General features: G+C 35.4%; 1 protein-coding gene across 1 annotated transcript; it reads right to left on the bottom strand.

Moving 5' to 3' along the window:
* Positions 1 to 31,512: 31,512 nt before the first annotated feature.
* On the bottom strand, positions 31,513 to 45,442 carry LOC131048027 (adenylosuccinate synthetase, chloroplastic). Its single transcript, XM_057981854.2, has 4 exons — positions 44,636 to 45,442; positions 32,672 to 33,364; positions 32,119 to 32,430; positions 31,513 to 32,000 (listed from the first exon to the last, which is right to left on the bottom strand). Exons 1-4 carry the CDS (start codon positions 44,975 to 44,977, stop codon positions 31,827 to 31,829), a joined length of 1,521 nt encoding a protein of 506 aa, XP_057837837.2. The 5' UTR covers positions 44,978 to 45,442; the 3' UTR covers positions 31,513 to 31,826.
* Positions 45,443 to 72,089: the final 26,647 nt, after the last annotated feature.

The following is a 72,089-nucleotide window of genomic DNA, read 5'->3' as shown; positions in this document are numbered from 1 at the left end:
ACATAAAAACAAATGTAAATAGTTGCTGATATTCAACAAACTCTTATTCAAAGTCTTAATTCAGGTCAAAGGAAGTCTACTAGACTTATGGACAAGGAAAATGTTAAGGGGTCCAGGTCTATTCCAACCAAAAAAATCAAAAAAAGAAACTTACATTAGAAAGTTCTGATTAGGACGTAAATATTGTCTCATCGTAGTTTGAAAGGACTACCAAAGGAAAAATATCAAGGTGTGAGGAGTGGAAGACTCCCCTTGGGACAATAGGAGTCTCAACACCCCTAACAAAAGATGCTTAATCAATTGTCAACTAGATAGTACATTTCCTGATTTGGTCCTCCTCTAAGAAATAAAGTTCTCTGATTCAATGGCAAAAAAATGATTTCAATTCCTAAACAAAATGGAAAAAAAAATCAGTTTCAGTTATAGGAGCTCTGGGGGGTCTTTCCATCCTATAGGAACCAGTGGTCTTATTAGTTGATTTGGTTACTTCCACATATCAATGGATGCCCTAAAAATCAACTCTTCATTATTTTTAATACATACCATCCTCCTTGCACCAATTAGAGAAAAGCTCTTTAGGATCAAATCTCTTCCCTTTTCCACCATTCTAATAATGAATTATTCATTCTAGGGGGAAACTTTAACGTGCTATTAGACGACAATAAAAAAAAGGGTGGCATAATCCATCCTAGAAAGGTTATGGTAGATTTTAAGGATTTTCTTAACAAAATCTCCTCTTTGATTGTATTCCCAAAAATGGTTTCTATACTTGAACAAATAGAAGACAAGATTTTCATCGAATATCTAAAGACTGGATAGATTATTGGTTTATGATTCTTGCCTCTCCTCTTCCATTGATTTCGCTTATGCTATTCTATGATCTTTTGAATCTAATCACCTTTCAATCAAGCTTCAAATTCTATCACTAGGCCAAAAACAATGATTTCCTTCAATTTTGAGTTTACATGGTTCAGAGATAACCCCTTTGTACTCATGTTGGAATACTGGTGGAAACATTCTCCATATGTAACAGATTCAAGAATGTATCAATTAAGTGTGAAATTGAAGTCTCTAAAAGGGAAAATAAAGGACTTCAAAAAAAAAAATCATTTTATAAACATTTTCTTAGAAAAGGAGAGGGTTCAACAAGATTTGGCCGCAGTTTTGGGTTCAACAAGGCATTGGATAAAACCTCCTTTTTCAAATTCTTGCAATATGGCCATCCACTTGCAGCAAATGTATCCCAACTCGTATAAGCATAGCTTTTATTGTTAGGTTTGGCACTATTGTAGCGACTTTTCTCCTTACTATGTAATGCTAAAATTTCTTCACCACTTTCACTAGTGTAATAGATTATTTTCCCAAATATGGGTACCTTAGCTCAACATCCTTAAAAGGCGAGCTCATAAAGGCAATGGCCTCCCACCTTCATCTAGTCCCTTCTAGGTTAAAACTCCTACACAAGAATGTTTTGAGGCAAACGATTATATCTTGAAGGGTGCTATGTAGTCCAAACTTGAAAGCATTGGGTCGCTTGCTATAGTGGTTTTGATTCCCTTGAATGTTTTCTTTGCTTCAGTTGTCCACTCTATTTTTTGCATCTTTCTTCAACGTATTGTTAAGTGGTTGGACACTCCCTGCAAATCCACTTATAAATTTCTAGATGAAGTTGATTTTACTAAAGGTCTTAAATTATTTCTTGTTGTTTGACAGAATCAACTTCTGAATAGCCTCGACACATTTGAGGTTGATGGCAATACCTTTCTCCAAAATCACATGACCTAGCAACTTCCATTATGTAACCCTGAAAATGCACTTCTTGGGATTCAACAGGATGCCAAAATCTTGACATCTCTAGAGTACCTTCCTGAGGTCTTTAACGTGGCCAGCCCTATTATTGAATGAATGAATGAGTTTTAATGACGTCCACAAGACCCAACGTATCCCAGTTTGAAGTTCTTTTCCATGTTGAATCTTCAAACATAGTCAAATCATCTATGTAAATGATGATACATTTACTGAGTAAACCACTAAATGCAATATCCATCGCCCTTTGCAATGTCGTGCCAGCATTAATCAACCCAAATGGCATCCATCAGTAGGTGAATGTTCCCCACTTAGTTGTGAAAGAATATTTCAATCTATCATGTTCTTGGACCATTACTTCACTGTATCCAAAATATCCATCCAAGAACAAGATCATTTGGTAGTTGTTTACAATCTGTAGGACTTCATCCAAGGAGGGCAAAGGATAATTATCTTTCTTTGGAGACCTATTAAGATTCCAAAAATCTACACAAAGCCTTATTTCTCTATTTTTCATTCTTATTGAGACAAGGTTAGCCACTCACTTTAAATGACTCGTTACGAAGATGATCTTCTCACTCAACAACTTATGTACTTCTTTCAAGATCAATGATTCTATGAATGTATTGATTGGACATTATCTTTGTCTCAATGGCTTTATGTTTGCCTTCAATGGGATGGTGTGTACAATCACCAAGATATCATATGTTTTGAGTTCATCATAATTTCAAACTATCACTCCTCAATAATCTTTTAGGGCTTAAAGAATTTCTTCTCTTTCTTTAGTTGTACACACTTTTCATATCACAACTTCCCTTTTCTCTTCTTTTCTCTTCTTCACTACCCAAGTGATGTAAATCTGATTTGTCTCCTTCCAATCCAATGGGAGGCTTCTTTCTTCTAGTAGATCCATCCTAATCAAATATCCTTTCTAATGTAACCATCCCCTTGGGGATAGGATTGGTTTTGAGGTAGACAATAGCTTTGTCATCTATCTCTACATGTTTTCGTTCTTCTTCATTAATCACTTGAGTCTCAAAGACACTGTTGCACGAAATTAATTCCAATATATGTTGATCATCTTCAAAGACTTGAAAATTTGTAACATTATCTGGAACTGCAGGTATGTGAACCAATTCTATTGACATTCTTTTGAGCTTAGAGCCTTCAATGGGTTCTAAGGAACTAGCTAAAACTGCCAATAGCTATGTTATTCTTTAGATACGAGATTGATTTGATATTAAATGTATTGAAATCTTTGATCAAATCCCATATGCGATGGCGTTATGCAGTTAGTCTCTTATCAGGACATGAATATGGGCTCCTTACTTGTCGATAACTAGCTGAGAATCACCTTCTACTGATAGCAGCCTTACTCCCTTCTTGTGTGCCAACAGAAAACCATGTATCAATGCTTCGTATTTAGCTATATTTTTGGTACATGCGAATTGGAGCAACTAGCAAGTAAGGGACTTTACTTTGGGGTTGTTCAGCTTTACTCGAACTCTACATCCTTTCTTGCTCTTTCATCTGTCGAACTGCAGCTTCCAAATGTCTTCTTTCTTATTGTGCTGAGAGTGACACTTGCCCTTTTTCTTTTGAGGCAGAGAACAAATGTCCTCTTTTTCTTCCTTCTTAGGTTGTTGGGGCTGACTATTATTGGTAGAGCCTTCATGTTGATCATTTGCTTCATTCATTGGATCATCTATCGGGACAACATATAATTCTAGCTCGCAATCGTCCGAGCTATTCTCATCTGAGTTGACTTCTGACTCACTTGTTTCGTTGTCTAGTTGGGTGAGTTCTTGACCTCCATCTTGCAGCAATTAGAGCTTGACTCACACCATTGCATCTTGGCAAGCAGGGCAAACGCAAAATGATCTTTGATTATGGATGTAACACCGCCCTAATAGCAGCAAGATGGAAGAATCCATCAGCCTTCCCAATTGTCTCAAGTTATTAGCCATCCTGTTCATGAATTATTTGAATGGATTGTTAGTGGGAGTGAACTCTTGCAACCCATAACATGGATCCCTTTTGAATCACTTTATTTTCTATGGTTGAATGCTAAATCTTGGTCGAGCTTAAAGACCACTAAGTCTACGTCAACGAGATTGACTATTTTGTTTGGACCGTTGTACTCAGTTATCATGTTCTTCAGTTTCGGTTCAGCGCCTCTTTTAATCTGATTGTTTATGCCCCTCCATGGTAACTACAACTAAGTGAAGTCAATGGAAAACCACCCTCTTAAACACTTTGTCCATTCATGACTCAGCAACATTCCATATAGCTCAAGGATATCTACCACATGTATATCAATGCACTCTTGAATCCTTGGGTCTGCGACTAGTTGAATGTGTGCGTTCTTGAATAACCCAATCACATTGACCTTTAATTTTTATATTTATATGACAACCGGATTAGCTGGGTTGGGCATTAAACCAAGCTTCCAACAGATAGAATATGGCATTAAATAGTAGGAAGCTCCAGAATCTACTACGCGATTGTGTAAGTTCCGCCTAGAGATTCACACACTTAGGAGAAATGGAGGTACGTTGGATTTCTATTTGAACATTGTCTACACAACTTCGACTGCATTAATGATCAACACCTACTTATGTGAAGTGTGAGTGGTGCTTTTTCCCTTTTAGGGTTCCAACAACTTGATCAAAGCCTCTTTTTATGTTGGGAAACTTTGCGAGACATCAAACATAGACATGTTGGATTTAGTTCCAAGAGGTATACCATCTATCAATGCTTCCCTCTTGCTCCTTAGGTTATAGTTGCCTTGATTTTGGTTTTGGAAGGCACATATTTCAACAAACTCGGGTTCATTCTCCCTTTGGAAAGGGAATATGAATTCCTCTTCTACAATCCCATGATTTGAACCATCTTCTCCCATAAATATGTAAGAATCGAGCATCATGGTGTTCATGGGCTTAAGGGATACAGTAGAATAGATTATATAATTTGCAAGGCAATATGCATCTCCTTGCAATGGATCTCTACGTGATCAAATGCTTCATGCAACTTGCATCCATGGGCTGCTAAATTAGTACCAGGAAATTTGTAGTCTCACCTTGAGTTGGGAGGCTTCCATTACCTGGAGGGTAGGGTATTTGTTGTCTAAAGTTTTTGCTTCTAAAATTTTGATTATTTTGATTGTAACTTCATGAACCAAAACTTGGATCAGCACTATATGCATCATTATGTGTGCTTTGTTTTGTTTTTTTGATCGGTAAAGGCAGAGCCGAGATTCATATTATTTTTGAATTAATTACAGTATTGTCATAGCTGAGTGGCATAGCATAAAAAACCATTCTCAACATTTCCAACGAAAAATGGTTTCCAAGCAAGCAGAAAACCACAAGCATCATGATTTATCCTTATAAAAACCTAACAAAATTATGCAGTCTTAAAGTAATAAAGCTAAAAAGAGTTTGGATAGCAAATTCTCAACTGCCTAGATAACAGAAATTTTAAACATAAATAAGTAGCCAAAATAAACTATAGACGGTCTTGGATTAAGCTTCAAAAAAAGATTTTCACAGCACCAAATTAGAGAACCTAGCTTGCACTGGAGGGTTTAGATTGGGACGGTTCAATTCTCACTCTCCCACGGCCTCTGCCTGCAGGGTGGCCACAACCATGACCAGAGCCCCGACGGCCCCTGCTTGCTCCACTCCGCCAATCTTGATCGGCTTGAGGCTCTTCATCTGCAACTTTCAGGGGCAGGATTCCATTAAGTCTTGCAAATTGGAAGAGGTCTTCCTCTTTGTCCTGGACCTCCAGATTTTCCCCTAGGAACCGCCATTTGAGGTAGCTTAGTCCAACTCCATCAAAAACCCTGTGTCTGTCCAAGTCTTTCCCTTTCAAGTCTAGCAAGAAAGGATAATACTTGATGAGCTCTCCATGGGCATTAAACAGTATCTGATCACTTGGCCGAGGAGCCCCTGAGTCATGGAGGGCCTTATTCAAAATCTCTTGAAATTCCTGAAGGATTTCCTCAGGAAAGAGCTCATTAGTGAGGCTCCATATGGCTTGCTTACGTAATTTTTGATCCAGCAAAGAATCCACAAATCTGGAGGAGATACTGGTGTTGTCTCACAGATACTCATCCCTATTCAAATGGTCGTTGCCCAATATCATCTTTACTACAAGGAGAACAGGAGGGTCCGAGTGAATGAGGAGACACTTCAGTCTCAAATCTGTGATCTTCCTAAAGGATACCTAGCGCATGGAGGCCGAGAAGGAAATGGGAGTGTCTGCTCCAAAGCATGAGGAAGGCCTTGGATAAACACTCATAATGAATCCATACGGAGCCTCAGTCGACATGGTTGAACAAATAAGGAAACCGACAAGAGAAAAAGACTAGAATGAACTAACAAATGGTTTTAGCAGGATAGGAATGAAAGCGGCTTGCAGAAAACGCTAAGACAAGATCATCGGGCGCGCTCTTCAACACCTAATAATGAGGAATGGGTTTGCATTAATATCTCCAACTAAGGTGGCGGAGAATGATTGTCCTGGGCAAGCCAAATCTCCCAGGCACAATTAAAAAGGATAATCTGCGGACAGCGCATACCTTGGGTACAAAATAACGGCTCTAACCAACTGGAGCTTCGGGAAGCGAGGCTAGGAGAAAGCTTAGTTAGGTTAGGCGTTTGGTTGACAAAAAATGATCTGGACCCACCACTAAACCCAAGGTAAAGTGGAAATTAAATTCAAAAATTATATAGTCATTACCCCAAGACCGCCAAAGGTATGTGTGTAGACAATTGCTTTAAAATTAATAAGCAACTAAAATCTGACCTCCTCATTCAAGATGATCTAGTGCATTTTTCAAAGACCCTAAATGGACAAAACCTGTTGATTGTTCTGATCTGCTTTACCACTAGACCGATCACTCTGCTCCCACCAGTGAATGAAAGTTCCTTGAGCTACTAGTTTTGATAGGGCATCTGCCACTGCATTTGCTTCCTTGTAGATATGTTTAGCTTCATAATGCTCAATTCTGATCAAATTTTCTAATATTTTATCTAAAATTGCTTGAAGTCTCCAGTTTGGAGTTTTTTTCTTCCTAATTGCATTAATTGCTATCTCCGAGTCTCCTTCCACTGAGACATTTCTTAAGCCATGGTTAATGCAGTCCATCAAACCAAGTTGCGGTGCTTTGAATTATGTTATATTGTTGGTGTCTGGTGGAATCAGCTTTGCCATTTCTCCTATGATTTCTCCTGAGTGATCTCTAATTATGTAACCTATTCCAGAGGGACCTCGGTTACCTCTGGAGGCACCATCAAAGTTTAATTTTAACCAGCCAAGCTTTGGAGGGGACCAGGTCGCAACTTTTCTAGAATTGTTTTTTTTACCAAAGGATGGAGGAATTCTAGTTCCTTGTCATTTTTGTCCTAATACTTTCATCCCATGAAGAGAAGACTTTGGACTGGTCCAAAGAAAAGGCTATTTTGCAGTTAGCTGAGTCCACTATTGCCGATTCAATTGAGTTTAGAACTGATTCTTGCCTCCTAGCTTTGCCTTCAAATAACCTACAATTCCTTTCTTTCCAGATTTCCTAGACTAAGCATGATGGGGACACTTCCATAATTTGAATCAGGGAGCTCTCCTTAAGTGGAAGGGGCCAACTTTGGAATAGAGACTTGATGTCATTCGGCAAGGCAATAAACAAACCCAACTTAGCACAGAGCCATCTCCAACATTTAGAAGCAAAGGGGCAATTCAATTGGAGGTGGTCCACTGTCTCTACCTAGGTTTTACACAAAATGCATCTTAATGGTCCTTCGTAACCCATTTTTGTAAACTTTTCTGCAGTTAGATTTTTTTTTTGAAAGGCTAGCCATGTGAAGATGCCTGCTTTTGGGATGATTTTGGGGCTCCAAAAAAGCTTCAAAGAGATGTCTTGCTTGTCCTGATCTACAAAACTGACTAGAACTCTATATTCATCTTTTGAATTATATTGCCCTGTTTTGGATGGTGCCCAGATCAAGGAGTCTACCCCTCTCCTGGGGCTAACATTTCTTGCTTTGTTGTTGATGAGGATTACAACTTAGTCTCAACTTGGTCAATTCGCCAATCACTTGTGATAATTTCTTCTTGACAGCTTCAAGTTCAAAGGCTAGATGCAAATTATGCCCTTTGTTGGGACCCTCTTACTGCTAAAATAGTGCAGTCTTGGGAGGCTCATGGTTTAGATACGTCAGCATTAGAGTTGATGTAGCTAATTGAAGTAAAGACACTAGATTCCGCATAGGTGTATGGTTTGTGCCTGCATCACAAATTGCAAGGATGGGGTTTTTATCCCTGAAATACCCAATGATGGAACAGCCTGACTGTAAACCTTTTGCAAGGTATCAATATGATCATTGGGCAATCTTTTGATGAACAAGGAAGTGAGAGGTTCCAAGGAATTTAGGTACACTTGTATTGCAGTGGCTTCTAGGACAATGTATGGTGTCACCATTTGTTGGTAAAGCCTGTGAAACCTATGGTTAAAAATTATGATTAGTTCATTGGACTCTCTTCGTGTGTAGACAAATTGGCGATATAGGACTGTAAAGATAAAGATTTTGAACAAGCCCGAGAATTTATCTTCTAACTTTTATCATGTTGCAATTGAATTACTGGGCAATTTGAGATACCAACTGTACGCGAACTCCCCTAAGGATAAGGGAACAGCCAGCAAATTACTTCTTGATGTGCAATTTCTTTGCCATTCCAAATTTCCGAAAGCATCTTAAGAGTGTTCCTTCGTTGTCCTAGAGTCTCCATATATGAACTTAGGGCAGAATTTCTTTGGATTTTTGGGTAGTTCATGTAATGGTTGAGTCAAATTGAGAGGCTAACTCTCATTGTTAGTAAAGAATACCACAGGTATATTAGGCTAGGACTCAGTGGTCAGATGGACCCTAGGGCTTGGGACAAGTCCCAATTCTAAGTGAGGGTCTAGGTTTCATGTACATTTCGGTTAGTCATTTTGTACAATTAAGGGTGATTGTTGTAAGGGATTTGGGATTCAAAATAAAGTTACAATTCTATATCATATATCAAAGTCTAACTCATAATCAATTCCTCTCCAAAACCCAAAATATATGTTTTACTCTTTTTGTTTATCATAAATCAATAAAACAAATAAATCAATAAAACAAAGGATGGTTTAATAGATATGTGAAGAACTAATGGTGCCTCATTTTTTGTGCTAACCTTAGTGACTTGTTCTAGGTTTGAGTTAATTCTTCCACTTGTTTCATTGTAATTGTGCTTTGGTACACATGTCGAGTGTGGCACTATGGATTATAGGTGACACCTTGGGCATGTTAGTCTATTATGTGATTATGTTATACGACTTGTTATTTGTAAATTTTATTGGTATGTGTTTTGTACATTAATTCTTTGATAAATAGCTTGGCATAGTATAGTATGAATGAAGTTTGTGTTTCCTTTGAATGGTTATGTGAAGTGTATATCTTATGAGGTTGATGTTTATATATGTTAAAAGGTGAAAATGTGTGTGTCGCTTGGTATCTAAGTTTTAATTATTTCAATAAGTTAGTATATTTTATAATTGATTATATATTATGTCGCTTTATTGGATGATTGATGTTGATAATGAACTTTGTGTTAACAATTTTATGTGTCGGTGAAGATCGGGTGTAATTGTGCGTAGTGACATAGGTTGTGGAAGGGTGGTGAAAAACTACCACTTTTCATTTATTCTTGTTTTCATAAAATCATGGGATTTGTAGTTGTTTTCAATGTAGTGTATTGTTATTGGTTCAATATGCTTGATGTGTGAGCATGTGTCTCTCTTTTTTCCTTTATTCATTAGTCAATGTTTTGTATGGACAGATTGTTGTCAATTTGAAGTGTTTCTTGGTAGAGTTATGGACTTAGCCTGCTTCCTTTATTTACCTTGACTTCAACTATTTAAAATATTTAATGTAAAGATTAATTATTTGCAGGAAGATTTGTTGTTGATTTTTAAAAGAATATAATTTAATTTGAAATTACTATGTTTCCTTTTGGAAGGAATGAGAGGATTTATGGAGAGGCAATTTAAGTTTTCATGGGGATTATCATTGATAAGGCCAAACAAATGTTAGAATATTGCAAACATCTACTTGCTATTAAAAGTTTGCAAAGAGTGGAAAGAATTTGTGGTAGTGTTGTTTTCAAAAAAAAAGATATGCTATCCTCCATGAAGCAGATGAGGGTGTGGCAAGCACTAAAAATGTGGATTTTCATTGCATTTTGAAGGATAAGTGAATATATTTAGGGGAGTTGCTAGGGAAAAGATTTTTGGAAGCGCCTAAGCCTTTTATGATAGAAGGATTTGAATCCTCTCCACATCACCATCAAGTTGCAAGGTTAAAGGTAGGTTATTACCCTATAGCTCTATCGAATACTCTAGTTAGTACTGTTGGCATTTCAATAGAAAGGAGATTGTTGATATTCATTAAGGATATTGAGAAGGTTGTTGAAGATTATTTGATATAACTAAAAAAGGATGATAACTATTTTTATAACATTATTTTGTCATTGATGTCAAGAAATTGATTTTCTGATTTAGTATGACGTTGCCATATCTTGAGAAGATTGATTTGAAGAGAATTAAGATGTCGGGAAGTGACACAGAAAGAATGTGATGAATAAGGGGAGAAATAAGTTATTCAATGGGCAACTATTACCGAGTTAGACAATGATGAAATCATGATGTTTAGATTGTTTTGATATCCTACATATGTTGTTGATTGTAAGGTTAATACTATACTATGTCACTGAGCAAAGAACCTAGTCGGTAAACCCTAAGGAACCTTGTCGGTAAACCCTAAGGTTATCGATATCGGTTAATGAAGGCAGAATGTCTACCGAGTGAAGTTCAGTATTTACCGAGTTGCAACCGAGTTATGACAGATCACATTGGATGGATACAAGCATTATTTAATGAAGGACAATGATGAGCTAGAGTTGATTAAATGATTGGTATGTCGTGCATGAAGTTTGTTAAGATCTACGGCAATGGAAAATCGGGAGGAAGATCTACAGCTCAGATTGAACCGCAATAACCTAGCACAAGTTCCTAGGAAGGTATACAAGTTCCAAGGCGAGGTAAAACATTTTCAGATCGAAGGATGCATTGAACCTAGTCAAGATTGAAGATCTGATGGCTAGGATTGATCATGGGAAATGTGATCAAGGAGATTCAGCGGTTCGCAAATTGTTTATAAATAAGGAATTGTTGATAAACAATGTATGTGGGCAAGTGTAAGCACGGGGATGCTACATAGTGATTACCGAGCACAGAAGCTTGAAGACCTGTTTTGAATAACAGAGTAAGGAGCCTAGCAGAGGGACAAGATAAGTCCTATGACAAGATTGTTTTGAGCAAATAAGAATCTGCTTTAGCATTTTAGATGTGAAGTTGCAAATATATATTATTAGTGTTGTTTATTTTGTAAGTGACAGGAAATCTCTTAACCGAGTGGACCTAACAGTCTTATTTGTAAACCCTCTAGCAAGGTGACATTCTAGTTGAGTGTTTGAAATCCTTTAACAAGGTCACTTCTAACAAAGTGAAGATTCTAACAAATCTGAGGGAAATCCCTTAACCGAGTCACATCTAGCAATGTGTTTGTAATCTTTAACAGGATTTGCTTTTAACCGAGCATACTCTAGAAGAGTATATTTCTTAGTGGGTCCGAAATCCCACAGTGGTTTTTCCCTATTTGGGTTTCCATGTTAAATCTGGTGTTATATGTGTTATGATGATTATGTGTTTATGAGTTTGCATGTTTAGCAGTTTTTGGTTATATTGCTAAAGTTTAAGTTACCGAGGTTGAATCTATTGATTTTATGGAGGATTAAATTTGTATGATTCACCCCCCCCCCCCTCTCATCTTGTTATCTATTGGCATCAGAACTTTACAATTAGTATCAGAGCTTTGGACTCCAGAAGAAAAGTTTAAAGGTACTTGAGGCAAAGATCCGAAGATGTATAAAAGGGATGCACCAAAGCTGAACAAGTCAAGTTTCTCCACATGGCAGAAAAGGATGAAGCTGCATTTATCAAGAATTGGAGAATATGCAACATATTATTTGGAGAATGATTACATATCACCAAGCACCAACCCGATGACCTTGGAAGAGATAAAGGCAAAGCAAGAACATATTCAAGCTATGATTGAAATAACATCAGCACTGAACGACTCAAAGTTTAATGATCTAGAAGGTTGTAATGATGCAAAAGCAATGTGGACCAAGCTTATATCTGTGTATGGCGGTGATGAACATGTCCAAAGAGCAAAAGTAGATAGTCTAAGAGGACAACTTGAATCCATTAGAATGAATGAACGTGAGAACATAACCCAATACAGTACAAGGTTAAAGGAGACTGTCAATCAAATTAAAGGAGCAGGAGGAACTATTGAAGAAAAGGATGTAACAAGTAAGTTGTTGAGAACCCTTCTACCTGCTTATGTCATTCGAGTCTCTGCAATCAATGAACTAAGGTTTGTACCTAACATGCCAGTTTCTTTGGATGCTACTATTGGTAAGCTCCATGCATTTGAGTTAAGTAATTTTGATAACAGTGGGTCTTCGGTAAATAAAGTAGAAACTGCATTCAGTTCTTTTCATCTTGGTGAATCTGATGATTATAATGATAGAATGAGTAAGTACTCTGAAGGGAATCACAGTGGAGCAAGTGAAAGATTTCGTAAGAACATGGAAGATGTACACAAACTGTATGAGGAAATCAAGAAGCAAGAAGAGTTTGAAGCATTATTAGCTAGAAGGTTACCGAGAGGAAAAGGTAAGTACACAGGAAAGCTACCTTTAAAATGTTTCAATTATGATAAAATAGGACATATGGCTTCTAACTGCCCTAACAAAGAATCTAGTGAAAAGAGAGAATATCGAGATAACAGACAGAAAGACAACCAATATAGAGAACACCAAGACTTCAGAAGGAGAGACAGAAAGACATGCCTAGTAGCTGATGAGGAATCCAACGATGATAAATCTGATGAAACTGATACTGAGGAAGTTGTTTATGTGGCTATTAAAGATGTATCACATGAAGAAAGGTATGAAGAAAAAGCCCTAATATCTCACATAAATAATAATGATTCTTGGATCATAGATAGTGGATGCTCACATTACATGACAGGTGATAAACACAAATTTGTTAAATTAGAAGACTAAGATGGAGGCTATGTAAGATCTAGTAATGATGCACCATGTCTGGTGAAAGGTAAAGGATCTATAACACTTCTTGACAATGCTAAATGTGATGATGTATACTGGGTTGAAGGTTTGAAATACAATTTGTTGAGTGTAGCACAGCTAAACAATACAGGATACCAAATAGAATTTCATAAAGGAATTGTCAGAGTTCATGACAAGCATGAAAAGTTAGCTGCTACCGGAACACAAACAAAAGGTAATACATTTCATCTTGACTCAACTTGGAACAAGTGTCTTTATGCAAAGATAAATGATACCTGGTTATGGTATAAAAGGTTTTGTCATGTAAATTTTGATAATCTGATCAAAATAAGTAAGAAGCGCCGAGTAAGAGGTCTACAGAGTTTAGAAAAACCTGAGAATGCTATGTGCCAAGGATGCCAGATGGGTAAGATGACAAGATCAAGATTTACAAGTAAGTCCTACACTTCTAAAGGAATTTTAGATCTAGTACACACTGATCTTTGTGGTCCCATGAAAGTTCAAAGTTATTATGGTGATAAATATTTCATATTATTTGTGGATGATTACTCAAGGATGATGTTAGTTATGTTTTTAAAAGAAAAATCAGAAGCTTTTCAAATGTTTAAATGGTACAAGGCAAGAGTTAAAAATAAAACAGGAAGACAACTGAAATGTCTTAGATCTGATAGAGGAGGAGAGTTCACTTCTGATGAATTTAACTTATTCTGCAATGTTCATGGTATAAAAAGACAAGTGTATGCACCAAGAACACCACAGCAAAATGGGATAGCTAAGAGAAGAAACAGATCAATTGTAGATTGTGTCAGAACCCTAATGATAGAAAAGAGGGTACCTCAAACATTTTGGAGAGAAGTAATCGACACTACAGTTTACACCCTAAATCGAGTTCAACTGAAGAAAGGACCTATGAAGACACCTTATGAGATCTGGTATGACAAGAAACCTAACGTAAGTTATTTTAAAATCTTTGGAAGTAGATGCTATGTTCACAAAGATGACAGAAAAGGAAAGTTTGATCAGAAAAGTGAGGAAGGAACATTTCTTGGTTATTCTTCTAGAAGTAAAGCATTTAAAAGTCTGGTCAAATAATCTAACAAAATAGTAAAAAGTGCAAATGTGAAAATTGATGAATTTGCAGAAAGAAATGATGAAGGAAATTCCAAAGAACCAGAAAATTATGAAGAATTTGTTTATGTTCAACCGAGAAGTCCTACCGAGAAAGTTGCTGAAGAAAATGAAGATAATGCCCAGTTACCAAGTGATGAAGAAGATCATATAGAACCTACCGAGTCTATATTAGCCAAATATGTCAGAAGACATCATGCATCAAGTCAGATTATAGGAGATAAGGATGATCCAATGATGACAAGGAACAAACTGAGACAAAACACATGTCTGATATCTAAATTTGAACCAAGAATAGTAAAAGAGGCATTTAACAGTGAAGATTGGGTAAATTCTATGACAGAAGAGATTGATCAAATCAAGAAGAATGACACATGGACACTGATCCCAAGACCGAAGGACAAAAATGTAATCGGTACAAAGTGGATTTTTAGAAACAAGCTAAATGAAAAAGGTGAGGTCATTCGAAACAAAGCAAGACTAGTTTGCAAAGGTTATGCTCAAGAAGAAGGAATAGATTATGGTGAGACTTTTGCACCTGTGGCTAGACTTGAGGGAGTAAGAACATTGTTGGCATGTGCTGCTTTCAAAAATTTCAAGGTATATCAAATGGATGTTAAATCTGCATTTTTGAATGGTATACTAGAAGAAGAATTTTACATTGAACAACCTGACGGATTTGTTGAAGACAAGAGTAAAGATCAGGTATGTAAATTAAACAAAGCTTTATATGGTCTGAAACAAGCACCTAGAGCATGGTATGAGAGACTGCACTCTTACTTGATCAAGATTGGTTTTATAAGGACAAGTGAAAACAACAATATGTACATGAAGAATGATGAGGACAATGGAATACTGATCTCAGCCATATTTGTTGCTGACATTATTTTTTGTGGTAATGACTCCTTATGCAAGAACTTTGGAAATGAAATGTGCAAATAATTTGAGATGTCACTAATCAGTGAGATAAAATATTTTATAGGTTTACAAATACTGCAAATGAAAGATGAGATTTTCATTACTCAATCCAAGTACATAAAGGAAATCTTGAAGAAATTTGGAATGGAGGATTCTAAACCTATAAGTACTCCTATGACTACTAATTGTAAACTATCAAAGAATGATGAATCTGCATCTGTTGATGAGACACTTTACCGATCTATGATTGGAAAGTTACAATATGTTGTGCATAGTAGACCGGATATAGCACATGCAGTAGGTATTGTTGCAAGATTTTCTGCAGATCCCAAGGAAACCCATATGACAGCAATCAAGAGAATTTTCAGATACCTGAGAGGGACTGAAGATTATGGCTTAGTATATGAAAAGAGGAATTATTTTAAATTAAAAGTTTATACTGATGTTGATTGGGTAGGCAACATAGATGACAGGAAAAGCACAAGTGGTGGAGCTTTCTTTTTAGGAGAAAGACTAGTAAGTTGGCTTAGTAAGAAACAAGGATGTATTTCACAGTCAACAGCAGAAGCTGAATATGTTGTTGCAGCATTGAATTGTAACAATATAGCATGGATCAAACAATTGTTGGAAGGTATAAATGAAAAGGTTACCGAGCCAGTAACTGTATTTTGTGATAATACTAGTGCCATTAACATTTCAAAAAATCCGGTAATGCACTCTAAGACAAAACATATTTCTATAAAGTATCATTATCTCAGAGAAGAAGTTCAAGAAAAGAAAGTTGTGCTGGAATATATCAGTTCAAAGGAGCAATTAGTAGACATCTTCACAAAGCCACTGCCCAGGGACACTTTTGAGTATCTCAGAAGCAAGCTAGGTGTCCTACCCCTATCTTCAAATCACTGACAGAGTTCGGTGAAAGCATCAATTCGATGAATCTACATAATATTATGTGTGGATTGATGTTGATTTATGTACTTTAGAAGGTTTTCTAAAGGTGTGCAGGAAATAGTGAATAGAGACAAGTTGATATGACCGAGACTGAGATGATACATAGCAAGGCAAATCACTTCACAGGGGAAGAAATCATGATTTAGTTCTTTTACTTTTTGGAAATCCCTTAACCGGGTCACATCTAGCAATGTGTTTGTAATCTTTAACAAGATTTTATTTTAACCGAGCATACTCTAGAAGAGTATATTTCTTAGTGGGTCCGAAATCCCACAGTGGTTTTTCCCTATTTGGGTTTCCACGTTAAATCTGGTGTTATATGTGTTATGATGATTATGTGTTTATGAGTTTGCATGTTTAGCAGTTTTTGGTTATATTGTTGAAGTTTAAGTTACTGAGGTTGAATCTGTTGATTTTATGGAGGATTAAGTTTGTATGATTCACCCCCCCCCTTCTCTCATCTTGTTAGCTATTGGCATCAGAACTTTACAAGTACAAAATGCACTATCTATTATTGAACGTTTCAATTTTATGAATTTTGCAATACAATATAATAATATCATGGTTGCAAAGATTTTGCACACATACTCTATTATAATAGTAACTGTATGTGGGAAATAACATAAATATATTATTGTTGTCATGTATATACATGATGCAACCAAATAGAAATTATGCATGTATACACGTGCAATACTATAATTACAATGTGTTTATATACACAATGATATGCATATGATAATATGCAATGGAAGGATATAAATTTAGTACAATTTAATATTATTACTACCCATCACTTGCATTCTCGTGGCATATATAATCCCAATGCTTTCATATAATATATGTGCAAAGAAAGGGGAAAAGGAAAAATATCCAAGTAAATAGTTTTAGGTATAACATTACCTTTAAATGGAAATAAGAATGAATTTTTAAATGTCTAACGTTCAAAATAATGAAGTGAATATGATTTCTTTAAAACAATGATTTATTATTATATTTACATAATCATTTTTATGTATTGGTTTAAATAAATATTTGGGTAATGAGTCAAGTGTTTTTTGAATGTTTATATAAATTGTGTGGATGTAAACGAGATTTACAATTTAAGTATTTGCTAAAATGTTTGTGTGGGTTGTGTGAATGTAAAAGAGATGTGTTGGTTTTACTTTTGACCTAGTTATATAATTGTCTATATAAATCTATAAATAAATAAATGTTTTTGTATTAAAAAAGCAGTGTTAACTAGGGCACTGACCCTTTACAAAGTCAAAGGCTATCAAAATTAAATAGACCAAGCAGGGGTGCAAACCCCAAAAGAAACAAAGTCGGACAAGCCAAACCAACCTGTCAAACCATCAACAACCCAACCCAAATCAAGAGGGGGGAGAAAAACCCAAAACTTGACAAGGGGGGGCTTGGGAAAGGGGGTTAGATTTTCCTTTTTGCTTATGAAAAACAACCGTCTAGACAACACTATCATTAGGAACTTTCAAAGAAGAATCAAGCGGGGAAGACCCTACAGAGTCATTGCCAGACTGTTGTTGCAGCGGAGCAGCAGCAAGAGAAGAATCACCAAGAGCAGAGTGAAGGTGAGGAGTAGGAGCAACGGGTGTAGGAATCAAGGGGGCGGAAGGGTCCACAACAACAATAACATCAACCAGGGCTTCGTCAGCAGTAAGGGGCACCTCATCTTGAGATGAATCAACCAAAATAGAATCTGAAGCATTAATCGTCAAGTGGTCTTCTGTAGCATCCTTCCACCAAGTAGCAGTACCTTTGTGACAAGAGAGAGAATGGTCAGAAGCAACGTGACCCGTTGAGAAGCACCTTCGATAGCAAAAAGGGATGCCCTCATAATCCAGCAGTTGAGTCCAAGGCCTATCCCCAACCATAAGAACCACATCCCTATGGAGGGTCAGAGATATTTCAACATCAATTAATAGGTGAGCAAAGGTAGAATGACCCAAGGAGAACGCGGCATTATCAACCTTCAAGAAGTTGCCAATGGAGTTACCAATGGCCTCAAAACAAGAAGGTTCGCAGAAATGGAGGGGGGGATTGGGGAGGTGGACCCAAACCGGACGAACAGAGAGAGATTCCATAAGCGGGTTGAAGGAAGGAGTCCAGGGCTTAATAGAGAGGGAGTGATCCCCCCAAATCTATAGCTTACCCAAAATCAAATCACGATCATGAGTAGAGGTAAAGGAGGCAACAAAAAACCCCTTAGCACAAGGGAAAAGATCAATGCCATAAGAAACAAGGGGCTTCCAAGAATCACTCACCCAGCGATGAAGGTTTGGGAGGGAAGGCCAAAACCCAGTAAATCTGCAGACCAGAGTGTTGTGTTGATAGAAGTCAACATTCTCCATAACTTCGCGGCCACAGACCACAACAGAAGAGGACGAACCCCCTTAGATGGCTGGGCAGCATATTTAGCCACACGGGCAAAGCTACGCTTACCAGTAAAGGGCCTGGGCAGATCGTCTTCACCCCAAGCATCACCAGCCGCAACAACAAGGGCATCCAAATCCAAAACTGGGTCAAAGACACCAGTCGTGGGGGACCTAGCACGAAACCCTTGCGCAAAGGGTGTGGGTGAAGACGAAAGAGAGCCTCTATCAGCAACCAAACGTTGCACACGAGGAGGGAGAGAAGAGCCGTGATGGTCGAAGGCACTGACAGGAGGAAGGCTCGACAAGTCCAAGGACCCAACCAGAGCCCCACCAAGCAAAGACCGCCCAAGCGCAGAGGCAAACAGAGCAGGGGGAGGAGTTGAAAGAGCCGCAAGAGCATCAATAGGAGGGGAGGCAGGAGGCACCGACGGGAGCCAAGGCTGGTCGCTAGGAGCAGCGGAAACCCGACCATTGGAGAGAGTAGAAGTGGGAGCATCCATTTCGAAAATTCCAAAGGAGAGCATGAATATTAAATGTTGTGTAATAAGGAGATATATGTTTATTTAATTATAAAAGCTTATACTCTTTCATATATCTTCCTTTATACTTATGTATAACTATTTGTAAGTATTTATCCATACACATATATGGTTGTGTATCGACTATTATATGCATTTAAATCAAAAATATTATGTTAACTATATAAACTCAATAAAGAAATATGAATCTATTAAAATCTTCCATTAAATGGTAAGTTATGTAAATGTTATTGGATTGTTTATTGTAGGATACCTAAAAGTTGTACATGAATAGCATTATATTCAACCATGTAGTATGTATGTTTCTAGAATTAGTTTCAAATAGCATTGTAATAACTTTATGTCTTGATTATACTTGACACTAGGTATGAAATACATTTTTATATGGTTGTTTAACTCTTCAAAACAGCATTAGATATATACATAATTCCTCTTGAAAATAAGATTGTAACACCCTTATACCTAAGTGTACAATCCTCATATGGACACATTATATGAATTTTACATCTAAAGCTACAAGTAGACTATATTCAAATTATGTACTATTGTGATTCTCACTCAAGGGTGTAGCATGCTAGTAGTTTGGAAATGCGACAATATTCTAGAAAGTTGTGTTTCAATTTGTACCTTATCTTTTTAATTTTATTTTATGATCATCTTATTGAGTCAAGAAAGAGATAGTAGTGTTGTGAACAAATGGTATATATTTTGATTATGCTTAGACCAAAGTAATATTATAGTTACATGCATTGTCAATTCATTATACTCTAATGATTGCATGGTGATTAAAAGTCATGAGTGGCAAGAAGATATCTTAGATCTACATGGTTGATTATATGTGATAGTAATTGTACTTATTATAAACTTAATTCTCGTTTTGCTTATGATAATTTTACAAATTTTACTATCTGACTCCCTTGATAAAGGATTGAACCATTTCCAATAGGAAGGTGAGTTGGAGACTATCAAGTCTATAGTTAGATGTAAAACATTCGAATAATGGTGATTCTCCTTACAACTAGTACAAAAATCATATTGCATGCAGTTGACAAAGATGAACAAGATAGGGGCTCACACTATTTTGTATAGTTTGAAAATTAATTTCTTATGTGGTTGAAATTCAATTGTATGGAACAATCCTAAAGTTGAGTTATATTTTATTGTATTATCTTCAAACATGGGTTATGATTGTTTTATAAAATTTAATAATGTGAAGTATATATTTGCTTAATTGCAAATTTAAAATGTTTAATTATAGCAATTAGTTTTAGTTAGATAACCATTTTCTTTTATTAATGTATTCAATGTATTTATTTGTTTGAAACAAGAAGCTCATTACATTCCTTGTTATGTCTTATATAAAAAGTTCTTTTTTTTTTTTAGAATTTGTTTAAGTGGTACAATAAATATAAACAATAAGTTGAAAAAATATATGTTTAATTTATATTTTATCTTTAATGATTGAATAAGTTATTTCTTGTACACTTTGACATATTAAAATTATTATAGCTTTTTATACTTATATGTTTTCATTATATTTTTTTAATAATTTAACATTTGAGAATATTGTTGTTTTTATTAATTTTTGTACTTACAATGTATAAACAAGTAGCTATGTTTTTTTGGTTCCAATGCGCTAAAAAAATTAAAATATTTTTCTTTTGCAATTGAAATGTAGCTCATTGTATTGAAAATTTTGTACTTCCAATATATATTGTTTATATTTCCTTTTAGAGTAAAGATGAGTCACTTTGTGATGATGAAAAAGATGATTTGGGTGATAAAAGTGGAGGTGTAGGGAGGGAAGGTGAGGCCAAACTAAAACCTTTCGAGATGTTGGCAACATATGTTAAGGGTCTATATAACAAGTAAAACAAGCTCAACTATTTTGTAGTGTGGCTCGATGCTAACAAGGCAACTGATTTACATAGGTTTCGCTCTTAAAAATGGAACATTAACTTATATGACACGTGTAATGGTGCAAACGTGACCCTACAAATGGAAGAACTATGTTCCCTTAAGAGTCAATTTCACAACATACATTCAAATATCTCCAACTAGTAAAACTGGTGAAGATATCTAATTACAAAAATGGAAAGAATAGACAATAGAAAGTCTTTGGTCCAAATTTGAGCATCTTGATCAAGGACGTCAGCATGGTGCGCAGACGTCTATGTGGCGCGTTGTAGTCTCATATGGACTACGAACAGATACGCGCAGTGCACTGTAGTCTCATACGGACCGCGAACAAATAAGAATTAGAAACACAAAAACCCAACTTTGTGTTTTGAATAACCTGAAAAACCCAAAAGTGAAAAATGTGACAACAAATAGCAGATAATAAATATAAATAGAAATGAATAAAATGAAATAAATAAAGCATAAGAAAACCCTTGTGCGATTGAATGCATTCAATAAACCTTCACACATACAAAAGAAGAAAAATGTTTGGGGTTTTTTGGAGACTTGTCTCGTGTTTCCACCTCCACGGCAGATAGATAGATAAATAGATAGATAGATAGATAGATAGATAGATAAAAATGTAAATAGAAAAGATAAATGATTTGACAGATAAGTGATGTAGTGAATCCCCAAGATGCTCAAAGATATTACCAACAAGGCTTGAGAAAGCCAAAAGAGTTACAAAAGATTATTGTGAGAGCTTGAGAGTGTTGTAGCAAGTTCAAGAGAGCACGAGAAAGTTGTGAGAACTAAGAGAACAAGAGAGAGAGCTAGAGAGATTACCTAAAGGAACTAGAGAGATTGAATGGAGATAAAAGATAGGTTTAAAATGAGAGGATAGGAGAGAAAAGAGGGTTGGCGAGCCATTTTGGAAGATTCTAAGCTATTTCTATCAAACTCAATAGTTGATAAGTGTCAAAACACTCAAAAATGACATTTGAACATTAAGATGTCGCGAGACGAATGCACGGCGCATGGACGTCCACACGACAAGCTATGTCCAAATGAAACACACTCAAAAACAAGTGGCAAGAGAAACACGCAATTTATGCAAAATTGAAGTTGAATGGTAGTTGCTCGAAAGGGTGTCCTGAGCATCTGGAGAAGAAAAAGGTTGATGCAAGGGCTTAAATGAGCCTACTCAAATGCTAGGGGAATGGACACTAAAGTGGCTAGAAAAGTGTAGGTGGAATTGCAAGGGGGTATGCAATTTTTGACACTACAACAAGAACAAAAGCATTATAAGGGTTAATGTACGCTTCTTACATACACCTAGTAAAAATGATGGCTTTAATGTCAAGTTGTCACTTCAAAAAAGCATTAAAATGATTTCATTATACCAAGATGGCATCATTGTAACATATATTCCTCCAAGCTTCTATACAAGGAGATGAAACATTTTGGAGTCTTGACATTTCAAATAAATTGGTAAAACCAAAAGAGAATTGAAGACTACAAATTCAACATAAACAAACCCAATTATAGATATGTTAAATATTCAAGGTATATATAAAGTCAATGAGGCCACTACCAAATTCTTGTTGTCCAAGGTACCTAATCTCCCTATAACAAGGAATCTATGTCCAGCATAGGCAAAGCTAATGTTTTTTGTGTGCCTCTTAGCAAACCAAATTGAGGACCACAATTTTGGTGAGAAAAAATATTTCGATATTAAATAATTGATGGAGATGAAGAACAAATGTATATCACTTGGAATAAAGTATGGGTGTCTGGATGTTAGGCATTGTCCACTCATAAAAACTATAGTTCAAAGTAAAAAAACTATAACATATTTAGGGCAATTTCTAATCAAGAAAAATGTAAGGATGACATGTTTCAATTTCAAATCCTTAAAAATGGCATTAGAGAAGTTGGTCCTCAAAATGTAGTGCAAGTGGTTATCTAATGCAATATATATAGAGAGTGCAATGGTAAGACTTGTTGTTCCACCTACAAATGCCAAGAACAATGCACTCATAGACATTAAAAAAAATTAGTACATCAAAAAGATTGTAGTGGGTGCAAGGGAGATGCATATGTTTATTTATAATCACCACGCCTCGTTGGCATTATTTCAAAGTAGTGCAATGTGTGGTTAGTGGTTTTTTAAATCAGATATGGGATACATTACATCTTTTGTTTTCAATAGATGTCATCAAATTCTAAAATTCTAAAAATCCTCGTATTGAAAAGATCCACCAACGCATTGATAAGATGTGTGGCTAGATGAGACTCTCCTTTATGAGAGAAAATCCATCCAACAACTCTAGCATGAACATACTTGACCCGTTATTCAGTAAAGATACAAGTTGAAAGCTCCTCTACACATCACTCAATAAAGTATGGAATCCAATGTAATAATCCACTTCACTTAATCCAAAAACTCAACTGATTTTTTTTATTTTATTTTTTATATAAAAATATTGATTTCTTATTCTTACTTATTCTTATTTATTTTTGATTCAATCACATACTCAGCTACATCTATCCAAACGAGATAGGCATCCATCCAATCGGGATGAGCATCTAACCATACGGGTTAGGAATCTATCCATACGGGACTGGGCATCTAACCATACGGGTTAGGCATCTAACCATACGGGACGGGAGGTTTCATCTATCCAATCCGGGATAGGCATCTACCCAAACGAGGTAGGCATCTATTCATAAGAATAAGATATGCTCTGGCCAGAGACTTTAGACTCATCAGGACCATCCGGGTCCTGAGCCACTCTCTAAAGACTACACTCCCCTACTAGGAGTGCACCGAGGTCGCCGTCCTTAGGAGTATTAAAATAATTACATAAACAAGCTTGAGTTCAAGCGAATCCATACGGGATTCCTTCTGAGTATGCATTGAATTAATTTTAACCTTTCAATTAGTATTTGCACCATTTGATTAAAAAATGAAGGAGCTTCAAGAACCAACTACTCACCCAAAACCAAATCCTAATCTCCATCCCCGAACGCCTGAGTACAAGGGACAACTCTGTCCCTAGACTGCCTACATACCCATTTCGGCACGGGATCAAGGCGTAAAGTATGTAGTTTTGGTTTCTAACTATGGTTTAATGTAAACTGTTTGGTGGGTATGCAACCCTTTCTAGGGTCAATGTCCCAGACAGTTTCTCTGCGGTTGCTACTCACGATGGTAGCTCTATAGAAAAAAAGACTCAAGATGGCCTTTTTTTCTTGTGGCCTAAAACAACTAAGTCCTATTTCCTATTAAATGAGTCACCCTTAATCCATTATCATCTGTTGAAATCATCAAGATAAAATAAATTTTCAAGATCTTCACACACATCCAAACCCTAATGGGGTTATCTAAAGTTCAATTGATCAGTTGTAAATTCATTTAAAAATTAATCTTTTTAGATTATCGATCCAAGGGGGATTACCCACCCCTTGGATTTTAACTTCCATATGACCCTTATTACTCCCCGACGAATTATAGGGACGATGCCACAGACGTCGTTGTTGCAGCTTTATTAGGCGTTAAGTGCAGTAGTTCAATACGACAGCATTACCCGTAAGCATGACCCAGAGGCACCATAGATATCGAACGCTGCTAGGTTTTTGTTTCCATCACCTCTTGTTTAATTATCTATCTAAATACTTGTTAAGCTTAAGCAACACTATGAAATGAAACTATTGTACTACTGAAAACTTAAATAAACATTATCCTAGTGCAACCTAAAATTGAGATCATTATTGCAAAGACTTGAAAACAAACAAATTCTATGAAATGAGGAACCTCTTGAAAATGCCAACCCATTTCCTACTAGAAGATTAATATTCAAATTGTGAGGACCATTATATCTAACTTCTTGAAAATAACTTGCATGATAATAATAAATAAGTAACTTGCATAATACAATAAATGTGTAACTTGTCTAACTTGCAAAAATGTAACTTACATGAAAGACTAACAAATGTTCAATTTCTAAAATGAGGACAAATTAAAATCAAATATTGATTTGTTTATTTGAATAAACATTTGATTAAGGGAGCCCAGGAATTAGACAATTTTGATCAATATTTAACTTAAATTTGACGATGATTGCAAGAGAAATTAATAATTTATAATAAAATTAAAATGTTAATAACCCATTAAATCTTAACTATTTAGATGACTCTGATGTACAAATTCCCTTGATTCAACAAGACTAAGGAGATTATTAACACTAATTAATACTAATGTTCTTACAAAATAGATTATATCTTGCGACTTATCTCCAAATTTAAATGTTAATTAAATTCATCTATACTAAATACTTTACGACATAAATGTAACTTCGCCTTTACTATTCTTATATATCTTTAACTATTCATAGATTTACTATTCTCAAATGTCTTGTATACTCTATGTCGTGAGTGTTAACCTTGTAAAAACAAATATATCCAACTTCTTGAATTGAGGAAAATTTAGCTAAACATTACTTTATATTTCTTGAAATACAAACAGTGTGTAACTAAACACAAATTTACTTGGGAGGTAAATTCTTTTAACCCTTAACACCTGCACTAATTTTTGAGATATACAAAAGGGTATTTCCATTTCTTATTAATTAAGACTAAATAGTGATACTTGATGAAAAAGAACTGGTACTATAGAATAAGTGTATCATCGATGAAGTATCATTTTCCTATCTTTTGTTTTCCTAAGACAAACTAATCTATTTAATAAGAAGATTTAACTATTATATCTACATCCTAAGAAAGATTAATTTTAGATAGTAGGTTTCTTAATGTTTGATTATCTAATGAAATGTCAAATGTGTTACTTAACTCTTTGCCTTATACAATATTTATCCTTTCAAAACCCCAGAGGGGTTTTCTTTTCCATCATGAAGGGAAGGTTGAAATTTGCAACTTAAATTCTCATCAATAGAACCCTAATCGGTGACCCTTTGGCATGAGTTGAGTTCATTAAACTTCTCTTAAAAGATTAATTACCACTTAATATAATTAATAATCAATTTTCTTATCCACTAATAAAAACATTTTAAAGCAAAACCCCTTTTAATTAATAAATGCATTCTAATAATATAAGTTTCAACTATTAAAAAAAACATTTATAATCCCCCAAGTTATAAATTAATTCCAATAATAAGTTTGTTTGTTTTTTCTTAAGAGAAAATTACCCAATGTTCAAATTGATTTTAATAATACAAATAAACAAATTTCAATATTGGGTGAACTTAAATATAAATTAATTTTAGAACAAGTAAATTTAAATATTAGGCTAATAAGCTATTGGTATTCAATTTTTTTATGTTTAATAAAATTTAGAAGGATAACAAGTTAATATGAATCCACTTCATAAAACACAACCACTTTTTTTTTTAATATATATATTTGTATTATTATTATTCTTTAACTCTTTTATGGTATAATGAATAAAACAAGAAGATTTTCATAACAAAATCAATTGAAAAATAGAAATGATTATGTCATAACCTATTAACTATTTTATAGGAAAAACAAAAACAAAAATCAATCTCATTTCCAATTTTGTGAAGTCAAATCACATTTTAAAATAACTCTATTATCATTCACCAATCGTTTTATAAAATAATATAAATTATATTTACATTCTATTTTGTGAAACCATAATTACAAATTTAACATAGAAATAATTCTATTATTATTGATTATTTACCTTATAAAATAGCATAAATCCTTTTTTTTTAAACTAAATGGCCAAAAGATACACTTTAATATATATATATATATATATATATATATATATATATATATAAAGGATTCTTAATATGAAAGATAACTGTATTTACCAATTAAAGAATCTATTGTACATTTTGCAGTCACAGATACTATGCAGAAGGAGATGCCAAATAAAAGATTTTGCAGTCACAATACTATGCAGAAGGAGATGCCAAATAAAAGTAATAACATCATGTGAAGGCAACGAATTTGGAAAAAAATAAATAAATAAATAAAAAATACACTAAGGAACTTCACGTTGATCAGGCTTTGAGGAATATTAATGAAATATTATTTATTTAAAGCAGGGCTGGCGTATTCTCTATTCTCACCAATAGCTCAGGTACCTATGGCTGTTGAACAGTATTGGGTTAAAAATAATAATAGGACTGGAACACGTCCATTGCTTGGGGACAACGTTCAGTATTGGCCAAATACCTTCTGGTATAAATTTAAGTAGTCTTTGCGCAGCCCCACATCAATGGGCAGAGATCAATGGAAAATATGGTTTGTAGCAAATCTGTAGGTTAATTAACCACTTGATAAAAATTTTAATTAACCACCTAATAAACTGTGTGTGTGTGTATATATATATATATATTCTTTTCCTATTATGATTTTTAAATTACTTTGACAAAAGAAATATTTGTTTACATTATTTATTTTATCTTAATATATACTTCATTTTATAAATCTAATTTTTGAAATATGAAGAGGATTGGTTAAATAATATTTTCATTGTATTATTTTGAAAATAAATCTACTAACTTTGATTTCGTACATGCATATTGATTTAATCTATCAAAAATCTGAAAACTACAAGAGGAGGTTTCTTTGTAAAATATAATTTTAATACATGCATATTGCTTTAATCTATCAAAAATTTGGAAACTACAAGAAAAGATTTCTTTGAAAAAAAAAATGTGATTTCTACTTGTTAATCCGACCCTTTTTTCAGATTTAAATAAAATATCAAAAAAAATTCACATACAAATATGAATCCCCACCCTATTTTTGAAAGGAAATCATGTGATAAGATAGGAGAAACCTGATCTGCTAGAAGATTAAATTTGTTGTTGTTGAATCAAGTCTTTGTTGCTTAGCTATCTTCCTTTAATCATTTTCCTCCAAATCTAGTATAGATCTCCTCCAAATCTCTTGAAAAAAAATTCCTCTCTCCTACAATACAATATGTCTACCAAAATCCTTCTACAACTAGCATGATTTGCCATAATTCAAGAACTACCTTTCTATCAAACAATAAACTCCTTTTCAAAAACAATGAACTCCCCCTTTTGAAAATCTAGAACTCATTAAATAGAAAAGAGAGTCATTTTATCACTACAAAATAAATTAATTAATTTTTCATATTTTTTTCCCAAAATAATTTCATGCAAAATGATTAATTGTCATAGTGGGGGTTACATGCAAAAATTGAAGTTGAAATTCTCTTCTAGAACCTTCTCATTTCCTCCTACAACATGTGCTATATAGTATATTAAGAAAATAAACAATTTCTAAATTAATTTCATGCAAAAATGATTGTTGTCATAGTGGGGGTTACATCTGACTATGCATTCAAAATTCAAATTCGAATTATCCTCCAATTTTTTTAAAAAGCATTTTGTAACTCCTTTGTCATAAAAATGCCATGAATAGAATTATTCTTGTCATAGAATAATTTTGTAACTCCCATGTCATATGTTTGCTAAATATAATATTTATTCTTTAATATTTTGAATTTAAAATTTCTTTTCTAGAATCTTCTTATTTCTCCTACACCATGGGCTCAATTAGGATATTGAAAAAATAAGCAATTTTCAAATAAATTATGACTTCATGTGTGTGTCACCACTTAAATTCCTTTTTTATTTAAAAACTTCAACCTCATTTCAATTTATCTTTTCTTTCTAACATTACTCATAAAATTAATATTGTAGTAGTAGTAATAATAATAATAATAATAATATCAGCAAGTCATATCAAGGTCCAAAAAGAGGGTTATGACATCCAAAATAATATGTGAAGAGCTTGCAAAGTTGTTCTACTTGCCAACCATAAGGTGAGAAATGGCCACATGAAGATCTCAACAAATGTGGTGCAGAGGAATCTTTTTTCTCAATACCAAACAAATAATGTTTATTAAAATTGACGTGTAAAATTTCAACAAGGATTGAGATGCACATTTTGACACAACACAAACCAATTAGCGGCAAATGTATTAACCTCTAGGATTGCTTGGTACAGTTGTCATTCTCTTTAAAATTTGTAGTTCCTTTGTTGCTAAGAGCAATCGTCTCATCTATGACTTTATCCGCAATCTTCATAGAACAAACTTACCTTGTTGCTCTACTCAATGCCATGCATCTCCACAATCTTCATAGAAAAGACTTACCTTGTTGCTCTACTAAATGCCATGTATCACAGGACATGTGAAGATGAATAAAGCCGAATATAACATGAATGTAAAAGAGCCGCAATATTGATATCTATAATATGTCGAGATTCATTGGATACATATTGCAAGACCCCATTGAATCTAGCAATTCGAACAATGAACAATTTCCAAGATTTATGTTGAATGATAACCCCAACATTTGAGTTTGTTGCTCAAACCAATAATGCGTATCTTCGTTAACATAGCCATTCTGTTATCTTGATGTTTTACTTTTTTAGTTGAATAGAAGCTGTAAGATTAGATGAGTTCAACAGCCAATTGATCAAACAATAACAATTAAAAAAAGAAATGCTTTACAAGTCCAACCAAATATAAATAAAGCAGGATACAAAAAGCTCACAAAGTGATCTACAACTGAAATCTCATCAACTACACAAGTGTCAATCTCTAAATTCACACTAATGTACAGTGCGATTGACTAACCTGTCACTAACACACTATACGAAAGGTCTGTTTTGGAGCTAGAATAGCCACGGCCCTGATAATTAGCTCTGTTTATACTACCTTTATTATGCTCCAACAATCGACGGGTTATCAGCCCAAATCATATTCTCTTCAAACTTCTTGGGCAGCTTGACTCTCAACTCATTTTACTTTGCGAGAATCATTAATATTAAATAAAATTCAAAAATAATATTTTATGGTATTTATCATATGCAGAACATTTTAAAATGATTCAAAATTCAACACATAGTATATACTCCATAAAATTTCAGTGTTTTCACTTATTTGTAGCTACTTTTAATTTTTTCTGATAACTGGGGAAATTGGCAATCATTAACAGGTGCAGATTGACATGAACAACATTTTTGCATGAACAAACTTAGCGGGTAAACCCCTATAAACCCAAGGTCAGCACTAGGACGTCCCCAACCCCAGCTGACGGGTGAATGGGATTTGAACCTGGATGGGCAAGGTACCACACACTTAGAGCGGGCAGCACCACTCGAGCCAAACCTCTGCGGCAAAGCTACTTTTAATTGTACTTATTATTTTTTAATATTATATTAATAACCATACTTGCACCATACTGCTAAGGCCCTGCCTCCCCGTCTCTAAAACTTTAAGAAAACAAAATGCCCTCTAAAGAGAATCCTCGAATTCTCAATTACTTAACCCGTGGTATCCTTTATTGAATTATTCAGCCTCTAGTGATGGAAATGCTGTCCCCAACCACCATCCATTGATAGGCAATGAGTCTAAATAGATCTTATATTTTTTCCCATGGTTTTGGTGTGGTATTCGGACTATTTTCTATTGAAACTGCAATTAAATAAACATATTTTAGGTGAATTGTGCATTTTTCTTTTATAAATTAATGGGATCATTTTGGGTTAAGCTTTGATTGAATTCGACCACATGCAAGAACGGAGAACAGGAGTTGAAGTTAAGCCATTGGTTCAATCTCTTAACAAAATTCATGATTCCTCGACTCCGGTCCTACAGTTTTAGGATATCTTGAACGCCTATTTGTGTTAAGCTACCAAAACTTTGCCCACTAGTAATCTGATTGGTAATTTCATCTCCAGTCTTGATTCACCAATAAAAGGTCCGTAGAATGTATGTTAATTTGAACGAAAGATCCCTGGAGGATTTTCCCTTCAAATTTGAAGACTGGCATTGAATACATAATTCTATCCTCCGGGGGCAAATATTTCAGAGCTAGTCATATGTGATATATGGGCTATCACAGGCCATTTCCCTCAGAGTGGATATTCTCCTTATGAAATGGCAACAAAATAAAAAAGATGAAAGTAAAAGATCAAAAAATTGTAGGAATTTTCATGCAAGCATGTAAAACAGAAAGAGAGCGACGAAGGCTCTACAAAACCTCCATTTTCTATTTTAGGTGAATTCGGAAGTAGAAGGATGGATTATTGGGAACATGCAGGAAGCTGTCAGGAGACCAGGAAAAATATTGAAATTCAAATTGCAGGTTTGAATCATCAACAAAGAAAAGAATCAAAGATGCAAATTCTACCAGTTTTATTTATGAAATGAAATCAAAGTGATTTTCATGATAGAAAGTGTGATCAAACATATTTCAATTTTCAATAAATATAAATATAATTTCAGCCAGAAATCTAGACCTGATATAGAAGTGAACTAATTCTCTGCTTTAACAATTTGGAAAACACCAAAGTTCACATATTAGTAAAGTAAATAAACTGTTGCTTTTCTATTTTTTTATGCTAGCTTTGCTGACCTTTGAGGTTAACTGATGTTAATGTTTCTGTGATACTACCTCTATATTCAATAAATAATGGTAGTCCCTTCTGGGGTTGAATCTATTCTTGTAGATATGGTACCCCATGCCCAAAAATACAGCGGAGCCTCCACACAGCTTTTGTCTAATTTATGTAGTACATTTTTTACCTAAAAGCATTCATACAGAAACGGGTAATGAGATATTAATTCAAAGGATCGTGAATAATATTCTTGGCCGGATCATTGCCATAACCATAAAATTTTAATGTGTATGGTAAAAAAAGCAGAATAACAAAGCACCATGATGTCTAATTTATCTCATCGCTCAAGCTCAAAACCACCGACTTGGGAAAAACACTAGACAAAAATGACTCACAAGGAGCAAATAATTCTCTCTGAGTAATAATGTCAGGCAAATAAGAGTTTATATTCTCAAACGTGCACTTTCCCTTGCAGTTCTTGAAGAGGAATCTGATGGCAAAAAATACAGTGACGCTATCCCTTGACTATTAGAGCATCGCGACCTGGACCAACACCAATGTAATTGATTGGTATTCCAAGAAAATTCTCGATCCTTTCAATATACTGGCAGGCAGCAGCTGGAAGGTCCTCATATCTTCTTACTAAAGATATATCATCTTGCCATCCAGGGAGCTCTTCATAGACAACCTGCATCCAGACAGTGTTAATATCAGACATCAAAACTTGATTCATTTGTTAACATGTCATTTTGCAAAATAAATATCTAATAGGAGCAAGTATATTACAAAGAGAAAATCCAAAGTACCTCTGTTTTCTCTAGAAGTTCAAGATCAGCAGGAAAAGATGGCAATATATTTCCATCAGGCCCTTTGTAAGCTATCCCAAGCCTAATTTGGGGAAATCCGGATAGCACATCAAGCTTGGTCAGATTAAGTGATGAGAAGCCATTGATTCTGCAAGAATATTGAAGTGCAACCAGATCCAGCCAACCACAACGACGAGGACGGCCTGTTGTAGTACCAAACTCTTGCCCAGCGGTTCGAAGCTTTTCACCCATTGCACCAGTCAGTTCTGTTGGATATGGACCTGAGCCGACTCTTGTTGTGTACGCCTTCGCCTGAAAATTAAGACATTAAATAATCGAAAAATAGTTAAGCTATTAAAAAAAAATGGAATGTTACCATAAACAAATGGAATTATCAATGGATATCAAAGAGTACCAAAGGTCTAACATGCCGAAAGACCAAACATTGAATAAGAGAGATAAAATTAACCTATTATTAAAGTTTGAAAACATTTTCAGAATCACATGAATAATCTATGTATGGCAACAAGAAAGTATCAAAGGTTTCACATACCACCCCAATCACATCACCAACATGCCTCGGAGCAATGCCAAGACCAGTGCAGAGTCCTCCGGCAGATGGGTTAGATGAAGTAACAAATGGATAAGTTCCAAAGTCAATATCCAACATAGTAGCTTGGCCACCCTCAACCAAGATCCTCTTCTGATTCAAGAAAGCTTCATGCATCACATGAACAGTGTCAGCTATATAAGGCTCTAATCGTTCAGAATACCTCTTGTAATTCTCCACTTCAACTTCTAACATTCTTTTGCTGTACTCAAAGCCTTTGAAACGAGAAGCAGCATCATGCAAAAGAATATCCAGCTTTTCAGGAAATGTGTCCATGTGCCTCAAATCACTTACCCGGATACCATTCCGCGTTACTTTACTTGCATAGCATGGACCAATGCCTCTCTTTGTGGTTCCAATTAGAGACCCTGCAAGTTCTGCTTCTCTCAATCCATCAATAGTTTGATGAAAGTCAAATAGCAAATGAGCACGATCAGAAACCACAAGTCTTCCCTTACAAGAAACTCCATTCAACTCTAGTCCTTCTATCTCTTTAAATAGTCCAGGAAGATGCACAACAGCACCATTTCCGACAATGCATAACACATTTTCATTAAAGATTCCAGAAGGTACAAGATGAAGAGCAAATTTCTTTCCCTCGCTGTTGTATATAGTGTGACCTGCATTTGCTCCTCCCTGTGATGAAGATTTTGGCATTAATAAACTAGTATTTTTATCTTGAATAACCAAATGATAAGATTCCAAAAACATAACTCAAATTTTAAACTGATCAAATTGAATTTCACCAACAATATTTTTAACCATCAAATTCCCAGTTAAAATATATCACCGAGCTTGTGTTTAATCCAGTTAAAATACTGAAGAGTAAACTGCTGTTCATGTACGGCTACCATGCCTCACAATATTGCTATATTCAAGAGGGAGAAGTGTTAATAATTTTCACAAAGAGGAGCTGTTCATATAAACCTGTATGACTGCAAATTTTAGGGATGGGAGGGACAGGTGATCATAGTAATGCAACTCTAGGGACGGTAAAAACATTCAAAGATTTTGGTGATGCCAGAGGCCAGACATCAAAACAATATATTAATAATAATATTTGAACTTTGAAAAAACAATTAAAATATCCAAGATAGTAAAAAGATGCTGAAATTTTGAAGTAAATATACTAAATTTGCACTGATAATCCATTCATCCGAAAATCCACCTGATAATCATAATATGAGTTTCATTTCAACAAATCAAAGTTAAACACTCCGTAGTCAAAGCTGAGAATCACAATTATTGTGAAAAACTAGATATAATTCACCATCCCATTTCATATCATCGTATACATAAATGACAATCCGCATAACCAAAAAGAATGAGCTAGAAAATGGAAAACAGCGGAGATAGAAGCAGAAATGTCTTTACTTGCTTAAACTAAAAAATAAAAGTGAAAAAACAAAATGTGTCAATAAATGTGCAATTAGAGATGAAATGTATCATTATAAGACAGAAATCAACTGAGAAAATAACAGGTTGTGCATGCAATACAAGTTTAAAATGGCACCAACCACATAAATTGAATTATGTAATAATGTTCCTACAAGGTACAGATTCCAGAACTTGGCAAATCAGCCGATGCCATAATATCAGTCAAAAGATAACAAAATACATAAATTAAGATTTTAGGCATACACATTAGTCCACGAAAATAATGAAATTAGACCTAACAGTCTCAACTCTCCAAGTATATGCTGTCATCAATATCAAAATAGGAACTACAAAAAGAAACAGTACACAGATCTAATTGGGTTTCTGTAAAACAGTACTGCACTTTTCAATACCACCAAAAATAGGCAATATAACTTAATTTTTCTCCCAAAAATTGTTAACATAATTACTTAATATATATCTATTGAATCTATTGTCCCTATTATAGATAACATTAAAAACTAAACAAGCTTAAAATATGGGCTTATGCATATGCAGTGCTTGGGAATAAAACAACAGAATTCTCTATGAATTTTCCCAATAATAATGGATAGATAGGATACTAAAACTATAGCACTTGCACCAAAAAGTGGTGCAATGGTTACGCCAATAGTATTATATACTTTGAATAATATATTGGAAGGTATAGGATCACATATAAATGTATAGATTTTAAAATATTAAAAACTAAATATGAAAGAATGCAAATTAATTACATTGAATTAATTTGTTGTTGACTGTTAAGATGTCTTGTTTGTTGTAGATGCTGATCTTTTGAAGATGACCTATTTGATTTCTGCAAAATGAAAGTTTGAAAGAGTTAAATTTATATATCGTATATAATTGAAGTGTTTGTTATAGAAATCATTAGAAACAAAAATATTTCAGATGAGTATTCTTTGTTTTTCTTCATTTTGATATCGTCTTCTTGTAGATGAGTTTGCCATGTCTTGGAGTTAGAGTAATTTCTACAAATTGAAAATTCTCAAGAGTTAAATTTACTTATTATGTGAATGGTGCCTAGCTCTAACTTTGCCTAGACCTTTTTAAGTTCTTATTGAATGGATACTAATTAAGGCTGCTGCTATAACTGTGATGACTGCCAGCACTAACTTCATAAGTGGTGAACAACAGAGGGCGATCCATTTGCATATGATAAACGTATCACATTTTTTTCACAAATTTAATACATTTCTTGACAATTTTGTGCCATGATACTGGTTCACTAAAGGTGAAATGGGTATATTTCAATCCATTTAGAAGAACATAAATACTCTATTTCATTTTCAGTTTTCTATTTATTTGACAGATAACAAACTCACTCAAGTATGCATTTACTTAGGGAAAACATTCAGTAGGTTAAAAATGAATGACAGAAAGTTAGTAGTATTATTATTTTAAAAGAACAGAATTTTCTTTTGAATCATTATGGAATGTTGAATGGATCAATATTGGACATCAAAGGGCGATCCATTTGCATATGATAAACTTACCACATTTTTTTCACAAATTTAATACATTACACATTGTATTTCTTCACAATTTTGTGCCATGATACTGGTTCATTAAAGATGAAATGGGTATATTTCAATCCATTTTGAAGAACATAAATACTCTATTTCATTTTCAGTTTTATATTTATTTGACAGATATAACAAACAAACTCAAATATGTATTTATTTAGGGAACACATTCAGTGGGTTAAAAATGAATGGTAGAAAGTTGTTATTATTGTTTTATAAGAAGAATAGAATTTTCTTTTGAATCATTATGAAATGTTGAATGGATCAATATTGCTATTTCTATTCAAGTTCATCATTTCTCAACTCCACGAAACCTCATTTTATTGTTTACAAACTGTGAATCATTATATCCTTAGCAAAAGAGTAAGTTAAAAAAAAAATTTAAACCTATGCTTTGAATTTGCAAATTAATACGGAAAATAACTTCCAAGTGAAATGAAGATTAACATTTTTTTTGGTATGTATGTTTTGATTACAGTTTCTGATTGCAAAGTAAAAATAGTTGGTTATCTGAGTTAATTAAAAATAGTTTGTTATCTTGAATTTATTTTATAAAAATGTTGACATTGTAATTTGTATTAAGGTATATAATATACATTAGAATGGTTGCTGACAACTGTGACTCGAAGTGAGATAAATTATATTGTCATGGTTTTTGGGCAACAATTAAGAGAAAGGATTCCGGCTAATTTCACCCTTGTACAAGCAAGTGTACTTCATAGAGTTTCTTGATAAAAATTAATTTTGTGGTGTGATGTGTATATTAATGAGTTAGTAATGTAGTTGATAATGTCATCAGATATTTACAAATTAATTCATTTGTGCACTTTTATACTGAGGTGATTTTACATTATATTATATAAGATCAATGGGCTTGGCTTTATTCATGTACTTGATATTTTCCAAGGTCCATGGTAAGTTAGTCTAATCGTGGCAATCTGCCCTTTAATATGCTTCCACATTTTTTCATGCTAAATTGAGGACAATTCATGATGGAGTCGTGTAATACCCCGAAGCCTGAAATATACTGAGATATCTCTGATCCTAAAAAATTCCCTGGCTTATAGAATTATTTTTCCTTTCCAGAAATGTTATTACATTCAGACTTGAATAGTAGACAGGTTTTGAACTACAAACAGAATTAGCACCAAATAGTTTGGAAGGCAACTATCATTGATTCTTATTATCAGCAAATTCAGGAATACAGCCTTTTAGCTTCAAACAGACTTACATCAACATAGCACCATAGTTCTTACAGTGGTTCACGAGTCAAGGGCAGATAGGGATAGATCGATTTATTGGCGTTGGGAGTCGCCAATCTTCTTGCCTTGCTCTGCAAACTATCTCGCGATAGATGTGTGTCCCCTGCGAACTGACAGATATGCCGCCGCCACCAATAGTCTGGTATTCTTTCCCTCAACTATCACTCCCGCAATAGCTGGCACTGCCAAGTATAACATATATAATTTCCAGCAAACGGACTTTGTGCCTTTTAATTATCTGATACTTCTTCGATTGCCTGATGAAATATCGACCCTTTTGCCTCAATATCGCCACATACCACTTATATTGATATCGACAAATACTAGGAACTTTGAAGAGTTTCATATCAATTCCATCACACAGACTCCTTACGGAAAATATAGCAATTCAGAATACAGCAGACCAATAATGAATTTATAATTTAATCAAGCACACATGCAACTAGCTCTCAACCATATATATAAATGTCTCCTTCTGTCATAAGGCAATATTGATCATCAATATCCTCAATTATTTCTGAAACAAACCCTAACCTTACAAATTTGTCTCCAATGGAGACTTCACAAATTTGTTCAGCTGTGAACTCCGTCGCGAATCCACCTCTAGAAAGAACCAGGTTTCCATCCAGTCCTCCTATCAAACTCCCGAAGGTTTTCATCTCCAGAAATCACCGAGTGTTTATCAAATCAAAAGCATGCCTTACAACTCCCAGCAAGCCTCCTTATAAAGATCTCCAAGAACTTTCTAGAAGATAAGGCCAACTTGAAAAATGGAAACTTTATTTAATAAAGTGACAATATAATATTTTATTTTTTTATTAAATTAATTAATATTAAGTCAGCAACTTATTTTATTTATATTTTAATTACTTAATAAAAATCAATTTAACTAAATGTCACCTCAAAAATTGGGGACATCAAAAATTGGTCTTTTTGCATACAAGAGGTGGTGAATGCTGAAGAGAGAGGCAGAATTTAGCTTTGAGAGTGGCTAATTGTTTTGGGCGGGAGCATTTTTTATTTTAAGGCTGGCTATGCTTTCAAAGGGCCTAAATTTGGGGACGGCGGTGAGGGGGTGGTGCTGATATACATATAGTACTTGAAAAAATAGTTGTGAATAGATGTATAAAAAAATTATAAAATAGCAAATACTAAATACGAAGATTTCTTGAATGCTAAATAAAATTTGACAAATGAAATATATCGAAAATATCATAAAGATGATTACATCATTACAATGAGTAGCACTAGCATTACAATTACTAGCATGATATCAAAATAAGACTCAAGTATAAATATCAAAATGTCAAAATGTACTTAAGGGAGGCCTCTAATCATATGCATTAAAAATAAGAAATTTATTTTTTTCTTTTGCACTTTTTAATGACTTGCGATGGGAAACGCCCAGGCATCTCCGAGGAGCTCGAGGGATGCTTGGGCGTCTCCGAGGCATCTTGGAGACAGCTGGACGTTTCACCATCTCCGACGTTTCCAGTGGCATACCGGCAGCAGTGGTGGGATGGCAAGAGACACCACATCCCCGTTCCCAAGTCTTTGAGATGTCCTTGTCTCCGAAGTGTGGGGCTCGGGGTGGAACGCATCCCCATGGTTCACAGTTTGAAATATATGGGAACTGGATTCCCATGGGAGTCATAAAGTAACAAGATCCTTTGAATCATTTTTGTTTACATTCCATTTGACAACTATCCTTAGCATCATAGCCAGAGTTTGGAGGTTAGTTTAACAATTGCTCCAACACATGGGAGCTTTGAAGGACATTCTTTCAAGTTTCAACAGATACATGTTGTTGTTTAGCTCCATCATTTGGCACATACTGACGCCTGTACTTCATGCTTCCGTGACTGCTCTGTGGTGGCAAGAAATTTTGATGAATCTGCAACCCATATGGTGCCACTGTTCTTCTTGATCTCTGAGATGAGAGAAATGGCCTTCAAAGACCAATCACAGACATTTAACTGAAGAAGAATTTTGTCATTCAGGTGGGCATTGAAGAAGCCATGAAGACAGTTCCAGGTAGGGATTACCTAAAAGCTTGACATGAGGAGCCATGTGAATTCTAAGTGGCCTCCTTTTCCCTTCCAATTCTTTTCTGTTTGTTAAAGATCAAGGAATCAGTTAAAAGACTGGCAAATTGTTTGGTGCACCTGATGTACAGATTTGAGTTGGAGGAAATTCTGGATCTTGATTGGGATCTGCAATGGATGAGCTCCCAATCTATGGTGCAGAATTCAGGGGCATAGTAACCATAGGCATTTTCATAGCGTTGGAAAAAAGTTTCTTGTCCTTTAACAGGAGATGAGGGTTATGAGAATGTCACTGTGATGGAGACTTAGAAGGCGACTATATTAGGGACACTGTTGAAGATATTGTGAAGCCTTTATCACCAGGGGCACGTTTGTTATATACAGCAAGGTTGTCCAAGACAAGGAAAGCGGTTTTGCATTCTTTCTGTTGTGTGTTGCAGATTTTATTCTTCCTGAAGTACCTCGTAGCTGAGGGGCAGGGTTAAGAACTCTGGATAACTAATAGCTTCAAAAGTGGCTCTTGTTGAGACATGGACCAGCTAGGACTCGAACCTAGGACCTTCCATACGCTGCTGGAGTGCTCTACCACTGAGCTACTGGCCCCTCTTGGACCAGTCCATTGTTGGTCCGGGTGTGGCTTATTTCCAACACCAACACCCCCCCTTAAGCCACACCTCTCGTGTGATTGGGGCTCCTAGCCTGGACCTGACTCTGATACTATGTTGAGACATGGACCAGCTAGGACTCGAACCTAGGACCTTCCATACGCTGCTGGAGTGCTCTACCACTGAGCTACTGGCCCCTCTTGGACCAGTCCATCGTCAGTCCAGGTTTGGCTTATTTCCAACACCAACACCCCCCCTTACGCCACACCTCTCGTGTGATTGGGGCTCCTAGCCTGGACCTGGCTCTGATACTATGTTGAGACATGGACCAGCTAGGACTCGAACCTAGGACCTTCCATACGCTGCTGGAGTGCTCTACCACTGAGCTTCTGGCCCCTCTTGGACCAGTCCATCATCGGTCCGGGTGTGGCTTATTTCCAACACCAAAAGCTCTTTGTTTATGTTTCTGCCCTAATTTGCTTTTTTGTTGTTAGATTAATCAGAACCCAATGTTGCCAATTACATGTGACCTTTTTGTAGGGAAGATATTGTGCTCAGGAATGCTTAACAACCTAATATGGAATTGAAAATGTAAGGTTATATTATAAGCTTTGAAGCTTCGATGGCACTAGTTACTGATATTTACAATACAGTCTACGTTTCTGTTCATGCACCTCTAAATACTCTTATGCTGCCTATACATGAATGAAAGATGCCAGGTTTTAGAAAAATTTCAAAGTGCTTGGTCACTGTTTCTCTAGTGTTCAAGTCTGCCAGTAGTAACTGCTAGTGCTACTACTTCTTTAAATGCACAATTGTAATGCAGCTCATATAATCTTAATCTTGATGCAGTTCCAATTCAAATTTTTGTACGTATGAGGCTCAACAGATAAAGCTCAGTGTATATCTTCATATCAGATGATATAGTTAGTCTCAGCCTCCAAACTCAGTATGATAATGTTGGAAACCTGATTTAGATATGGTAGTTGGATTACAAAGACTGTCTATGAGATTGTAAAATACGGGTTATTGTTCAATACAGACTCGGTAGTATATTCTTCTGTCTTCATGCTTTCAAATGTCTAATTTGAAATGCAATGTTGCTTACCAGTGTTTAGATACTCCTCTTCAACAGCAGTTTAACAGCACTATCTCTATAAGCTTTGAAGCTTCGATGGCACTAGTTACTGATATTTACAATACAGTCTACGTTTCTGTTCATGCACCTCTAAATACTCTTATGCTGCCTATACATGAATGAAAGATGCCAGGTTTTAGAAAAATTTCAAAGTGCTTGGTCACTGTTTCTCTAGTGTTCAAGTCTGCCGGTAATAACTGCTAGTGCTACTACTTCTTTAAATGCACAATTGTAATGCAGCTCATATAATCTTAATCTTGATGCAGTTCCAATTCAAATTTTTGTACGTATGAGGCTCAACAGATAAAGCTCAGTGTATATCTTCATATCAGATGATACAGTTAGTCTCAGCCTCCAAACTCAGTATGATAATGTTGGAAACCTGATTTAGATATGGTAGTTGGATTACAAAGACTGTCTATGAGATTGTAAAATACGGGTTATTGTTCAATACAGACTCGGTAGTATATTCTTCTGTCTTCATGCTTTCAAATGTCTAATTTGAAATGCAATGTTGCTTACCAGTGTTTAGATACTCCTCTTCAACAGCAGTTTAACAGCACTATCTCTACAATACTTTCGCTAGTAGTATGAAGATACTTAATATAGCTTTTAGATGCAAAAGGATAAGTTGTTGAAGGAAGTTCTGATGGCTACAGAAGTTGCCCATCGGCATTGCTTTTAGCACTCCAATTTGGCAACTGTAATGTCCCCACTTTGACATAGAATTTAATAATAAATAGCAATAATAAAATTTAAATATTAAAAATTAAATTAAAATATACAAGAATATAATCAATATAATTAATTAAAATTTAATTAATTTAATGAATGGTCAAAAGACATGAAAGGAAAAATTGTGACTCCCTCAACAATAAGATATAAAAAGGAGAAGAGAACCTTATTTGAGAGGGGGATAATTTGGAAAGGAGAAGTGCACATCTGATTTAAATAAGAATTGCAGACCTGATTATGAAAGGTTATGTCCCTTTCAAAGGGCAGAAATAATGAAGAGCTGCACTCTTTCAAAAGGTGCTAATGGTGAAAGGGTGCGTCTCTTGCCAAAGGGCATGCATGATGAAGAGGTGTGACCTCTCCCTCGCATTGAGAGATATAAAGGAAAGGAATCAAAGCATCCAGCAACATCACCATAGATCAGATCAGATCAGATCAGAATTGTTATTAAGTTACAGGCAGTAGCATCTTTGTTCTTGGTGTCATACTTAATTTCATATATAAAAGATAGAGGAAGACCATTCAGACTGCCAGCAAGGCAGAAAGAAAAAATACGGCAGTGACAGGTACAAATTCCCTGAACTTTCTGATTTAACATTAAATATGATGGCCAGCAATATATATTAATATCAAATCTGTACATCAATGAAAATAAACTAAGTGAATGTTCTTAATTAAACTAATGACAATTAATATTAGATATATATATATCTCTGTCAAACAGTATTAAATCACAGCACCGTTAAACATAACATATAAATATATGCCTGTGTATAAATCCAAGGGTACATAATACTCCTAAATTTGGGTTTGCACAAATTATCATCATGCTGTAAATATAAGGAATAATAAATTTATTGTAATGAAATAATGATGATAAACAATTAATACTGATTCAAGTAAATATTGACAGAAAATGATAATAATCCGATACAAGAAACTAACGTAATAAAATAATTATGTCAGATATAATTGATTATCCTAATAAGATGAATTAGATAAATATAACTTATTTGGAATATGACAAATGATTCATTGTAAATGAGGGACTCTCTCTTAAGTACGCCACTCCATGATGGATGCCTGATACCTGCCACATGGAGCCAAGAGAGGTGAGGCATCTGCTCTTGGGCTTAAGAGAAAAGGTGGTTGTGATGAGGGGGAACGGCAATAGAACACCCCGCTGGGTACGCCACTCCATGATGGATGCCTAACACCTGCCATATGGAGCCAAGGGGGATGTGGTATTCTGCCTTTGGGCCTAGGAGGGATGGTTTCTTGGACACCCTATTGAACTAATGGACTATAGGAATTGATTAGTAACTGACTTTATATAATAATCTGATCTCATCTAGGAAATATAGTAATCTGATTATATCCAATAATTATAATTCTAACAGACATTAATATAGCAAATTTGATATCATTTCATATAATTCATATTTCAGTTTTAAGTATTGTTTCATATGTGTTCTCTAATTTTGTTGCAGGAAAATAGTATATAAAGGATGCCTATAAAACTCAATTAACTATTTATAGATTTGGCCAAATTTAGGTTAAATTAAAGTGTAACTAATTAGGGGACATTACAGCAACAGCAACAGATCTACTCAGCTTGTATCCTTCATCAGACCTTTAGCAAGCTGGCTATATTTTAAAGACTTTCAGTTGATATACTGGGATAGCCTTCTGCTGTTTTAATTTCCATCCATATACAATGCATTTAACTCTATACACCTTTTTTATACATTATACCCAGAAATTCACACCCTTTCCCCCGGTACTCATTTCTTGCCTCAGAAACAAACCCCCATCTTGGAGACACATTTGAATACATCAGAAAAATCAGCTAGCATTCCCTAGTGTCTCTATACATGTCCTCAAATTATCCCTTTTATACGGGAAAACTTCCAATTGAAGCTTCTTAATATTTCATGTAGATTGAATTAATTTCTTTCTGGGTTAGTAAATGGTTGATGAGAGTTAATAGAATGAATGAAAAATACTAACTGGCTTGTAATCTGCTAATGTTTGCATACAGGATTGAAAAATTTTACAGTCTTGTAAAGTAGAGAATTTTCTTGCCAAAGTCCAAAGAAAGAATATAATAAGGATCAAGCTATCTGAGCTATGAAGCTTTTTCAATTGGTTAAAATGGGATATCCTAATCGATGGCGGTAATTTATGATAGTTAACTATAAGCTATATATTTAACACTAACAATTAAATTCTGAAATTTAAGTATACTTTTCTTCTTTATATGTAAAGCCTTTTTTTTGTGTTTTTATGTTTCTAAATATCAGTGTACATTTGTGTTTCCATCCCAATCCTCATCATTGGGTCCCAAAATTGCTGCTCACACTTCTAGAGGGATCAATCCACTTCAAGGCCAGGGAAATGCCATTCCTAAAAGTAGAGAAACCAGCTCATCAACAAATGTGAGTGATAGCAGGCCAATTGTTGAGAGTAGATAATCTCTCCTTCACTTCGGGGTCAACTAGACCCAGAGTGGTGTTCCTTGAGGTAATCTTCAATAAGATTTAGTCAAAACTGAAAATTGGACAAATAGACAAACTGCAGAAGTATCCAATTTATACCTAGTCCCAAAAGCTGTCACTAGAACAAGGACTAACCTAAAATAAATTTACATTTATTATAAAATTTCCAAGTTTTATCAGAGCTAAGAGTCAAAAATGAAGCAAAGATAATCAACGCTATGCTCACATAATGCTCATTACTGAGTACTCTGTGCTCGCCAAGCAAGGAGTCTCGACCCTATGCTCAAATAGAGATTCTCAAAGGAAGTAAAAAAAATAAAGCATAGCTGCATTCAGATATACTACTTAAAATCATAGTCTAGCCAAGTTTGTTTCACATAAAGATAAAAACCACTGAAACAATCTGTGTTTTATTCCTGATCCAAGTCAAAAAAACAGCTTGCCATGTGCTCCATTCTGGGTCTCAAACTCTGTGCTCAAAATATACAGAGTGCTCTCTGTGTCGAAGTCTTAACATTGACTCGAAATAGTAAAACAAATTCCAATTACTTTCAGAAAACATATTTAATACATTACATACATCCAGCTAGAATATCTAGAAAATTACTAATCACCTAGAGAATGTCAAAATTCAGACAGCCCAACTCAAAGGATTGCTAAATACCTGGCAACGTGCCACAATATCATATCTCTCTGCGAGAATATCAACTAGCTTGCCCTTCCCTTCATCGCCCCACTGTGTCCCCAGTACAGCACACACTTGACTTAAACCTGAAAAAGCAACATCTTTCTCCTTTTCTATTTTCACTGCTTTGTCTGCAACCGGAGCCTGCTGGTCCATCACCTTCGCACTACACTTACATTTTATTCTATCAACCTGCAAATTCCCACCAAGTTTAACACAACCCGAAGGAAGTGATGAGACATAACATTTTGAAACCGCTGTCTCTGGGCTGGAACATTGCCATCTTGGCTTGACGAAAGAGGACTGGATAATCAGCGCCATTAAAACCTAAGGGTATTAAAACCCTAATAATTTAAAAACCGAGGACTTCGATCCAGCAATAATTTGAAACCTATGGCTTTGGTATGGTACTGGATTAAGCCTCAAAATCGCCCAACTTAAGGCATAAAAATTAATTTAGCTTTTTGGAAGATTTCTGCGATGCTCGCTGGCATTCCATGAGATTGAGCTTAAAATGGAATGCTTGCCAGATTAAGATACTTCGATCATAAATGTTAAGGAAAATTGGATTTTTACTGTGGGCTAACTTTCAGATACATATAGGTACATTGTATTTGTGTTGCTGAAAATTAAAAACATGGCTTTCTTGAATTTCTCTCAGTGTTCAAAGCATGTACTTTATTCCCCGAAGACTCCATTGCTGACCCTAGAAATAAGTAAATCTAATTAGGGAAAGCGATTCTCCACTCAAATAGCACCCAACTCCATCGAGAGGTGGAGTGCATTCCGAATATGAATCTGAAGTGTATTTTTAACCAAAAAAAAAATCATATGGTACATTAGCTCTAGAAAATAAGGTATTTTAACATCTACGAGATTAAATATAGTCTGTGAGACAAAATTGTCAACCGCACTGGATTAAGCACTGATTGCCTTCTGCATTTCAGCTCTCTTCTTATGCAGTGTGATGATAAGTGCTCCCAGCTTCTCAACAATTCCCTCATTGAAAAGATTGTCCCGAGAGTTAGCTATCAAGATATAGTTGTTCCTGCTGTCCTTTAAAGCTTCACATTCTAAAATGAAGTGTTTTTTAGTTTCCACTTTACCCGTTGAGCAGAGAAATCACACTCTCTCCTCCCAATCTTCTTTAGGTCTTTTCCAACAACCGATTTCACTACGAAGTTGGTGAGAATTAGTTCTTAATTGAGTAATAAGGATTTTGGCTCTCCAACGCATATTGGCCCCTATGTACGTCTTTTGTTGATAATTACAAGTGGGGTTAAACTCTTCAATATAGTATTTTTTCTTTCTCCCAAGGTTTTTATCCCAAGTGCACTTGCGAAACTTATCTATAACAAATGCTTTTATCTCCTTGCTATTGGTGGGACACGCGTTCAAGTAGATATTCCATTTACTTAACCATTGTTATTTTGTTGCATCCAAGTCTTTTTTCTTTTTCATAGAGTGTCATTAAAGACAATCCTAGGCCATCGGTCCTCATTCATTCTCTCGATTTTTTTTAAATAACTTATGAGTCTCGTCATAGCAATAGCCTCAATGGGTGTTGCCCCCACTTCACTCAACATAATGTCATAAGATACTGAATTTTTAAGCTTGAACTTGTTTGTAATCAAACGTTTTTGAATTTTCTCAATTTGTTTCCATTGCAAGACAAAAGTATTGCTACCCCACACTTCACAACCATAAAGGACAACCAAAAGCACTAAAAGACCAAAAAAGAGTTTGAAAGGTCTTCCAGTCCCATAACTCAGCCTCTCTACACCTATTCTGAAAGGCATAAAATGTTTTCCACCCTCCCAAAACTCTCTTGTTTCTGCACCCTTCCCAACTTAAGTTTTTTGTTGAAGTCAATACCAAGGTACTTGTAATCCGTTACTTCTTCAAGAGTATTACCTTCAAAATGGAACACATGATGGTCATGTTTTCTTTTGGTAGAGAAAATCAACAATTTTGTTTTGTTGATGTTAACTTGCATCCCCACAGTTCTACAAAATTGCTCAAGGGAGAGTAGGTGTTCTTGTAAACCATTAGCGGACTTAGCAATAATGATAAGGTCATCTGCATATAAAAGGAATCTTATGACAAACTTGCCCAAGTGAACACCATCCCCGTTTTGTAAGTTTAACCAATCTTCGAGTTTGCCAATGTATAAACCAAAAAGTGTAGGGGATAGAGGATAGCCCTACTTGACCCCAATGTCACTCCTAAAACTTTCTGAGATGCCAACCAAAATTCTGATTTTAACGTTGACCTCTTCATACGACCTATGAACAGCTGCCCTGAGATGACTAGGAACTCCAAGTTCCTCCATTCTGTGCCAAAGTTTGTCCCTAGGGATCGTATCAAATGTTTTTTTGAAATCTACAAAGCTGCAAAAGACTTCATCCTTCTGATCCCAAACTTTTTCAATGATATGCCTTAGATTGACACCATGATCAACTGTGGAATGTTTAGCTCTAAAACCAACTTGACCTTTAGCACATTTATTGCCTTGTTTGGCCCAATTGTTGATCTTGATTTCTATCATACTCCCAAACAATTTTGCAAATAAAGGATTAATCATAATGGTTCTATAATTGGAGGGATTGTTGATATCACCACTCTTGAAAAGAGGTATTGCTAAGCTAGTATTCCAATCTGTGGGTAAGCCCTGTTGAATGATACTGTTGAAAATATTTGTAATATGAGGAGAAAGGATTTGCATACCCCACTTTAGATATTTTTCTCGAAGCTCAACTAAGTCCTTTTCTTTGCCAATACCCATCTTTTTAATACCCAATCACTTGAACAGTGAAAAGCTTAGTGTTGGTGTTGACCAAGGGTGGCGGGTCAACCTGAGAATCTTGCTCATAGAGTTGTCTAGCATAATCGAACCACTAAGATGCACTAATAGTATTTTCAGTTTTTAATTTTGCCTCATGAGGCATCTATTTTTATCGATTTCTTATATAAAAATAAAATAGGTGTCTTTCCAAGCATTTTTTTAAATCAATTTCTCATATAAAAATATAATATGTGTTTTGAGAAGGACATCTCTCAACATATTTTATATATTTTATTAATATAAAAGGATATCTCTCCACGTATTTTATATATATTTATTGAAGTTGAGGAAAAATCAACTCTACAGCTCCCGAAGATCACCTGCATGCAAACCTGTCACAGAAGGAGAGAAGCAAAAAAGCTATGGAGGCCAGAATTCAGAGATCCAGAAAAGAGGAGTCATATTGATTGTGCAACAAGAATGCAATTCAAAAATTACAATTGTTATGAAAATACAAAGAGAGAATCCTTATAAAAGGATACTCAAAACCCTAAAGGAGAAAACCCTAAAGAATTATAAGAATCCTAAGTTTAGCTTTAAGCATAGAGTATAATAGACTAATAATTAAATAAATAATTATTAGCTAATAAAAGATATTTCTAACACCCCCCTTAAGATGAAATTAGGGAGTAGCTAAAAAATAACTAAGGACTAAAAAAGCATGTAAAAAATGCATGAAAGCAACAATAAGTCCCGACAACTAGGCCTGATGAGGTACTTAAGTACAATAAAATCTCTGTAAAGTGGATAAAAAAGAGAAAACCCTATGGGAAAAAAAATCCTCTCCAAGAAGAGATGAAAGCTCAAGTAAAGGACTAAGAAGCCTCCAAACAAGAGTGTTCCAGAAGATGGGAACAAAAAGAAGAGCATGAAGAACACCACTGAAGCATGAAATAGTTGCGAACACTATCGAAGAGTAACTGCTGATCTGAAGAACCTCCACTAAAATAGAACATGACCAGGTAGAGAAGATTGTAATCTGCACGAGTGCCCTCAAATGACACTACTTGAATCAGATGGCAAACAAACGCAAACAACCAAACTTGAAGATACAGATGGCATGAAACACCATAGCTTGGAGAGCTTATCAATCGAACCAAGGAAGCATTATAACAACAGGACAAACCTCCCTATAATGTTGAAAAGGGAGAGGGACAGGTACACTAAAAAGAATGACCAATAAGAACTGCATGACGAAGAACCAGGAACATCGAAGGGGCAGAGAAAATACATAGTGTCATGGAAGGAACACTCACTTGACACATATCAGGAGGCTAATGTCATGAAAGGAACACTCACGTGACAAAGGTAGATGGAAAACAAAGGCAAACATCATCTCCCGCATGGCACTTTATAAGTAGTGCATGTACAATAAGGCACGAGATGTGCAAGATCCCAAGTATACAATACATGGTGCCACTTTGTCTCAATGCGTTTGCATAAATAAAATGATACAAGGATCAGAAGAGACAAAAGACTAGAAACAGAAAGAACAGCCAAAGACGCGACATCCTACTCAAAGAAAGAGATCCCAGGACCTAAAACATCCAAGATATCCACCAAAGTGCTGAAAAAGCAAAAAACTAAATAAAATATACCTAGAGCAGAATTTGGAAATAAAACTCATATGAATGGAAAGAACACGGAACAAGCTTTCCAACAATATAAAGTTTTTGAAAAAAGGAGTTTGGATGCTCAAGTTATGTCTCCCGAAGTGCAAAAATGAACCTTTGGCTTTAACAGCAAAAAACATCATCAAAAAGCAAAATAAAAAATTCAAACCTCCAGATCTAGATAGAGCTCAGAAAGAGCTTTCCGATGATATAATATTTGTCGAAAAATGCCTTCATATGCCCAAGATATGGCCAAAAGACTGAAGGTGTTCTGGATGGGCCCAGAAGAGGCTTGAAGGCTGCCTACACAGCATTGACGTCATCAGTCTGCAAGAATAAATTTGATGGTCACATGGTCGTCACCACCAAAAAAACAATCTGCGTAGAAAAACTCGTCGAAAAAAAAGGAGGGGGCCGGAAATAGGTTGGCGGCTCCTGAGCGACGCAGGAGTGGTGTAGGGGTGGCGAGCGGCTGGCGGGGCTCGGTGGTCGGCGAGGCCTGGCGGTCGGCAGGAGCATGCAGGCAGCGAGGCTCGGCAGCTGGCAACGACGAGAGCCTAGGGAGTGGGGCGGTCGGGAGGTGAAGCAGGCCAGTGGGCGGGGTTTCCGAGCGATGGCAACCAGCGGGGAGAGGACCACGGACCTTGCAGGGGTCCACGAACAGGGCAAAGCAACAGGTAGTTGGCGGCACAGCAAGGGACAAGGGGCCCACAGGGCAAATTTGCCCTCTTTTTTTTGTTAAAAAAAAACTGTGTTTTTCAATTTTTATTTTTTTTTAAATCAAAAGCAAAAAAATGGTTTTTAAAATTTAAAAAAAATGAACAACGGCCATTAAAAAAATATGCCTCGATCTGTGTGTCCAAGGTCGTACGGCCTGGGCTTAAATTTTTTTTGCCTCCCGAAGACCTAACACCAAAATATATCGAATTTTATATCAAAATCCATGGAAACGGCCTCCTGAATCCAACCGTGAGGTCCTTTTGGCACCAAGATGTACCAAAAAGTCAGCTACCCCCGGAAATGGAAAAAGGCAACTGCACAAACCCCCCAAAAACACAGATTTGAAGAACAAGGCCCAAAATCTCTCATGAAGAGAACAGGGGCATGCAGATCCAGTGCTCTAATACCATATTGGAGTTGAGGAAAAGTCAACTTTACAGCTCCCAAAGATCACCTGCATGCAAACCTGTCACAGAAGGACAGAAGTAAAAAAGCTATGGAGGCCAAAATTCAGAGATCCAAAAAAGAGGAGTCATATTGATTGTGCAACAAGAATGTAATTCAATAATTACAATTGTTATGAAAATACAAAGAGAAAATTCTTATAAAAGGATACTCGAAACCCTAAAGGAGAAAACCCTAAAGAATTATAAGATTCATAAGTTTAGCTTAAGCATAGAGTATAATAGACTAATAATTAAATAAATAATTATTTGCTAATAAAAGATAACTCTAACAATATTATTAGTTGTATATGTGCTAATAGCAGTCGCAACACAACCTAGAAAATATTAAATAAATTAATATATAACTATATTCTATTTTATTATTAAATATAATATATTATTTTAATATACTTAAAATAAAAATATTGTAATGTTTTTATATAATTGAGCCCTAAATGAATCCAAACCCTAACCCTAACTATAATTGAAACTTTACTCTAATTTTATAGTAATCTTAACCCTTATATCTAATGGCAATTCTAACCCCATCCCTAATTATAATTCCAGCCCTAAATATAATGATAACCCTATTCATAATCCTATTTCTAATGATGACCCTAACCCTAACTAGATTGCAACCCTAGTTAATCCATAACTCTAAGCTTAATTGAACCATAAACATGCTTTTACCCTAACCCCAATCATAACTCAACTATATATCCCATAACTTTAATTGAAATGTAGACCTGGCTTAAAAGTAGCCCTAACCCTTTCCCTAGACTCTAATCGAACCTAGCAACATTAATTAGACCCTTTCCCTAATTGAAACTTAATGCTTAATGTAACCCTTTATCTAACTCTAATTATACTTCTAAACCTAACCTTAATTGTAACCCCAACTCTAGTTATATTTTACTAACCCTAACACTAATTCTACTTCTAAACCTAACCCTAATACCACTCTAATTGAAACCTAACCCTAATTTAACCCTAATCCTAACCCTATCACTAATTGAAATCCTAACCATAACTTGAATTATAATTCTAACCGTAACCATAATTATAATCTTGTGATCATTATAGTTGGGGTTAGTGTTAGTCTTGGTGTTAGAGTTAGGGTTATGGTTACAATTAGGGTTAAGGTTAGGGTAAGGGTTTAGGTAAGGTTTAAAGAAAGCATTATGGTTAGAGTAAGTGTTGAGGTTGGGGATAAATTTAGGGTTAGGGTTAGAATTAGAGTTAGGATTACAATTATGGTTAGGCTTAGGATTAGAGTTAGGCTTAGAGTAAGGGTTAGGTTTAGGGTTCGAGATAGAAAAAAGGTTAGGGTTAGAATTAGGCTTTGGGATACAATTAGAGTTAAGGTTAGGATTAGATTTGGGGTTGTGATTAGGATAACGATTAGGGGTAGGGTTAGGTAAGGGTTAGGATTAGAGTGAGGTTTACATATAAAAATAGTGTTATGGTCAGAGTGCTCTTAGAATTGTAACCCTAATTGAACTCTAGTCCTAAACTTAATTATACCCTAATTCACATTTAATTAACACTAATTCTAACCCCAATACAAATCTTTATTAAATGTAACACTAACCTTAACTCTAATAACAACCCTAGCTTTAATACTAATTGAACCCTAACCCTAATTAAGTTAGGGACAAGGTTAAAGTTAGAATTAGAATTAGAGTTGAGATTATGATTAGGGTTGGGATTAGGAGTAGGATTAGCATTAGGATTAGAGATGGAAATAGGGTTAGGGTTAGAGTTGGAGTAAAGACTTGGATTAGGGTTAAGGTTAAGGTTGGAGTTAGAGTTAGGGTTAGAATTATAATTAGAGTTAGGGTTAGGATTAGAGTTGGCGTTAGAGAAAAAATAAGATTAGGGTTAGACTTGGGGCTAAAGACAGAATTAGAGTTGAGTTTTAATTTCTATTTTTAGTAATAATGTGTAATCATATTTGAATCCCAAAACTAAGCCTGACCCTAAGCTTTATCGGGTGACTATAACCATGATTCAACCTAACCCCCTAATTAAACCCTATCCTTAGTTAAATTATAACACTAATTGTATTGTAATATAACACTAAGCCTTATCTTAACCCTGACTGTAATTGATTCCTAACCCTAAACTAACCTTAACCTAAACCCTAATTGAACCCAAACCATAACCTATATTTAAAAAAATGTAAAATACACTATGAGATATCAATTTAAAGATAATTGTTAAATTGCATTAAGCATATTTAACACTGCATTAAACACCACATGGTAAAATATTTTCATATATTATTTAACTTCAATTTTCATGCGTTCATGATTTCTTCATGTATATATTATTTTTGCATGCATGCATTGAATTTTCATGTATGAGTTTTTTTTTCATGGATACATGATTTTACATCCATGAAAAAAAAATCACACATAATGTATATTTTCACGCATCCATGTTTTATCTTCCATGCATTGCATTTTTTGTGCAATTTTATGGATTAATTGCATAATTCTAGAAGAGCATGCATGTCCTTAAAAATTACCACGTGTGAGATTTAAAGATAAAAAACTAACCATGTTTCTTTCATGTGTGCATTACTTTTCAATGTATAAGTTGTTTTTCATGCATGCATGCTTTTGGATTCATGAAAAATATTTTTTTATACAATTTATATTTTCATGCATTCATTTTTTTTCTTCCGTGTATTAATGTTTCCATGCAATGTAAGATTGGAAGATAATTTTGTGTGGTCTTCCACATTTATTTTATTACAATAAATCATACATATTGATATTTAATATATTTTATTACCCTTAAAAGAATTATTGCTTTCTAATCTAATGTTTGAATTTTTATCATATTTCACTTGCTATAATTTTAGAACTTGTTCTTTTCCTTTGCATAATAATTATTTTTCTTTGTCAAATTATAGTGCCGCATATTGTAACCCTATACAATTTATACCACTTTTTGTGCCCCTACCTTAGTGTGATCTGTTTTAGCTCTCATCCAAGCCTATTTTAGACCTTTTCACATCAAAATTGATGTCATTTGTTCACATTGTGGCTCAAACCTCTATATTAGGCTACATGCACACCATCTCTGGCTTGTTCACTTGGTTTTGGGTGAACAATGGCACCAGGGACATCATTGTCCTAGGAAAGTGGTGCTTGGAGCACCCTTGCCTTCCTAAACTAGGCTCAATTTTGAATAGGTCAGTTCACGTTTCTTGTTCGTTGGTTTTGGATCACGATGTCTCAATTTAATTGTTGGAGGTCAACCTAATCGGGGAAATACCTTGAGAACCCTATATAAGAGCATTCTTCTAATTCATTTTCATTATCACGAGACATCCACAGTCCATAAGTCATCAAACATTCATTGAGCATCAAGGCGACATTTCATCCCACCATATTCTTCAAGCATTTTTCAAGATCTATACACCATGGAGTAGCAAATTACTTCAATCATCATGCAAGCAAAACTCTATTTTGTGTCATTACATCTTTGATTCCAATCCCTCTCGCCTCCTTTGGTCATTTAACTGTGTCACAAGCCAACAAAGGGATTTTGTGTTAGTCATTAGCCCCATCCCATAAGAATCTTTTGAACTAACATGTGATATCCTAAGCACATTTTCTTGTAATTTCCATAGTTGGTAGCATATATATGAAAAACAACTAACACTGATTTAATCATTGTGATTCGTCTTGCCATTGTGAGTCATTGCCTCTTCCAACATTCAGTCTTTTTGTCGTATTTCTCCATGGTGTCTTTCTATGATTTATTTTTTATCGCCCACAGAAGAGAGGCACACCTAGATATGTAGCCAAGAATTTATCCACCTTGAACACCAAAATTAAGTCTATCTGCCTTTGTGCATTCTAACCAATGTTGAAAAAAAAAAATTCTCAATTTTTCCTTATTGATTTGTTGTCCTAAGACCACACAATAATTATCCAAAACCTTCTCAATGACAGTAGCTTCATCAAGTGACGCTTATCCATATAGAATGGTATCATCGGCAAAAAGTTGATTAGAGAAAGAAAGAATGTCATGTACCGCCTTAATATTAGACCAACTTCCAGAACGAGACAGAGTGGTAATCCTCCTACTCAAAGTTGTTACATCCCACTTATGCCCTGGATATTTAGATGTTATTTTATGCATTGATACTTGTTGATTAGTATTGTGGACTAGTAATTCACAAACTTATGTTAATGATTTAGTTTCAATCATCATGGAATATGAGATGATTACTTTTGTTATCAATAAATGCAATGACAAATATATGTCAAGATTTCAGACTAACTATTTGAATTTGACCTAGTGTGTGTAGGAGATCGTCATCCTTCGAGAAGGGAGGGGAAGTATCATCAGGTCAGGAGGTAACAAAAGAAGGAATTAATGGCATCTATAATCCTATCTATAAGTTGAGACATGTTGAGTTACGTTAACCTTGTTATCGTCAGCCAATGTGAGCTAGGTAACCCTATTTGGTCAGTGTAGATGGTTAGGGTTTTTACCATCCTAGTCTTGGAGTTAGTATTCTTTTCTTGTGACCAAACCATTTTGAGATCCTAATCTTTACTCTTTACGTTCCTATAGCTATGGAACTTCTTGATGATAATTATTTATTAATTATTTTTAAAAAAATCAATTCATGCACATGTGCGTGTACATACATACATACATATGCACATATATAATATACATATACACATACACACACACACACATATACATATATAATATGATGTGTGTGTGTGTGTATGTTTATATATGTGTATATATGTGTATATGTGTGTGTGTATATGTATATGTATATGTATATGTGTATATATATACATATCTATATGTGTGTATATATATACACACATATATATAAATACAAACACACACACACACATATAGATATGTGTTTGTATATATATGTGTGTGTATATATGTATATATATACATATAGATATGTATGTTGGCATGTGTGCAGAGTATGTTGACATGATGATATTATGTTGTCATTGATGTCAATATACAGGAGAGTGAACTGACAATATGCTGAAAAGTGAACCGGTATATGTGCAAAGGAGTGTATAGGTATATTGAAGCTAAGCAGCTGGCAAAGAGAATCGGTATAGCGGTATAAACCGGTATATGAGCAATAGGTGAAGCGGTATGTTTGTCCAAGTGAACTGGTATGATGGAATGTGAACCGGCATATGGCATGTTTTCTAGTAAGGCTTAATATGGTACGACTACCGGTTGGTAGTCTTAGCTTAAGGGTTTCCGGTTGAAGTGTTCCAAGCCCGTGTGATTCAACCGATGACATTGTGTGATGAGCTAGCATTGTAATCAAGATCAGATCATGTTGCCACGTCAGCCTTGTGTGCGTGAAGGATCTTGCATGAAGGAGATTGATCCTATCTGCCTTGGGAATGTGCTAAGTCCCTGTAAATGGTGGAGAACGCGTGATGGGTTATCGCCTCCATGAAACAGTGAAGAACAAACAATGGAGAATATATTGAGATATGTTCAAGACCATTGTATTCAAATGCAAAGTGTTCAATGGCCAGGATTGAACCACCTAAATTGCTTAACCTAAATGTTTGGGGTTTAGGGTTTATGCTACCAACCTACCTGTTTCCTATAAGGTCGATGTTGTGTTTCATACTGAGGTTGTTGGCAAATTGTGTGTGTGTATCTAAGTACAGAGATACGTGATTCTTGCCAGACCATATGAGATAAGAGGATTGATTCCTGCATAGTGTGTGTGCAGAAGGAAGGAACTTAAGCAGATCTACATTAGGCATTGAGAGCTATTATCAGATCATTGTAATATCTGTTGATCTTTAACCACTTTAACAGTTGGAAAATCCCTTAACTGGGTAGCTTTAACTAGCTTGTTGTAAATCCTTTAATAGGGTGACTCAAACTCATTGAGTTCTTGAAATCCTCTAACATGGTAACCTCTAACAGGGTTTAACCCTTAACTGGGTATTTAGCCATCCATTAACCGGGCGATCTCTAACAGGATCAGTTCCTAGCAGAATCTATTGTAATAGTCTTTAATTGTACTAGGCTCCTAACAGAGCGGACTTCTAAAGAGTTCAAAAGCAGCTTGTGGGTGTTCATCCCCACCGTGGTTTTTCCCAGTTGGGTTTCCACGTGAAAAATATGTGTGTCATGTTTAGTATTTTTCATGTGATGATTTAAGTGATTTGTGTCTGAAGGTAAATCATGCTGAGCTGGCTGTTATTATATTTCTGATGATAGATTACCTATTCATGCATAAGGGTGAAATGGAAGTGTAGTATTAAGTTAAGTGGAAAGCTAAGTGATTAATCGATTAATGCTTGTTACAGTCATTCTTAGCTTTACCGGTTGTAATCTGTTTCAGACCGATGTTATTTTTTGTCAGATATTTGCAGTGTTTGCAGTCAAACCGATGCGGGAAAAGTTTTGTGACTGTACTAATTCACCCCCCCCCTTTTAGTATCGGTTTGGTACTTATTGTTCATCATTGAGTCATCAATTGGTATCAGAGCGTCCTCCAGGTCCTCTGTGTTGTAAGCTTAACCACTCGAGGGAAAGATCCTATTGTAATGATGAAGAGGGAAGGTCCAAAGTTCAACAAAGATAACTTCAAAATATGGAAGGACAGAATGAAGATTTACATTAGAAGCATGGGTGCTCAACACTAGAGCTATGTTGAGAATGCTTTTGTTATTCCTATCGGTACTCTCACTGATGATCAAAAGAGAGAAATACAAGAGAATGGGCAAGTCATGGAAGCCCTAATCAACAGCTTATCTGACATTGAGTTTATTGATGTCCAGGATAAAGATAATCCCAAAGAAGTATGGGACACTCTTGAGAATATTATGGCAGTGATGAGCATGTAAAACAAGCTAAGGAAGAAAGCCTTAGAGGAAAGTTTGAAGACATGCGAATGGTTGAAGGTGAGACCATTCAACAATATGGAATAAGAATCAAAATTGTTGTTGGAGATATCAAGCGTGCAGGAGGTAAAATGGAAGATTCCATGGTGGTAAGCAAAGTTTTGAGATCCTTATTACTGGTCTATGCAATAAGGGTTGCTGCTATTTAGGAGTTGAGATCAATAGACAAGACTAAGGTATCACTAGACTCCATCATTGCAAAGTTGATAGCCTATGAGCTAAATAGTTCTGATGGTAGTGTTCAAAATACTGAATCAACTTTTAGAGCTTCTGTTGTACCATCTAGAAAAGGAAAAGAAGCAAGCACCAGTGGTGAACCAAGACAGAGCAGAGAAATGGATGATGAGGTGATCCTGATGGAATTTGAAGCTCTTCTTGTCAGGAAAATTCCTAAAGGAACTGGTAAATACAGAGGTAAGCTCCCTTTAAAATGTTTTTCTTGTAACTGGATAGGACATATTGCTATAAACTTTCCTAATGGTGACAAGAAGGACAAACCGGAAAGGTTCAAGAAATTAAAAGGAGGAAACCGAAGAAATTGTTTTATTGCAGTTGATAAAGGTTTCACAGATGAGGAATCGGAAGACGAAGAGAATGAAGATATTGTGTTTTTTGCAGTAAAGGAAGATGTGCCAGACAAGAAGGCTCTTGTCTCCCACTTTGATCATTCAAATGAGTGGATTATTGACAATGGTTGTTCTCATCATATGACTGGCGACCAGAACAAATTTCTATCTTTGGAAGAATATGACGGTGGTGTGGTTCGCTTTGGTAATGATGCACCTTGTATGGTCAGAGGAAGAGGGTCCATCTCTCTGAATGGAAAGAGCAGTGCTGACAATGTGTATTGGGTGGAAGGTCTCGGACACAATCTATTGAGTGTTGCCCAGCTGAATGATCGTGGACTCACTCTAGAATTAAAAAATGGAGTGTGCAAAATCAAAGGAAAGAATGGTGATTTGATGGCCACCGGTATGTAGACCAAAGGTAACTTGTTTCAGCTAAATGCAAATATAAGTACATGTCTTATGGCCAAGTTTGATGATAGCTGGATATGGCATAGGAGACTCTGCCATGTAAACTTTGATAACATTGTGAAGGCCAGTAAGATCAAGGCAGTTAGAGGACTATCGATGCTGAGCAAACCAGAAAATCCTTTGTGCAGAGAATGTCAACTAGGGAAAATGTCTTCCTCAACCTTCAAAGGTAAATCTTTCACAGCTAACAACTTACTTGATCTTGTGCATACTGATTTGTGTGGTCCTATGAAAACTAGGAGTGTGCAGGGAGATAGGTATTTTATGATTCTTATAGATGATTGCTCAAGAATGATGTGGGTCACATTCTCGAAGGACAAGTCTGAAGCCTTTGGAAAGTTCAAAGCTTTCAGAGCACTAGTAGAAAAGAAAAGTGGTAGAAGAATCAAATGCCTTAGAACTGATCAAGGAGGGGAATTCACTTCCGGTGAATTCAACAAATACTATGAAGAGAATGGCATCAAGAGGCAACTGTCTGCCCCCCAGACTCCACGACAGAATGACTTAGCAGAGAGAAATAATTGGACTGTGGTTGAAGCGGCTAGAACAATGTTGATCCAAGGAAAAGTTGCTCACACCTTTTGGAGAGAAGCAGTGAGCACTGCAGTCTACACAATGAACCGGGTACTCATCAAAAAGGGAAAGGATAAGACTCCTTATGAGTAGTGGACCGGTAAGACACCAGTGGTAAGCTACTTTAGAAGGTTTTGTAGCAAATGTTATATCAAGAGGAGTGAACATCAGAGCAAGTTCGATGCAAAATGTGATGAAGGAATATTCTAGGATATTCCACCAAGAGTAAAGCTTCAACAATAGGACTCATAGAATTGTTGAAAGCATCAATGTTAGAGTTGATGAAAACTTTGGGAAACCTGAGGAAACCGGTAGTGAGTAAGCAGGAGATGAACCGGTAGTAAGCTTCTGGGAACCGGTTGCAAATCAGCCTAGTACCAGTATTTGTGTTCCTACACTGGTGGATGTTGATGCTGACGAAGATGAGGATGAAGAAGAAAAGCAAGAAGAATCTATTAAGAACATACCTAAGTATGTCAAACTCAATCATGATCCAAAGTAGATCATAGGAGACAAAGATGCAGGAATTCTTACAAGAAGAAAGGTCAGAGAAAGCTCATGTATGATCTCTGAATTTGATCCTAAATCATTCAAAGAGGCACATAAAGATGAAGACTAGATCAAGGCAATGGAGGAGGAACTTGATCGGATAGAGAAGAATGGTACATGGTCTTTGGTACCCAGACCAGAGCATAAAAATGTCATTGGAACCAAATGGGTTTTCAGAAACAAGCTAAATGAGGATGACACAGTGGTAAGGAACAAAGCCAGACTAGTGTGTAAAGGATACATCCAAGAAATGGAGAAACATTTGCTCCAATAGCAAGATTGGAAGGAGTGCGTATGCTTTTTGCATATGCTGCTTTTAAAGGATTCAAGGTATATCAAATGGATGTAAAATCTGCATTCCTAAATGGAATACTTGAAGAGGAGGTGTACATAGAACAACCAGATGGGTTTGCCCTATCAGAAGACAGTGACATGGTGTGTAGGCTACATAAAGCCTTGTATGGACTAAAGCAGACACCTAGAGCATGGTATGAACGCTTGAACTCCCATCTTGTGAAGATTAGATTTGAAAAAACAAGTGAAGATAACAATATCTATTTGAAATCAGAAGGAAATCAAATTCTAATCTGTGAAGTATTTGTTGATGACATCATCTTTGGAGGAGATGACAAGATGAGTCATGATTTTGCAGATGAGATGAAAAAGGAGTTTGAGATATCACTCATAGGGGAAATTAAGTTCTTCATTGGACTGCAGATTCAGCAAATGAAAGAAGGAATCTTAATTACTTAGTCCAAGTATGTCAAAGAGGTGTTGAAGACCTTTGGCATGGAAAACAGTAAACTGGTTGGTACACCAATGGTGACCGGTTGTAAATTATCAAAAGAAGATGACTCGGCATTGGTAAATGAGAAGGATTATCGATCAATAATTGGTAAGTTGCATTATGTAGTGCATAGCAGACCGAACATTGCACATGCAGTGGGTATTACTACTCAGTTTCAACAAAGCCCAAGAGACTCCCACTTGGTAGCAGTCAAGCGGATTCTTAGATATCTAAAGGGAACAATTGACTATGGGTTATGGCATCCATACAATTATGATTTCAGCCTGAAAGTGTTCACAGATGCTGATTGGGTTGGTAATGTAGATGACCGGAAGAGTACAACCAGTGGTGCATTCTTCCTTGGTGGTAGACTGGTCTCATGGATGAGTAAAAAGCAGAGTGGTATCTCTCAGTCTACAGTAGATGTAGAGTATGTTGCAGCTTTTATGAACTGCACCCAGACCATTTGGATGAAGCATGTATTAAATGGCTTCAAAGTTCCTATATCTGAACCGGTAAGCATATTTTGTGACAATACAATTGCAATTAACATTTCCAAGAATCCAGTTTTGCATGCTAGAACCAAGCACTTTGAGCTCAAGTATCATTTCTTGAGGGAGAAGGTTCAGAACAAGGAGGTTGTGTTGGAACATGTTTCCAGTAAGGAGCAGTTAGCAGACATATTCACCAAGCCTCTACCAAAGGCTATATTTACCAATTTGAGAGGTGAATTAGGGGTGTTGCCCCTTCAAGAGGTGAATTGAAAGTATGTGCTCCACATCAGTCAAGTATTGTAGTGTCCAATATTTTTTCAAGATTGATGTGTTGATGGATGCTACTCCTCAGGGGGAGCAGCATAGTGGAACAGGAAAACTTGTGCCTCCACTTTGGCATTGTTGTCAAAGGGGGAGAAGATGTGAAGCGAAGAAGATATTTGCAGCAGCGGATGTGATTCTAGGTAATATCTTTATATATTGCCATCAATGCCAAAGGGGGAGATTGTTGGCATTTGTGCAGAGTATGTTGACATGATGATATTATGTTGTCATTGATCTCAATATACAGGAGAGTAAACCGACAATATGCTGAAAAGTGAATCGGTATAATGTGGTGAACCGGTATATGTGCAAAGGAGTGTATAGGTATATTGAAGCTAAGCAGCTAGCAAAGAGAACCAGTATAGAGGTATAAACCGGTATATGAGCAATAGGTGAAGCGGTATGTTTGTCCAAGTGAACTGGTATGATGGAATGTGAACCGACATATGGCATGTTTTCTAGTAAGGCTTAATATGGTATGACTATCGGTTTTTAGTCTTAGCTTAAGAGTTTCAGGTTGAAGTGTTCCAAGCCTGTGTGATTCAACTGATGACATTGTGTGATGAGCTAGCATTGTAATCAAGATCAGATCATGTTGCCATGTCAACCTTGTGCGCGTGAAGGATCTTGCATGAAGGAGATTGATCCTATCTGCCTCGGGAATGTGCGAAGTCCCTGTAAACAGTGGAGAACGTGTGATGGGTTATCACCTCCATGAAACGGTGAAGAACAAACGATGGAGAATATCTTGAGATCTATTCAAGACCGTTGTATTCAAATGCAAAGTGTTCAATCACTAGGATTGAACCACCTAAATTGCTTAACCTAAATGTTTAGGGTTTAGGGTTTATGCTACCGACCTACCTGTTTCCTATAAGGTCGATGTTGTGCTTCATACTAAGGTTGTTGGCAAATTGTGTGTGTGTATCTAAGTACAGAGATACGTGATTCTTGCCAGACCAGATGAGATAAGAGGATTGATTCCTGCATAGTGTGTGTGCAGAAGGAAGGAACTTAAGCAGATCTACATTAGGCATTGAGAGCTATTATCAAATCATTGTAAGACCTGTTGATCTTTAACCACTTCAATAGTTGGAAAATCCCTTAACCGGGTAGCTTTAACCAGCTTGCTGTAAACCCTTTAACAGGGTGACTCAAACTCATTGAGTTCTTGAAATCCTCTAACAAGGTAACCTCTAACAGGGTTTAACCCTTAACCGGGTGATCTCTAATAGGATCGGTTCCTAGCAAAACCTATTGTAACAGTCTTTAACCGAACTAGGCTCCTAACAGAGCGGACTTCTAAAGAGTTCAAAAGCAGCTTGTAGGTATTCATCCCCGCCGTGGTTTTTCCCAGTTAGGTTTCCACATGAAAAATCTGTGTGTCATGTTTAGTATTTTTCATGTGATGATTTAAGTGATTTGTGTCTGAAGGTAAATCATGTTGAGCTAGCTGTTATTATATTTCTGATGATAGATTACCTATTCATGCATAAGGGTGAAATGGAAGTGTAGTATTAAGTTAAGTGGAAAGCTAAGTGATTAACCGGTTAATGCTTGTCACAGTCATTCTTAGCTTTATCAGTTGCACTCTGTTTCAAACCGATGTTACTGTCTATCAGACATTTGCAGTGTTTGTAGTCAAACCAGTGTGGGAAAAGTTTTGTGACTATACTGATTCACCCCCCCCTTTCAGTACCGGTTTGGTACTTATTGTTCATCATTGAGTCATCTCTCTCTCTCTCTCTCTCTCTCTCTATATATATATATATATATATATCTCTGTGTGTGTGTATGTATGTATATATACATATATAGATATATATACACATATACATATATATATACACATATACATATATATATACACATATACATATATATATACACATATACATATATATATACATATACATATATATATACATATATATATATATATATACATATATACATATATATATATACATATATACATATATATATACATATATACATATATATATATACACACACATATACATATGTATATATACACATATACATATGTATATGTATATACATACATATATGTATGTGTATATACATATGTATATGTGTATATACATACATACATATACATATGTATGTATGCACACATGTATGCATGTGTATAACTAGAGAATCTCAAACTGCCTTTGCGCTCGGGTCTCAATCTATGTGTGTGTGTGTGTGTGCAACTGGAGAATCTCAACTTGCCTTTGCGCTCAAGTCTCAATCTCGTTATGGATCTTCTATAGCTACTCGATTTAGATATGTGTGTGTGTGTGTACATGTATACACACATATATATAAATATGTAGGGTTGAAAATTGCATACCCCTTTGTAATTCCAACTACACTTTTGCAACCACATTAGTATCCATTCCCCTAGCATTTGGGTAGGCTGATTTCAGCCCTTGCATTAGCTTTTTCTCTCTCTAAATGCTCAAGACACCTTTCAGCAGCTATCCTTCAACTTCTATTTCATGTTAGCCGTGTGTTGCTCTTGCCACTTGTCATTTTTGAGTGTTATTTGTCTGGAAACTAGCACGTTGGGTAGACATATGTGCGTCGTGCATTCATCCCACGACATCTTAACGTTCAAATGTCGATTTTGCGTGTTTTTTCACTTGTCACCTATCTTGGTCGGTGGAAACGGCTCAAAATCTTCTAAACGACTTGCCAACCTCTTCTTTCCCTCTTATTCTCTCATTTTAAATCCACCTTTTTTCTTCTTTGAATCTCTCTGGTTCTCTTGGCTCTCTCTCTCTCTCTCTCTCTCTCTCTCTCTCTCTCTCTCTCTCTCTCTCTCTCTCTCTCTCTCTCTCGCTACAACAGTCTCTAATTTGATATAGCACTCTTAAACTCTCACAATAATCTTTTGCAACTCTCTTGGCTTCCTCAAGCCTCTTTGGTAATATCTTTCTATCATTCTATCTATCTCGTCTTTGAGCATAATTGGATTTATCACATCCCCTATCTATTTGGTCATTTTATCATTCCAGTTATTTATCTCTTGATCTATCTATCTATCTATCTGGGTTGTCTGTGGAGGTGGAAACACCAAAATAAGGGTCTGACTGAGGCAGGCCTCTAAACACAACCCCCAACATTTTTCCTCTTCTTCATGTGTGCAAGTTTATTAAAGGCATTCAAACGTACGAGAGTTTGCTTTTGCTTTTGCTTTATTTATTTTATTCATATTCATTTCTATTTATATTTATTATCTGAACTATTCATTATCACGTTTCTAGCTTCTAGGTTTTGCATTTTATCTAAAGAACACGGAGTATGAGACTACAATGCAAACATCTGCACACCGCATTGGCGTCCTTGACCAAGACACTTTGACTTAGACCGAATACTCTCTATGTTTGCTCTTTCAATTTTTCTAATTAGATATCTTCACTAATTTGACTAGTTGGAGATATTTGAATGTATGTTGTGAAATTTGCTCTCAAGGGAACATAGTTCTTCCCTTTGCAGGGTCACTTTTGCACCATTACAATACATACATACACACATACATACATAAATACATCTATATGTATGCATATGCATATGCATATGTGTGTGTGTGTGTGTGTATGTATAGATATACATATATACATTATATATGTATATGTAATACATATACATATATGTATATGTACATATATATGTATATTTATATGTGTATACATATACATATATAATGTATATATGTATATCTATAAATGCATACATATATGCATACACATACATACATACATATGTACACACACATATATGATATGTATACATACATATACATATATACATATGTATGTATGTATGTGTGTATTGTAATGGTGCAAAAGTGACCCTGCAAAGGGAAGAACTATGTGTGTGTGTATATCATAGTTATTCCCTTTGCAAAGTCACTTTGGCACCATTACAATACATACATACACGCATACATACATATGCATGCATGCATGTATGTATGTATGTATGTATGTACATATATATGCATGTACATGCATACATACATACATATATATGTATATATGTGTGTATGTATGTATATACATATACATATGCATATACATATACATGTACATGTGTGTGTGTGTGTGCGCAAGACATTGAGAGATACATACATATACATGCAACATAAAGCTTATTTTAAAATCATTATTACCAATCCTTGGTATGGTTTTATGTGTGCCTTATTCATGATTACTTGTATTAAACACCGCTTTGCATATATATAAACAATGAGTTGGTTTAAGAAGGAACCTCATAAGCTAAGTAGTATTCGAAGCTAAGTTCGAACTGTGTAATGACATGTGGGTGGGCAGAGATTGAGGCATGCTTGTCAAATTCGAATGAAATCAAATAAAATTGGAATTGAAATTGGAATTAACAAAGATGAATCCAACCATTTCTTTGGGCGATATTTTATAAAGTCTTTCGGTATCTATAAGGAGATTATTATTATGGCTAGGTAATCTTTTTCAAAAGAAAAATATTCGAACTATATACTGGAAAACATACATAGTGTTTGGTATTGTTTGCTCTGCTACATGAGTTGGAATCTCTTGGGTTAGCAGCGCTACTATATAAGCCACTCTTGGAAGCTTGGAAAAGCATCATGGGTGTGGGAATTCTCAGCAAAGGAAGCCACATCGACTCATATCTTTTGCTGCTGAAACCAGGTATTGTACCCAATCTTGAGCTAGTACATGTAAATTGTAGAGAAAGCTTAGCTAATAAAAGAAGAATGCAATACGTATTTTTACCTTCAAATTTGAGAATCTTAAAAAGTGAGTTAATTTTATAGGAGAAGAATGAAATACGATTTAACTTCTCCAATACTCAGTTGGCAAAAGAAAGAATAATTATGGAAGTAAAGAAACCCCACTTTATTTTTGTAGCATCCTAAATTGTACTCCCTTACAATTTTGTCTGTGTTTGGGTCCTGACCTTAGCATTTGCACCCCTAGTCTTGATGAGGACCTGATTCTGCTTATATCATGCAAATATGACTTCATAATGACCACGTGCATCATCCAAGACCCAAGTGCACTAGCCCCAAAATTGGGTAGGACCAAGGCATGACACCTTGGTCCCCAATACGATCAGGGAGCCAGGCCTTGGTCCTCCCAGTTAGGGCCTCGTCTTGGGCCCCTTGGCCATTTCAAAAATTGAGTGGGAAATCTAGCCCCGTGTCGACTCATGTTGGAAAATTAATATGTTTTTCATTTGGCAAGTATAAAAGGAGGCTTTCCCCTCCCATTTGATCATCCACACATGTGAAATTCAATTTGACATCAAGCAATGAAGCATTCAAATTCAAGTAAGCAAGTAATCAATCTTCCTTCAAGCATAGGAGCAACAATAAGGTTAAGACTCAAGCATTGGAGTTGACATTCATGTTCCATGTTGTTGAAGAATTCATGAAACCCTAATTCCATGTGGAGACAAATAAAACTTCACAAGGAGGTACAACATTTATGTTTCAATCATTATTTAGCATGTCCCTCAAAAGGAGAACATTTACATTACTGCAGTTCAATTATCTTTCATTTCTATTTACATTATGTGTGCAAGAAACAGGTACAGAGCTACAATCTTCAAAATAAGCATTATTTACAGTGATGAATCGATTCCCTAATGGAGTGCAAAAAGATCGAAGGACCAAGTCGATGGGTACCACGGTCCTAAGATTTTAGGAGCTCTTTCTCGGAATAGGTCCAAATCTACTTATATTGCTCATATCCATGCATTTCTACTTCAATTTCCAACATTTTTACCCTGATTTCAACAATTTAACTTACAAAGAGGGTTTATTAATTCACATCATCAAAACACCCCAATCCAATCAAAATCTCAATCCTAATCCTTGTTGGTTTGTGACTAATTCTATTAAATTGGAACCCTCTTTTGAATGTAGTGGTCTCTAAGTCGAATAGTAGTTTCTTCCTTCTATGCTGGGAACCCTAATTTTTCACCATTACAATTTTGAGTCAAGTAAATATTTCTTATTGAGTTGAAGCTTTCATAAGAAACTTTAGTAAATAGAAAAGGGAAATGCATTTCTTATACTCTATTAACCATAGCTTCTCATAGCTAAATAAAGAAATGAAATTGAACTAAACCCTATTGGTTGGGGTTCATTCAAATTACATATTTGCAAACAAGAAGAATATTTGCATAGTTGCTTAAAGCATAAACGAAACTCGAGAATTAGTGAAATTCGTAGAATGAGAACTATGAAATATTAATTACACAGAAGTGCCAAGAGTCGCAATTCATTACTGACATATCTTTAATTATATTCTATTCTTAAAATGAATTAATGAGAAGTTTTTCTAGCTCTGTTAACCAAGCCAGAATAAAACTAGTGAATAACCCATTTCAGAGGAGAATGCTAAATAATCCTTAGTGTGAAGAAGGTTAGATAGACAAGGGAAGTTCTATAGTGCTACTTAAATGCAGATTGGTATATATATAAACATATAGTTCACCTAGATAGTATAGTGACAACATGTATTCACATAATGCATGCAAAACATAGAAGCTTAGCACAAATACGAGAGCTACTAGCCATGTTTGTCTAGTTTTTTTTTTCATGTTAAGGCCTTATAACAATCTAAGCCATGGAGTAATGAACCCAAAGGAGGAAAATTTATACTTAAAATCGGTCGGATTGAATCTTTCATTTCTAAATAAGCTATGATACTCGGTAGAGAAATAGTGATTATACTCAAATTATGTGTATTATAATTGGTTACCAAGATGAAAGACAAGTGGTAATCCATTAATTAAGTTTATGAGAAAAGAATCTATGTATTAAGAGTTCAAGTTACAATCAAGTTCATGAAGAGAATGAACTATGATGTTAAGGTAGAATTACCTTTGAAACTACTGGTTGTGTACCTAATTCTTTAAGTGTGCTTAAGTGTATGGAAATAATGACAAAAGCCATGTTATGATATTGTATAGTGGTATCAAATATATTTAAAAAACTCAAAACTATCCTAGGATTGAAACACAAATTACAAGCTACATTGTTGTAATAATAAGCTATGACTAGATAGGAAGCTAGAGTGGCTAACCAAGTTGGACTTGGAAGCATAGACTCAGTTAGAATCTAGCATAATCATTTGAGATGGTTAGTAAAATAAAACATGGAATTAGAAGTTAGAAATCAGAATATGGGTATGTTTTCCTAGAAAGGATAAGCGCAGAAGTTCTGTATTTTCTGCAATTAGCAAATTTCCAGACCTGTGAGAGTCTTGGTACAAATAACAATTGTATGATATTATAGTAATGGTAAATTGAGTTCACATCCTGGTGAACAAGAGAGAGAAAGTTAGCTATCTCATGAGCTCAAGTATGGAACCAAAAGGTTTCATCGTCAAAGAAGATTAAAATAAATTAAAAGGGTTTCATAAATTAGGATTAATAGCTAGTGGTGCTTATTACTACAAGTTTGTTCTCTTCCAAGTTGGAAACATGTGTGTAAGCCTAGTAAGCCTCAAATAGAGTTAATATGTAGGTATCATAAGAGACAATCTTGATGGTTTGGATTTCTACCTCTTGTTTTGGTTCAAACTGAGTAGGGTGTTGATTAATGACTTCATGGATCAACGTGTTGCAAACAAGTAAAACCTTTAGACAAGATGACACTACAATAAGTATGTGTCAGTTAATTCTTCTAGTATGAATTTGCAATCCAGTCATAGGTCATACTAGTTAGGAGTTGCTTATGGGTGTGATCAACTAGGGTTGTGTAGGGATAAACATTAGTCTCAAATGGCATTTGAATTAGCTTCTTAAAACTCCTTGTGAAGGGTCAAGCCTTTCCAGTTTGGAATTGGCACAGGGGACTAGTAAGTTCGTGGTTGGGCAGAAAAACACCCTGATGATACTTTCCCTCACCCAAACAAAAAAAAAGACTATTTAAAGATTAGAATGTGTATCAAGAAAATTGTAATCTCTAAACCTCTCTTTCTTTCTCACATTTTATTGTTAAAATTGATGAAATTATGCATATATATTACATTACTTATTTCCTAGTTAATTTCTAATTTTCAAAAAAAAATTAATGGCTTCAGTTTCAATGTTGCATTCTTAAAAGATGTTAGTTGATTCAAGTTTTTTGATTGTTGAAATGTTGTTTATTAAAGTTGCATAGTGAATGCATGTTACAAAAGCATCGACCATAATAACAAACACAAAGGGGGAGAGTGGAACCCCTTGGTGGAGACTACCCCTAGCTTGAGAAAAACCATAGGGTTTCCTATTGACTAAAACATAGCACCTTGGAGTGGAGATTCACCCAAAAACCCAATTTAACCATTAAGTGCAAAATCCAAATTTTTTCATCACTAGCATTAAAAATCTCCATTGTACATGATCATAGGATTTTTTCACATCCAATTTCAAAATCATTTCTCTCATATTTTCTTTCTTAATGGAATGTAGAATCTCATGCGCTATAACTATGTCATTAGTTATATTCCTTCTTGGAACAAACCCACTTTGTTCTAGTGAGACAATCTTAGGGAGAACCACTTTCAATCTGTTTGACATGAGTTTTGCAACTATCTTATAAATAGTATTACATAATGAAACAGGTCAGGATAAATTTTCTACCTCTTGCTTCTTTTGGATTAGGGCAACATTTGTATTGTTCAAATTTATTTTAGCATTATTCCTTTCTTCATGGATTCTTCCACTATGGTCCAAACGTCATGTCCCATGCAACCCCAACACTTTTTAAAAATCAAGGAAGAAAACCCATCCAGGCCAGGGGACTTGTCTAGATTTAACTAGAAAGTTTCCACTTTGACCTCTTCCAAGGATGCGGGTGATACCAACATCAAATTATCCTCTCTCAAGATGAGCGTATGAATATCATTTATGAAGCCACTATTCAATGATTCTGTCATCCCATCTCCACCCAAAAGGTTCCTGAAAAAATGAGTCATTTTAGATTGAATGTTTGCTTCATCCATGATAACACTACCATCATCCCTACATATTTATGTTATCCTATTCCAACATTGTTTCATTTTTGTGGAGCTATGATAAATTTTGTATAACAATCCCCTTCTTTGAGCCAACATTCTCTGGATTTCGATCTCCAATAGCACTCTTCTCTAGCCAATACTTCTTCGTGTGCCTTCATTAATTCTTTCTCTTTTTGAAACTCTTCTTGGGTCATTCCTTTTTAAAGTTCTTCATCACTAAGAATTTCCAATTCTCCTCCAATTCTTTCCTTCTCAACAAAGATATTATTATTGTTTTGTTCCATATCCTCATATTTTATTTGAGTAATTGTAGTCATTTACAGAATGCAGACATCTTTGTATCTTTGATGTGTCTAGATTCCATCCACCAATCCTTAATAAGATTTATCAATCTTGGCCATCAGAGCCACATTTTCTCAATCTTGAATTGTCTCCTTATTGGTCACAACTCCTCCAATATGTTCAAGTCCACAGGGAAGTGATCAAAAATTTGAATAGGCTTAATCTTGAGGAACTAGTAAACAATGGATCATCCAGCCAATCTTTTGAAGCGAAGAAATGATCTAACTTCTCCACAATATTGAAGAAAACCAATCTATAATTCGTCCAACTATATTTACCACTAAAAGGAATGATATATGATAGTCCACAGTTGCAAATAAATTGGGAGAAATCCGCCTATGATTGTGCCATTCTTTCCAAACCACCTACTTTTTCACTCGCATGAAGGATAGCATTAAAGTCTCTCATCAAAATAGTCTTCCTCTAGTGACTTTGAAAATCCACATACAAAATCCTCCATAGACCTTATTTTTCTATCATTTTAACAAGCCCATATATATTATACAATAAGAAGTTAAGACTTGAGATTGTGCTTTTCACCTTGCACTTTATCTAGTTTTGATTGGCAAACAATATGGACAAACTTAACTTGTTTGATTTCCACCACATGGTCCTCCAGACACACCTTCCAATTTCTGAGTAAATCCATACCAACCATAGCATTTTTTTACGAACACATCTACATTCTCTTTTAACAATTTTGTCTCTCGTAGCAATATGATGTCGATCAATTGACTTTCAATTTGGTGTTTGATCATATGCTGCTTGTTAGGGGCATTTAAGCCCCTAATATTCCATGTAAGAATCCCCATTTTCCTCCAAGGGAGTGCTTTACTCCCCTGGATCTCAATAAATAGGATTTGATGGATGATTGATTCAGAAGAAGTTCATCTTTCGTTCTCTTCTTGCTATTTGTTTTCCTACCCATCATAGGTTTAGAGGGTCCATCCTTTAGAGCTTTGGAAACAATTTGAGTGATTGTCCTAGGCTTAGTTATATCTAATTCATCCTCACTACTTGTTGTAGATGCTTAAATGTGATCAACTGAGTCATTTGATATAATTTCTTCATTCTTTTCAAGACTTAACCTCAAGTCCTCGTTCTTTTTTCGAGATAATCCTTGGCTCATTATTCACAACCCCCACCCCAATATGGAGTTGACAATGTTCTGCCTCTTGAATAATTGTGTTGGGAACCATTGGCTCAGGTAGATCATGTAACACTGAGTCATCTTCCAATACACAGTCTTTGTCTGTATTCTTTGAATTCTCATGTTTGGGCATCTAGACCTTTTCTGGAGGAACCCAAATCATCCACGTCATGATTTCTTCTTCTACATCGCAAACAATAAAACATATACTTCTCAATCTCAATCGATTGGGTCCATATCCCAACAAAGGTTTTTAGTTTGATTTCATCGGATAAACATGATAAGGAAATGAACTAAATTCTAATGAAATAAATCAAATCATCATCACCCATATCAATATTTAGGGTTTGTCCTAAATTGTTCCCAATAGATTTTAAACTATCTTCACACCAAAATTCAAAGGGAAAATTGTATAAGCAAATCCATACAAGCTTTTCCACAAGGTCCAATGAGATAGGATCAAAATTAGTCATCCATTTCATGATGAAAACATACAAATCATTGTGCATCCATGGTCCTCCCTTCTAAACTTCATTTCTTTCATCTTTGTTACCAAATTCCACGATAAAAAAATTGTTTTGTC

Source organism: Cryptomeria japonica, chromosome 6, assembly GCF_030272615.1.
Source record: "Cryptomeria japonica chromosome 6, Sugi_1.0, whole genome shotgun sequence".
In the NCBI taxonomy this organism is placed as follows: Eukaryota; Viridiplantae; Streptophyta; class Pinopsida; order Cupressales; family Cupressaceae; genus Cryptomeria; species Cryptomeria japonica.
Note: the sequence above shows the minus strand (reverse complement) of the source record. Positions and strands in the feature narration are given on the sequence as shown.

Bases quoted from the DNA above. Each gene is read 5' to 3' on its own strand.
- LOC131048027 (XM_057981854.2), bottom strand. From the start codon at position 44,977: ATGGCGCTGATTATCCAGTCCTCTTTCGTCAAGCCAAGATGGCAATGT. The intron at 33,365-44,635 runs GTATTTAGCAAT...TCTTCATCACAG, and splicing joins ATATTGTGGCACGTTGCCAG to GGAGGAGCAAATGCAGGTCA. The intron at 32,431-32,671 runs GTATGTGAAACC...CTTAATTTTCAG, and splicing joins TTGGTGATGTGATTGGGGTG to GCGAAGGCGTACACAACAAG.